This window comes from Pinus tabuliformis, chromosome 5_2 (genome assembly GCF_031772625.1).
Source record: "Pinus tabuliformis cultivar Carrire ecotype Pingquan chromosome 5_2, CPIR1, whole genome shotgun sequence".
NCBI classification, from domain to species: Eukaryota; Viridiplantae; Streptophyta; class Pinopsida; order Pinales; family Pinaceae; genus Pinus; species Pinus tabuliformis.
This window is the reverse complement of record NC_142306.1, coordinates 739,235,383-739,307,471: the sequence shown is the minus strand read 5'-3', so window position 1 is coordinate 739,307,471 and position 72,089 is coordinate 739,235,383. Positions and strand designations below refer to the sequence as shown.

At 39.0% G+C, this 72,089-nt stretch overlaps 1 protein-coding gene and 1 non-coding gene across 2 annotated transcripts; both read right to left on the bottom strand.

Annotated features, from left to right (window-relative positions):
* Window positions 1-35,568: 35,568 nt before the first annotated feature.
* Window positions 35,569-38,426, bottom strand: LOC149161352 (uncharacterized). The gene is made up of 3 exons (XM_089434851.1): window positions 36,845-38,426; window positions 35,838-36,648; window positions 35,569-35,611 (listed from the first exon to the last, which is right to left on the bottom strand). The coding sequence occupies exons 1-3, from the start codon at window positions 38,424-38,426 to the stop codon at window positions 35,569-35,571; spliced, it is 2,436 nt and encodes an 811-aa protein (XP_089290977.1).
* A 4,961-nt stretch (window positions 38,427-43,387) lies between these two features.
* TRNAY-GUA (transfer RNA tyrosine (anticodon GUA)) lies at window positions 43,388-43,481 on the bottom strand. Its single transcript has 2 exons — window positions 43,445-43,481; window positions 43,388-43,423 (listed from the first exon to the last, which is right to left on the bottom strand). It is a non-coding gene; the product is annotated as a tRNA-Tyr (tRNA).
* Between the last annotated feature and the right edge of the window lie 28,608 nt (window positions 43,482-72,089).

Below are 72,089 nucleotides of genomic sequence, written 5' to 3'. Positions count from 1 at the left end.
TAGAAGCCATTTATCTCCTCCTTAATCTAAAAATGATATCCAATATTTCATGGGAAATATTAATTTTGTAAGGAGGTTTTTACCTAATTTCGCAAGGAGTGTCAAACCTATTCATCATATGATGAAAAATGATCAACTATTTTATTGGAATTCATCAGGTCATTTTTTTTTCAATAAATTAGGATTCCATTTCATGAGCCACTATTTTGGCCACCCCATACTTTACCAAAGACTTCATTAGTTACACCAATGCCATTGAAGAAGAAATCTCTGCTATTTTAATGCAAAAAAATCATGGAGGGCTTGAACAAATCGTAGCATTCATGAGTTAGGGTCTTTCTCACAAAATTATGAAGTATTCATTGATAGAAAAACATGCTTATTCTTTGCTATAATCTATAGAGAAATTCAGGAATTTAATTATTGGTAAACACACAGAAGTCAGAACTCCTTTACCAACTGTTAAATTTTTGTTACCTTAAAACCTCATGTTTCGAAAATTAGCACATTGGTTGAAAAAAAATAAAGAACATGGTTTAACAATATCTACTACACAATTAATCAAAGGACTAGATCTAGCTTTACATTTGGCACATAGTCTAGGAAATAATGAAGAGGTTGAGTTATTAAATGAATATTTTTCTGAATTATTCTATATTGACGACGAATAATCTGAGTTGCATCAACACCCTTTCTATCATGATATTATTTTTTATTTAATATATGAAAAACATCTTGAGAACTTAGACAAGATATAAAGGAGGATATTAAGATTAAATGTTTCAAAATATGTTTTTATAGGAAATATCTTGTTCATAAAATCTCTTGAAGTTATATTGTTGAGATATCTAGACGATAAATCTACAATTCAAATTTTGAAATCAATGCATGGTTCATCTCAACAATATGATCATGTAGGTGTTCATTTTTCTACGAAATCCACATCTTAAAAGATTTTAAGGACCAGATATTTATGGCCTCATATCTTTCACAATAGTTTTAAATTTGTGAAATCTTGTGATGAATGCCAACATGCAATAGGAAAATTAGAATATTTAGCTATTCCTTTAAAACCTATTATCTCTACTTGTCCTTTTGTTAAGTGGGGATTATATTTTATTAGACCTATAAAACCACCATCCTCAATCAGGCATATTTTCATCCTCACTACAACATATTACTTTACAAAGTGGTATGAAGAAGTTCCCCTTAAAAAGGTAATTGAGGATCAAGTTATTAAATTCTTTGAAAAAAGTCTGCTCCCTCAATTTGAAACACTAGTTCACATTGTCTCATATAATGAACTTGTGTTTATTTCCAATGAATTTTCTTTTTTTCTATAGCAAATTTGGTATTAAGCATTCCTTTTCCTCATCTTATTATCGTCGAGGGAATGGACTTGCAGAGTCCACAAATAAATATTTAATTAAAATCCTTAGGAAGATCATAAACAATAATATGAGACAATGGCATATTTTGCTTCCATATGCCATATGGGCAAATAGAACCACGACAAAATTCAATATTGGTGTTACCCCTTTTCAACTAGTATATGACCATGAAGTCATTATGCCGATTGAATTGAAGAATTTAAAAAATTTGATCTGATTAACATATATCATGCTTTACTGGCCCATCATGACAAACAAAGTACTTCAACTTTCAATTGAGAAGACAAAAGATATTGTCAAAATGTATTTTGACAAGAAAAATAAAGTTACTACTTTTGAAGTTGCCTAGAAAGTATTATTGTGTGATTTTGCACACACACATAAAGGGAATCAAACAAAGTTTTAGAAGCTATGGATTGGTCCTTATGAAATAACAACATAATGGGAAATAATTCATACTTACTAAAGTATGATGATGATAGGCTTCTATCATATCCTACAAATGGAGCTCATATCAACATTAATGATCCCGCTTTAGGATCAATTCAACCTTGATCATTCCTCTATTCTTGTTTCTTTGTTTTCTTTTAATTTTCTTTTTATTGTTGTTTGCTTTTATTTTCTTTACTTACCTTTTTTAAAAATGTTTTCATTGCATTTTATATGATTCTTTTGAGAGTTTTATTTGAAATGTCAGATATAGATCTTTTTAAGATATTTATTCAGAATAGAAATACAAATGGCTTGGTTATAATTCACACGAAAGATGAGGACACATTAGAGAAATTTTGAGCTAAAATGTGCCTGAAAACAAAAATATACAACCAAAATCAACTTTATAAGAACCAATAGGATTCAATATGATGATGTAAACTATGAGGGATGATTCACAATTTTTGGAGTAAAAAAGTAAAAAGATTAAAAAAATAAAAAATAAGAAAACTACTTTTCAACTCGTATTTTCACTTTATCTCCCTACGGTTTTACACAAATTTCGAGTGAGAGCACTCGTTGGATGCTAAATTTAATTCCTAATCCAAAGAGTTCTCATGTTTCATACATCTGATGGACCCTTCTAGACAAAAAACGATAAATACATGAAAAACATGATTGCAATCACATTTTTCATGTATTTCTCATTTTTCGTGTAGTAGAGTCCATCAAAAGTATGCAACATGGGTACTCCTTGGATGGGGAATTGAATTCCACATCCAACGAGTGTTGATCTCCCTCAAAACTTGAGTAAATTCGTAGGGAGATAAGTTGAAAATGTGAGTTGAAAAAATATTTTTTTCCTTTTTGCCTCTAAAATTTGATGATGTAATCTAATCTTATTGTATTATTTCCTCTATTGTTTTATAATATTTCTTAAGAGACCCATTTTAGACCTCAAAAATTCTCTAATAAATAATGTTATAGCTAATTATCCATTATCTTAACAACTTTTAGACATGATATTGACATATTTTATTCCAATAAGGTGTAAAACTGATGACTCCCATATTTCTTTTGGAAAAAGATGGCCCTAAATACTTTTGTTTTATGAAGATTTCAAATTAATATGTGAGTGAATATTTCTTCTCTCTGTGAGAGGGGTTTTCAGTTTGGTTCTATACATTCTATCTTCTATTATGTGAAACCAGAAATCCTAAGTTCAACATAGTCACCTATATTTCCCCGTGGAGTTGCTAATTATTGATACCCGTTTCATTAAAATGTAATTTTGTATTAAGACACACAATTACCCCTCCGTCATTGCTTTTTCATGTTTTAGATGACCCTAATTTTTTCTCTTTTGACTTATTCCATGACCAAAGGAGGGAGGACACCATATAAGAAAACTAGATATTTCATCAATGCATGTTATGTGAGATATGCCTTATGTCATAAATATTTGATGTGGATGTGAATGGTGGCTAATGATGACATGTTTATTATATTTTTCAACTTATATATATTGATACATTCAAGCCAAATGAATGAATACAAATGGCATAAAAATACATTTCTAAAAATAATTTGCAAAGGTTTAAAGGAAGAGAGGTGTGTTTTGCCATACACTTCAATTATAAAAGGTGATGGATATATGTTATTGCAATGATTCAGATTATATGGGGCCAAGTGTTTTATATTTTATAAATTATATGGTTTGCATCGTGCATATGGTATGATAGCTTGTTTAAATTCTTGGACAAGCTATGATCCTTCTCGGAGCTTGGAGTTTAGTATGTGTGTGTTATAATGTTGTTTCCTTTGTTGTTTGTCCATTCGGGTGTAATGTGTTACTGAAAGTGTATTATGAGAGTTTCAATGTAATTCATACCCTGCCCACATATTTGATCCATGTGGTGAATGCATGTATCATGAGTGTTTTGATGGTTGATGTGTTTTTTTTATGGAGGCCAAGGATGACTCAGATGTTGAGTCACTCCTGAGAAAGACATTTTGTCATTCTTTTATCATTCCAGTTGTGCCCAACCTACAAAATCTTTTCAATTATAAATAAAGTTTATTGGAAATCCTTGAAATCAATTACTGAGTTCTTAGTAGCTCAAATGCCCTATTTCAACGCGGGGTTTTATAATAAAAGATTATGGTTATGAGCATTATACAAGGTAATGTTATAAATATTTCCTCAAGTAAATAATGGCTCACTTCATCTTTGAATCCTCATCTAGACTATAAATATGTTTTTCATGTGATTCTCCCTTGTCTTCACAAATTGTTTTGGTCCATAACATTAAATCCTCATTTTTATATAAAAACCTTAACCCTAGAGATGCATGCATCATGCCATTTTCTATTGTTATAAATCGTTACAACTATGTTTTGGAAATTATGTTCAATTCCTATCAATTTTTTTGTATTCCATAGGATTCAATGAAAAGGTTGAAGCTATGATTAAAGAACAGATAAAAAAAATTAAATAAACCAAATGGCATGTGTATGAAATAAAAAGACACGCTCTTAGAAATTTACAAGGGTTTCTTTTCCCCTGCTTGATTCTCCATTACTTCATTATCCACGATACCACTTTCTTTATCTCCTTGCAAGCCCTCGTTATAGTAAATTTATAGGGAAACATGCTAGTGTTTTTTACCAACTTGCTTTTGTTATTTATTGCTATTGATGTTATGGTTCAATTATAAATATGAGTTCTCATTCATGTAGACCAGGCAGGATGGGCAGTGGCAAAGGAAATAGACCCCTTGGTATTTCGGATACTAACATAAATAAGAAAATATGTTTCTCTATTAACTTTAACATTGACTCATAATAATTTCACCAATTGGCCTCCAATAGGAACCTATTGTTTCACCTGTAAATCCCCAATATTCTAGCGAAGTTCCACTTACCCTTTAAGGCCTCATCCCAATATCCATGAAATTCTTGTTTAGGACCATGTTGACAATCCCTGAGACATTTCTCATAACGACGAATGGAATCCATCACCAAACCCTTCTCATGCAGAAGATAAAGGTTGGGGAAAAGTCCTCACCAGTCCTGCTTACCATATATCTATTCATTCTCATTCTTTATCCATTCATTCATAGTCTTCTCCATCTGAGGCATTCAACCCTAGTTTCAGAGCCCTTTTAATAGAAAGTCCTCACTTTGATTCCATGTTCTGTGAATGTGCTGAAAAATGAGGGAAACACAATTTGATTTCAAATATGTGATCTCGCCCATCAATGGATTAGAGACATAACCTATAAAAGAGATTTACCAGATATCTAGTCAATTACAAATTTTGAGTCTCCAATGACCTTTAGTGTTAGCCTCATACTCACATAAACAATCAATAAGTCTAAGTATTCAAAAAATAATGAAATTATGAAATTATTAATCATGAAAGTAGACTTACTCTAGATGTCTATTTATGACCAAAGATGAGGATAATAAGAGAATTTAGGGATGGAGATCACACAAAATTATGTAAGATATTTGTGGAGATATTCATAGAGATATTGTGGAGAAATTTATGGAGAAGGTTCAACCAATTAACCAAATTGGTAATTTGTTATGAGAACCTAAATTCTATAATACAATGCCTCATGTGTGAGAGGATAATGTATTATTATTATTTATTTGTGAATATACAATCATGCTTAAAGGCTTTCTCTGCTAAAGTTTGTTTCTTGTTTTTGATATTTTGTTTTCATTAATTAATAGAATTGGTATTAGAACAAAGAATCTGTGGTTCTTAGGACCTGATCTTTCGATGGTATTATTCCATGGAAAAGCATTGAATAATGTATGAAGCAATCAATTTCATGTAAAATTTGTATGCATCGAATATGCGGTTGTAAACTTGTGCATGAAGTAAGTCATTAGAGGAAAGAATGATTTTGATATAAGAATTTTGGAAATATATACTTGATGCCAGTAAAAGGCCACTGTCTGTGGAAGTAGCCAACGTTTAGGAGGAGAGAGTGCTAGAGAACTCGGTGTGCTTTGGAGAGGATATACAAATCAATATTTTTTTTTGGAGATTGGAGGTCATATTGGTCTTCACATGGTTTCCTCAACAATCAACACTTCTTCATCGACCTATTGTAGAGGAATGACCAAGGTTCGAATCACAACCACCAAGCACTAAAAGAAGGTATTTTTTGCAATCCCCACATGTTCATATTCTTCCCCACGTCGAATATTTTGATGCCCCAGTACTAGATCTCGAAGTAGTGGAATTCATATCAAATTTCATTCTAAAGTTGTTTGGAATTTCTCATAAACTATTGGTTTTTGAGCATGGATCCAATTTTGCAAGTCTGTTCACCCCATGTGATAGTTGAAGGGATAATTGTTTCAATTTCATCAATATTTGAGGTCATGGGCCGTGATACTCTGATATATAAACTTTGTTGAAGTAGTTAGATATCTCCCATTGAAGATCGATCCCACAGTTTGAGCCGAGGCACAATACGCTACTATCCTTGAATTGATGAGGTCAAGCATTGGAGCCAAACATAGTATTGATGATTAAAGGTCAAGAATTGGAGCCAAACATAGTATTGATGATTAAAGGCCAAGCATTGGAGCCAAACATAGTAGTGGAACCCGATAATGGAACCAACACCATGTTGACCATCTCATGGGAAGATCCGTTGATAGTCTGAAGAGCTGTTGGGGAAGCCTTTCATTGACAAAAATAAAGATTTTATTAAGAAGGTATGTCATAGGGATAAGAGTGGATACACGTGTATGGTTATTATTCAAAGTAATTGTTGGCACAAAAGGGGAATTAAGAAGCATGATATGTTGAAGAAGCATGGATCAACCAACGAGCTAAGACAACATAGTATAAGGAGCCATTCTTTGTGATGAGCAAAGTTTGATGTTGTTGCATGGACCTGTGTGAAAATATGCAAGTAAAATTGGCTTTTTCATTGTATGTGAAGTGGTGCGCTAAGTCAATTCACGAAGTGCATAAACCTATGGAGATTGCAGTGCAAGGAGATATGGTTTTATGCATGGGAGAGAGTGTATTTCCAAGACGTGAGTTTATAACCTCTTTTGTCATATTATTTGGCTGGTATTCTCGTAAACCTTATGCATATAAAGGAATGAGTGATGAAAAGGTTTATGTAAAAATAATTATTACAATAGTTCTTGTGAGGAGAGAGAGTGAGTGGAATATGAATGATTGGATATGTTTTATCGAAGAATTCAATCTCACATCAAGACAAATATTACAACCAACAATGAAAATAAGATGGTACTCTCATGCACATGAAAGGGGGAGTACAATAGTGAAATTATCCTACACCTTAAGGGGGGGGGAGTTCAAAACAAATGCAAATGGTTATGGTCTTTCCTTTCAGCTGACAAAGGGGGAATTTATGATTAAATTGAAACTGAATTGATGATGATGGTTATCAGACTAAAATTTTGGAGAGTAACACAATTTTCCAGTGGGAATCAAAATTTGTCAGTGGACAAGAGGTTGGGATGTTAATTGAGAGAAAATGTGGGTATTTTTGTTCACTTGGATGGTAATTTGACCTAGCAAAGGATATATGGATCCTTTTGAATTTTAGTTTGGCTTTAGATTGAGTTGTCAAGCATTTTTAGGGATATATCAGAGTTGTAGCTGATTCACTTCTCTTGGTTTGTGCTCTTCATATTGGGGTTTTTGACATCCAATTTTGGTAGTTTTTTAGGCAGTTCTTCATTGAGTCTCAATTCAGGAGTTTCAGCATGAAGACTTGGAGATGGTACTAGGCTCTTACTCTAGACTTACGATTGAGACGAGGAATGTTAGCCTCATACTCACTTAAAGAATGAAAAGTCCAAGTATTCAAAAAATAATGAAATTATGAAGTTATTAATCATGAAATTAGACTTACTCTAGAATGCCACATATGACCAAAGATGAGGATAGAGAGAAGTTAGGGATCGAGATCACACAAAATCAGCTAAGATATTTGTGGAGATAGTCATGGAGATATTGTGGAGAAATTTATGGAGAAGGTTCAACCAATTAGCCAAATTGGAAATTTGTTATGAGAACCTCAATTCTATAATATGAGGTCTCATGTGTGAGAGGATAATGTATTATCATTATTTATTTGTGAATATACAATCATGCTTAAGGCCTTTTTTTGCCAAAATTTTTGTCTCCTGTTTCTGATATTTTGTTTTCATTAATTAATACATTCAAGGAGGATAGATGGAGGTGGGAGGTGAAGAAGAGGATGGTCCAGGTAGCAGAAATTTCAACTTTGGTGTTTGTGCCAACCCCAAAATTGGCCCATAAATGGTATGATGAGGACCCAAAGATGTGGAGGAGAGTCCCAACTACACACCGAGAATTTTGGGCAGCCCCATCAAAGAACCCAAGGTGTGTATTTCAGGAGAGGGAAGGGAAAATGAAGGGTCTTATAGATTTAAGAGCAGGTGGATTCCATTAATCCATGAAAAAACCAGTGATCTGAGCCAGCATATAGAAGTAAGAGATGGGTCGGTTTTAAAAAATTAGTTTGTTCCCGACTTTCTATACACCCCAAGCCACAAACACAGGCATGGATTTGTAAGGGCCCATCATTTTATCCCACCAAAGTAGGCAAAATGACAAGGAGGAGAACTATGGAGACTCCAACAAGTGGAAGAAGGAGAACACTTGTATTTCATCCATCAACAAAGAGCACCTCTTGGCGTAATTAAATATATTTATAACCTTTTAAAAGAAAACATATAATCTTTAATCTTAAACCTAATTAAATTGCAAAATGTTTTTTTTTTTTTTTTGTAAACTTGATAGGTCCTTTCTATTTCATTTCAAAAATAAGAGAGCTATACATACACATCCAACAATTGTTAGATGGCCTCAACCCGCCCACTGGGAAACCAAATCTGTTGGCCATATAACTGCATGATAAGTCATCCAAAATTTAAATGTTTTCATATTTTATAACAATGCAACATAAGTCTGAATATCCTTAATATTCCTAATATCTAGATATTTAAGATATAAACTACACATCTGTAAAGGAATACAAAACATTACTCAAAACTTTCACAAAACTCTACCATGCTAGTCAGTTCGTTACTCATCCAAAGAATAAATATGCGTCAGATCTTTAGTGATAGAACCTGACATCTGAGTCTGTGGAAGATAAGGGATGTGCTTCTAAATTTGGCTAGACGATCATTTTGGAGTTGGATTTGATCCTGGATCAGTTGAAATTCCTTGTGAATTTCCTGAAGATCAAAATTTGGTTTAGATGGACCAACTGAACTAGACCCAATTACTTTTGCCACTATGTTCTTCATAAGACAATATAAGTAAACCGAATGCTGGGTGTATCTGCCATGAGAATGACCAGGTTCCTCCACTAAGGATTGCCACTCTTCCAAATCAAAATATTTGTTTTCATCTTTCTCCTTTAATTCTGTTTCTCAATGCGTTATCAACTAACATACAAGAGGAGGAGTGTTACAATGGTAAGTCTGAGCCGCTTCCCAAGTTTTTCCTACTATACCACGATGCCTTCTAGCTCTGGTTGGTGGAGATTGAGCCTTCCCTTCTCCACACCCTCGATCTCTTATTGGCTTGATGGGCCTTAACCCAGGTTCAGCGTTAAGCAGCCAAGCAAATCCCTACACTACTGGCCCTTTTGGCATCAATCCGCGTAGTGTGGACTGAAGTCTCACCCAAAGCAGTATGGGGGGATGCAGGAACCAAGTTTCTGCACCCTGAGATGGTTGTGATGTTGGTTATATGCCCTAATCCTTCCTTTGCGTAGACCGATAAGCCCTTTAGGGCTTATCAAAGTACTTCTCTTATTCGTCCTTAAAGCCTCCGCGAAAGTCTCCGATTGTCCTTCGCGGACCCTAAATAAATAGATCAGGAACTTACGTGCCTCTGTAATTACTCTTACTTCTATATTTACTCAGATTCTCTTAGTTTCGTATTGTCTTAATAGGTAATTATAATTATCGTGTGTAAATAGATATTCTTACTTGCGTTCATATAACAAAGAGAAACATATAGATTCGCGCATCAGAGTAGTATTAAAACATAAACCCAGTATTCAACATAACATAATCACATGCAATTAACAGAAGTAAAATACACAAGTAATTCCATAATACTTCTCTTTATTGATAATCCAGATTTCCAGTACAGACTTTGACTACCCTGTGCACATAGTTGCAGGGGTCCACACACTCAGCTGCGGACTTCTACCCTAGGCCTCTACACACTCAGCTATAGAGCCTCTTCCTACGCTAAGACTCTTCACTCTTAGCTTTCACATACCCATCAAATGACTTAGAACTCTACCAAAAACTTATGAACTGCCTTAGACTCTTCTAAGGCTCCCTTTTTATACAATCCCATGGCCTGCGGACCAAGGGCAGATATCATCAAGCCGACACAAACTATCTAAATTAAGGGTGGAAACACTTTTTGTCTATTTATGTATTCACTCTCCGTGACCACAAAATGCTGAGACTTTACATTCTTTACACAAAGCTTGGGCTTTTAGCCCCAAAACTTGGGCTTTTAACCCCAAAATTGACCTTAGGGGACCCGTTCTGAAAAGGCCCCCAACACAAATCTGGTGACTCGCCCCTGAGTCATACTGCTGGTGCGAAGATCTTGTCACAAAGGCCTCCTAGCTCCACCTATACCACTACAACTTCGGTGGTAAACTGTTTTTCCACCTACTTCACCTGCTCAACCTGCTGCTCTGTTGCTGGCTTTGCATTGTCTGTGTGTATTTTGTGTTGTGTCGCCTGCAGACTGGCTAATTTCCCTTCAATGGAGGCAGTGAGTACATAGGCCTCCTCTAGCCAAGGCCCCAATCTGGCCTTGAGTACTGTCTCCTTGTGCTAAGCTGCATCCACCTATTCTTTCAGCGCCTTTGCTTCCTGCAACTTCGCTAACCTTTGTGTAATGGCGATAGTGTGCGTTGTCGCTTTAACCTCATCATATCTCTGTTGCAGCTCCCTCACCTTTGTTTCCAACCTCTGCACAGTGGAATCCTCCTGTAGGTTGGTGAGCACTTCAAGCGATTGCTCGAAGAGCGCAATGCACTCCTTCACGGTGGCATCTATAATTGCTACTGCATCTTTAACAGAAGTTGCACATTGTTCTTTAACCTCTAGTGGAGTCGAAGACTGGGCCCTCAATTTGAGCTTTGTAGTTTTAAGGTTCAGTTTAAACTGAACCTTAGCCAGCTCTGTTCTCAATTCACGCACTTCGGCAGTGAGCTTTCGGATTCTCACATCCACTGGTGCATCTTCAGGAATATCCAGCTTTGGCACAGTCCTAAATGCCTCAGTAACCACCTTGGTCATGTTCTCATTCTTTTCTATGGTGGTCTTAATAAGATCATTGGCATAATTCTTCTATGCAGCCAACTGAGCATTGTTCACCTTCTTCTCACTGATAACGTTTAGGGTGTGTTGTTCTCGAGCCCGAAGTTCTACGATCACACCATCTTGTAAGGTGTGAAGGGCTTCACTTGGAAGCACAGCCAAATTTAGCCCAACCCTCTTGAGGGTGCTGATAGTGGTCCTTTTAGCTTCTACTTTTGCAGTCAGCACTCCATCCAGCAGCACTATGGCTCGAGGATCCAGCGTGTGTACCATTTCTGCTACCTCCAATGTTCCATATGCCAAACTAGTTGACACTGCACCGCTTCGCCCCACATTGGTGTGTACTTGTGATGCCTGGATCTAAAACTCATGCAGACCCATTTGAGTGGCACCCAAGGTCTATTTCTGCTGCAGCTCGAACTGTTGCAACAGTTCCACGATCGCATCCCTCACCGCATCACCAATGTCGTTCAAATCACCCTCTGTTAAGGTGATTGGGTTGAGGGACATTTTGTTGGCTTTGGACTTCTTCTGCAGCCCTACTTTCTCCTACTCCCTGTTTCGCTTAACCTAGAACGGAGTAGTCTCTGGGTCTACTCCTCCCTGGTCAGATCACTGCTCTTCCTCTTCTATCTCCGGGGAAGGATATTTCTGACTCCTGTCGAAGTCGCACTCCTCCTCTTCTTCCTACCCTTTTGTCTACTTTTTGGCAGCACACTCCACTTTGGCTTTGTCCTCAGCCTCTTTCTTCCTCTTCTTGGCCAACTGTTCCATGTTTAGCCTGGCCTCTTCCTTCTTACACTTCGCTGAAGACTTGCTAGACCCAATTGTCAAGTCAGAGGTCATGCGCCACTCTGCGTGCTAGCGGTCGAAGACCACCGTGATTGCGTCGTCTATGGTGAGGTATGGAAGGTCATACCACTTTTTCTCATGGTCCTTCCACGCTTGCATGGAGACACAATGGAAGTCTGCTTTGAACTCCACATACTCTGCCAACTGGTTGAAGACAGTCGGTGACAACCGTGGTTTGTGGTTGATGGCCATGTTGATACTTATCTCCATCAAGATCCAAAAGATTTTTCTATCCTTGACCCTTTGGGGGTCATTGGTGTCCCAGAGCGAAGCGAACTTCACTGCTCCTGGTAAATTCTGTGTGACCAGAGGAAACTCACTATCCTCTGGTAACTCCCATACGACTAATAATATGGATGGCAGCAACCATGCATAGTGAAAGGTTTTGCTATGGTCCTGCACCTCTTTGTAGTTCACGAGGAACTCACTGCAGAGGTAGCGTGCCCAGTTTAATTGTATGCTCTTTGTGCACTCGGCCACTAATGATACAACTGGTGCCAGCATTTCATCTGCGCAACACTTTCTCATAATTTTCCCTACCAAGATTTGGGTGGTTACCTTGACCACGGGGTCAGTTATACTAGAAATGGAGTAGCCACGCAGATTCTTGACAAGCTTAAATTTGTTTCATTTTCTCGGCGAGGTCGCGCTCACCTATCTTTACGCCAAATGCCATGGCCAAATTTAATCCTGAATGCGGTAGCCGAGTGATCCTATGGATCAACATGTTAGTGATTGGTATTGGTTCTTCCAACCACATGCACCCATCATGCACCAAGCACAACAACTATTTGATCACTATCATGGCTATGGGTGCGCAGTTGTAATGCGGCACCCATAGCATGTTTAGCAGTCCTGCATTGTCCACCCCTTTTATCCATTTCCTTGGCTCCAGCGTGGTGACATCAGTGTCCCTATAGAAGGCACGATGCATGAACTGATCAATCGCTAAGTGGGTAAAGTGCTCCGTATTAGCAAAATCCCAATCCTCCAGCTCTAAAAGGAGGACGTGCGCTAGGAGAGGTTCGTGTAATCCGATCTTGTTCGGCAGCAACGGTGTATGCAGTGTGACCTTTCTCTCATCAATGTCCTTGGGGACCTTTGCCTTGCCTTGGTGTGGAGGAATGTATTCAGGTAGTTTAGAGATAGGGTTAGACCCTTCAACGTCAACATCCTCAGCCCCCATGTCAATGTCGTCCCCACCCATATTGATTTCTTCATTGTCTTCTTTAGGTTCCAAGTCAACTACCTTGCCCTTCTCCTGTGCGATGGGATTTTCCTTCTACGGGTGTTTTCTGGGTGACGCTCGCATCGATGGTGTCACTTTCTACTTATCTTTCTTCGTTTTTGGACCCTCTTTGGTCGGCGTAGGATTCGGCCTGGGAGACCTCAACAATTTGGGTACCTCTGCAGGTACTTCAACACTTGTTATCTCCAGGGAAACTTCCTAAACTTCCATTACTTCTCCAGCACTCACGATTTGTGCGGGTGCCGACATGATACTAGAAAACAACTCCTGTGTTTCCTTTGGCAACTTCTCAAATGTTGAACTTTCTATCAAAGCTTCAAAGTACTCACGGTTCATACGCGCCTGAGAGATCAACACCTGAATTCTCAAAATTCCAAGTGTTTTTCGCTAGGAAGCCACCTGTAATTTATAGGCATTTTCGAATTCAAATTCAACTGTTCCCCCCATAGTTCATTCATAAATGCTGGATTGGCGACAGATTTTCAAAGATCTTTCCCTTAAATTCTGACTTAAATGCCACCCCCCACTCCATTTAGATGTTTTCCCACTGTCAATTCATGAACAATGACCATAACAGTCACTTTTTGGCTTCCCTGCACGGTCCCTTATTCAATAGCGCAGCTCCCCACGCATTTCTGCTGACATTGTGACATTCCTTCATTCCGCGCAGTTTCCCAATCGCGCAGCTCCACAACCCGGGCAGTGTAGTCTATAGTCCCGCACCTCCTTTCAGTTGCCTGGAGCACTAAGACTATGCTTCCATCATGTATTCATCTATCTGGATCACCGGTGTATGGCTTCAATTGGTTGTCATTCACTCTCCCTGGGAATGGCTCTCCATTCAACTTTACTAACTGAACTGCTCCACCATCGGTAATCTCCTTGATAACATAGGGCCCTAGCCAATGCATCCGAAATTTTTCTGGAAATTTATCAAACTTGATGTCATATAATAGAACTAAATCATTTACCTTGAAGGTGCGCAGTTTGATGTGCCAATCGTGCCATGCCTTTCCGAGCTCCTTTTGAACTTGTTGATGGAATCCAACTAGAAATATATCCTCTTCAAGCTCTGTTAGTTGTGTGACCCTCTCCTCCAAGGCTCTGCGATCTGCCATTCCTGTGAATGCTGCTATGCGTAGACTAGGTACAATGTATTCCATCGACATCACAGCTTCTACACCATTAACCAATCTGAATGACATTTGTCCAATCAACTTCTTGCAAGTTGTTCTATAAGCCCATAACACCACGGGCACGTGCACATCCCAGTCGTTTCTTTGAGCATTGAAAACCTTTGTTAGCGTGCTCTCCAATATTTTATTAAACGCTTCCACCATCCCATTAGCTTACGGATGATATGGTGTGCTCTTCTGATGGTAAACCTGAAATTCCTCTGTCATCGCGTTGATTGTCTCATTAAGAAAATGTGTACCACGATCGCTCATTAAAATTTTTGGACAGCCAAACCTTGTCAGCACGTACTCAAAGATGAATTTTGTTGTTGTCGTGCTTGTAGAGTCATTCACAGGTTGCGCCTCCACCCATCTTGTTAAGTACTTAGTCGCGGTGATGATGTACTGCGCACCCGTCTTCTTCCCTGGAGGCCAAATTGGTCCCACAAAAGTCAATTTCCCACTTCTAGAAGGGTTGTAATGATATTTGTGGATTCAATAGCAACTCATCCTTGTGCGAGGGTCTACCAGTCCTTTGGCATGTGTCGCATGCCCTACAATACGCTTTTGAATCCTTATGCAAGGTCGGCCACCACAACCGAGCGTGTAGAATCTTTTGCGTTGTTGCTTTTCCTACATAATGACCTCTCATGGCTTCACCATGAGCCTCAGTGAAGATGTTTTTTTCGTTCAAAATTTGGCACATATCGTTGCAATATTTCATCTGATCCCATTTTGTACAAGTGCCATGCAATGATAGAAAAGTCTATCGCGCGCACCACCAGTTCCTTCTTTTGTTGACTTGTATATCGTTCCAGGGTCGTTCTTGTCATCAGGAAGTGTATAATATCTTCAAAGTGGTTGTCCGTGACGCGCACTACAAAGAGATACACATTATCAATCCTTCCTCCAAATTAGTAGGCTCCTCTCCAGTTTGAATGCGTGACAGATGATTCGATCCTACATTCAATCATCCTGGTTTCAAAATGACTTCAAAGTCATATTCATGGAACAATAACGGACACTTTCATATATTCCCCCCAAACACAGGCTTGTTGACCAGGTATTTCAATGTAGAATGGTCTGTATACATCTTAAAATGTCCGCCCAATAGATAATGCCTAAAATTTTGGAGCGCGTACACCATATTTAATCCTTCGCGCTCTGTCGTGGAATAATTTTTCTCAGCTTTGGACAAATTCCTACTTGCGAACGCTATAGGGTGATCCAAGTCCCCTTCACTAGCTTGTGTCAGTATTGCTCCCAGCACAATACATGATGCATCCACATGCACATGAAATTCCTTCTTCCAATCCGGGAAGACTAGGATCGATGTGGTGACCATTTTCTCCTTTAGCACATCCAAGCTCTTCTAGCATTCTTCATTCCAACAAAACGTAACATCCTTCTTTAACAGTTTTTCCATCGGCGCAGTGATCTGGGCATAGCTCTTGATGAATTTCCTATAGTATCCTGTATGCCCCAACATTGCACACAGCTGTTTCACACTCCTTGGTGCTTCTAAATTGATTATGACCGCGATCTTCGTAGGGTCTACCATCAAGCCTTGTCTGCATACCACATGACACAGCAAGATCCCAAATGGGACACAAAACAAGCATTTCTTCAGATTGAGCACGATCTCATACCTCCGTCATGTATCTAGCACAATGTGCAGACTTCCCACATGGTGCTTTACCAATCCAAACATTGTCCAATCATCAAAGTATACCTCCAGAAATTTGTGAATGAAATCATTGAATGCCACGATGACTACGCTCGAAAAGATTGACGACGCATTCTTCAGCCAAAAGACATCATCGTATACTGGAAGCATCCCCATTCAGCTGCGAATGTCATCTTACTTATATCCTCCAGCATGATCTTGATTTGATGGTGCCCAGAGAATCCATCAGAGAATGAATATGATTCTTGGCCGCCAACATTATCCAAGACCTCATCGGTGAATGGAGTTGGGAAGGGATCATGCGCACAAGCATCATTCAACTTCCTGAGATCTACATATCCTTATTTCTTCCTTATGCTTCTTTTCCTGAACTACTATTGGACTCACCAAATCAGATTCTTCTACCAGTTCAATGATACCTGCCGTGAGCATCTTATCTAGCTCTAAGTGGACCCTTTCTTTATACTTCGGATTGAGGTGGTAAGGTTTTTGTTTCACAGGTTTCCCGTCCGATTTTAGGGTGATCATCATGACGCCCAGGTCTCCTATCATCCCTTTCAAATATGAAAACTTCGTGGGGAACAGATATAACCTTATCTATCGTCGCGTCAAACCAGAAGTCCCCAATTTTTGCAAAATTTGGCTCTGCCTCTATGCATATGTTCACCTGTCTAATTTTGAGCGACTCGGTTATGTCGAGGTTCTCGAGTTTCAATCCTTCAACTTTGCGGTGACCTTTAGTCTCTGGAATATTAATCTTCCTCGGGTCTTCGTCTTCTTCTTTCGCTATTACATTTTAGCACTCCAGCGCGTGACTCAGCTGGGTAGTCCAATCAGGTTGAATCAAATCTAGAGGATTCTATGGTATCCTGAAAATTTCTTCCTTAACCTCCTGCAACGCTTCATTAATACTTTCAAACCCATCCTCAAAGCTAAACGTCATAAAAAATCCTTGGTAAAAAAAATCCCATTCTTCAGTGCCATGGCGGAGTTCCTTCTCCAAGTACCAATTCATTGGTATAATACCCAAGGTATGACAAAACACATGTACCCACTCCAGTTGAGGCTTCACTCCATACGCTTTAGTCCATTTGGCCAAATGCTTGCATGGATAATTCTCCAATCATATTTTTATTTTGTTGTACTTGTGGGTGACCAAACTGCACTCTCATAATTTTTTTGTATACACGCCTATCATCAAAACTGTCCTTGTGAGTGCCCCACCATCTCAGAGGTGTAGCACATAGCGCCCAGTCCAGGGCTTGGAAGCGATGTTTCTCTGGTACTTCTCTCTCAAATGCATCCAAAAATTGATCAACATCAATTAAACCATCATAGTAAGGCAGATTTCTTACCTCTGATGATACACAACGCAATAACTTTGTCATCATATTACAATGCAGCGTAGATACTTCATGCAGTTGATTCTGCCTATGCTCCAATTCTTCATCTGAATATGATGTGCAGGAACTTTCGCGGTCCCATGCAATATGTCCATCTACTGTCGGATTCACTCAATCCCGATCTCGTGTCATTATCTTGTAAATCTGGCCCAAATCGTCATCACTTTCATAATCACAGACCGATTCAGTACAACGCGGTCCTTCTGCAGGGTCCAGTGGCACCACTACTTAAAGCAATTTATTCTCAAATATCATTATCCGCTTCTTCAGATTGATTATCCCATTCATGTTAGTGGCCCAATCGATCCCAAGGAGTGTGGGGTAGGGATTTTTGTCATCTACAATCTCTATCACTTCAAAATCAGCTAGTGCGCTTGCGCCTTCGATATCAATTGTTACCCCCTGCAACCTCCCCATTGGGATGATTGTTTACTGATTCGCCATCCTTAACTGACTCGGAGACCACTGTAGCGCAGGTCTCCCCATTCTCTCCCATTGATCCGGATTTAAACAGGAACGCAACAGATTACAGAGAGAACCATATACACAAAGATGCAGTGGAAATAATACTTCATTTCATTAATGGAAAATACTGAAATATGCTTACAACCAGAAATGGAAATAAACCAGCTAGGGCGATGGTAGCTTATCTCTGAGAAGAGATGTGGTGGCTACATGCCTCTGAACTGTGTTACAATGAGGCTCGAAGGCCTATTTATTGTTGAGAAACAATGGAAAACCCTTAACATTCCAAAACCTAACCCTAGAAGATGAAACGCCAAACTGTGGGCCTCGTTTGGGTAAATTGGTACACCAACTTCCCAGGGTCGTAACTTTGGCATACGATCTCCGTTTGACGCGTACAATAGCTCGTTAGAAATATCTATCCGAGCACTGCCACTTTGGGAGGCAACATCGGTCCATGGACCCATGTTGCCCCAGATTTCCCAAAAAACGTCGTTTAGGGCCTCAAAACGGCTCCGGAAGTTCAGGACCCGAAAAACTGCTAAAAATAGTAAGTTGTGCTACAATTAAGGAAACTGAAAATGCTGAGAGAAACAATGGTGGGGGTCCAGGTGGACTTGGCAGGTGGCCACCAATATCCACCTGGATCATTCCTCCCCCCTTAGGAAGCAATGGTCCCCATTGCGTTGAGTTCCTCCATGAGATGAGGAAACTTTTGCTGAACTTGTTCCCTGGTGAGCCACTTGCCCTGCTGAAGGAGTTGGCCTGCTTTGACAACTCGATACAGTTGGATATTCTGTTGGCGAGTGTTCTTGATCTGTGTGTCCATGATCCGATCAGTTGCAGCTTGTTCCATGCAATCTGGATTTAATTCTGTGGGTGTGAGCTGTTCTGCAATGTCGGATGTGTCTAGCAAAGGTGGAAAGTATGGCCGAAGGCGGTCCACATTGAACACTGGGTGCAGACCAAGGAATGGGGGAATGCTGAGCTCAAATGCATTGTCTCCCATAGCCTTAGTAATGGTGTAAGGACCATATCGGAGTGGTCTCAGTTTCCGATAGGCTCCAGTAAGGCGTTCCTTTTGCAAATGCAACCAGACTTTGTCGCCCACCTAAAAGTTGTGTGGCACCCGATGTTGATCATGTCGCTGCTTGTACTTGGCATTTGATTTCTCCAGAATGTCGTGGACCTGCTGGCGAATATGTTGGATGCGCTCAATGAAGTTGGTGGCCTTATCTGTTTCGGACTGGACATGAGCTGAATTTATGTGATTAGCTGCAAGTGGCATGGCCACATCAATGGGGCATAGTGGCTGGAATCCCAAACCCACCTGAAAAGGGCTATGGCCAGTGGAGCTGTGAAGAGCTTGGTTGTAGCTGTGCTGAACATAGGGGAGGCTCTCGTCCCATGTGCATGGATGCTTTGAGTTATACATGCGCAGAATGTGCACAATCATCCTATTGACAACCTCTGTCTGGCCATCAGTTTGAGGATGGAAGGCTGTGGACTTCGTGAGTTTGGTGTCCAGCATTGACCAGAGACTGGACCAAAATGTGCTGAGAAACCGACTGTCCCGATCTGAGATGATAGACTGTGGGATCCCAAAGTGCACCCACACTCGTTCAAAGAAGAGTTTAGCAGTGGCTTCTGCTATGATATTCTTCTTGCAGGCCGCTATAATGGCCATTTTTGAGAACCTGTCGACGACCACAAAAACACAGTCATTTCCATGCTTAGTGGAAGGAAGGCCTGACATGTAATCCATGGAGATGGATTCCCAAGGTCGACTAGGGGTAGGCAATGGGGTATAGAGGCTGTGCTTCTTGATGGTCGGTTTGGAAATGGCACAGGCAGTACATGATTTGATGTACTTCCCAACATCCTGTCGAAGATTCGGCCAATAGAAATAATTTTGCGGTACTGCCACTGTTTTCTCGACCCCGAAATGCCCAGCAACCCGACTGTAGTGTGCTTCCCAAATCATCTTGGCACGCTCGCTTGAAGGAACACAAAGGTGACCCAGGTGGCATAACAGGGTATCCTGGAGGTGAAAATCTGGAACATGCCGACCCTCCAAGAGTGTCTGGTATGTGTGGCCGAATTCTGGGTCGCTTTTGTAGAGAAGTGGCCAATCAGAAGTCTCGTGCCCACAAGAGTTGAGCGCGGTGGTTAACACCATGATCGGTGGTCGACTGAGGCAATCTGCAACATTATTGGTGCTTCCCTTCTTATACTTGATATTCAAGTGGAACTGTTGTAGGTATGTAGACCACTTCTGATGACGATCATTCTGCAATTTCCCTTGGGTCTGTATGAACTGCAGGGGTCGGTGGTCTGTGTGGATGATCGTTTCCTTCCCCAAAATGTAATGCTTCCATTGTCGGCAGGCCTGTACAATGGAATACATCTCTTTATCATAAGTGGGGTACTTCCGGACTGTGTCTGAAAGTGTTTCACTGTGATATGCCACTGGATGTCCATGTTGAGTAAGGACTGCCCCAATAGCATAGTTAGAGGCATCTGTCTCGACCTCAAATGGTTGTTGTAAATCTGGTAACACGAGCATTGGTGCCGTGCAGAGGCGATCCTTCAACTCCATGAATGCCTTCTGTTGAGATTCAGACCAAAAGAATTTTGCTTTCGCCCCTCCCTTGGTGACATGACTCAAGGGCCAATTAATATGAGAAAACCCCAACACGAACCTGCGGTAGAAGTTGGCAAGACCCAGAAAGCTGCGGAGCTCTGTTAGAGTGGTTGGAGATGGCCAATCCCGAATGACTTGGATCTTGGCTAGATCGACATGCACCCCCTGTTCATCAATGATGTATCCCAGATACTGAACCTGGGTCATGCCAAAAGTGCATTTCTCCAAATTGGCACATAGCTTGTGTTGCCGCAGTGTTTGGAGAACCTATCGGATGTGGTGGAGGTGCTCTTCCCAACTCTGGCTGAAGATCAGAATGTCATCCAAGTATACTACTACAAAGGAGTTGGTGAATGGCCTCAAGATGTCATCCATTAGCCTCATAAAGGTTGCAGGAGCATTCGTCAATCCGAAAGGCATAACCAACCATTCGAAAAGATCCTCCTTGGATTTGAAGGCAGCCTTCCACACATCAAAGGGTTCGATTAGTACCTGGTGATATCCTGACTTCAGATCGATCTTGCTGAAATATTTCGCCCCCTTTAGTTGGTCCAGGAGGTCATCAATCCGTGGGATCGGGTACCTATTACAGACAGTGATCTTGTTCAGCTCCCGATAGTCAATACAGAGTCTCCACGTCCCATCCTTCTTCTGTACCAACACGATCGGGCTCCCACAAGGCGATGAACTCGGACGGATGTGACCTTTTTGTAGGAGCTCCTGAATCTGCCTCTTGATTTCATTGTTCTCCAGAATGGAGCGCCGATAAATTGGTCCATTGGGTAGCGGCGCACCTGGGGTCAGATCAATGGAGTGCTTGACCTGACAGTGCAGAGGAACCCCTGCAGGGGAGGTGAAGATGTCCTCGTACTCCTCCACAACCTTGTCCATCTGTAGTTTTCGTGCAGAGGGACCCCGTCTGGAGGCCGCGGCCACCGTCTTCTTCTTTCCTTGAGGGCGTATTATCAGGAAAACAAATTTCCTGGTTTTGGAAATGATCTTACTGCATTGCTTTGTAGTAATCAAAGAGATGGCGGTAGGTGGTGCTACCTCTGGTATCCTGTACAACTTATTTCCCAATGTAATAATAACAGCACGGGGCCTTGATTCATACACAGCATGTCGCTTCCACAAGTATGGCTGTCCTAATAATACATCACAAACTTCAAGGGGAGCAATGTTACACAATACCTCATCCGTGAAGGGCTTGATGTTGTATGGCAGGTGACACTGCTGGCTCACGCGAAGATCTCGTCCTTGGTGAAGCCACCCAATGGTGTATGGTTGTGGATGTGTCGTGGTTGGTAAGCCCAACAGCTTCACGACCTCTGCCAAAATGAGGTTCTTTTGACTCCCGCTATCAACAATGAACTGTATCGGGGAGCCCTTTACCCACATCTAGGAGTGGAAGAGACGCTCCTCCTCCTCTGGATCTTCGGGTTCATTTTTCTGGATCTTGGCGGTAGCAACAGTGGCGTTGGGATCCACATCAATGATCTGCTTCCCTTTGTCATTCCCCTTATCGGGTTCTGACTCAGAGTCGGAACATGCATCTGATTCTTAAACCTTTAGCTCAGCCACCAGTGACTGCTTGGCCCGACACTCACTTGTGTTGTGGGTGGAGCTCTTATGGAACTCACACCATTTTCCTGTGTCCTTTTTCGGCTTCGCGGTGCTGTTCTTTGCTTGCAGCTTCGGCGGGTTGTCTTGGGCTATCCCGCCTTGGCTTTGTCCTTTGTTCTGTGGTTTAGGGGCACCTTTCCCCTGCTTTGGATTCGTAGATCCAAAGTCTCGCTTCTTTTGTTTAAACTTCTCCTCGACCTTGACGGCATATCGGTATGCTGCGCCGAGCGAGGAGATGTTCGGGAATTGTATTTCTTCCTGGATGTACTTGTGCAGGCAGCCACGATATTTGAGTATCAAATGTTGCTCCGAATCCTTGATACCCAACTTTGTGCGAAGGGTATGGAAAAGATTGGTGAACTCTGACACGTCTTGGTCCCTTCCCTGCCGCAGCGTGGTCCACTTTATGGATTCATCCTCATAGCTTCCGACAGGGTAGTACTATTCCTTGATGGCATCCCAGAATGAATTCCAGGTGGGTGTGGCTGAAAATAGTGAGCCAGTACTTTCATCCTTCTGCTCGCAGTAGGTTTCCCACCAGTCCTTGACGTGGGGGGCTGCTTTGAGAAGAGCGAAAACAATCTTTTCCCGACTCGAAAATTCATGAACAGAAAAATAACCCTCTAGCAAATTTAACCATTTATCTACGGCATCTGCGTCTATCTGACCCTCAAATATGGGGATTTCAAAATTAACTTGTACCTTAAAGGGCGTGGCGTTTCCAGAGTAGCTGCTGGAAGACGATGCGTCGCTTCTGGGTAGCCGTTGAAGGATCTGGGCAAAGCTGTCCATCATCGCGTTCCATTGTCGCTCGAGTGCTTCTTTGAGCAAGATTTTGATGGGATCTCCTGCCCCCTCGTCTTTCTTCTCGTCCGCCATGGGAGGCCGTCGGGATTTCCGAGGCTGGTCTTGCAAAGGTTCGACCAGTTCAAGCCCTAACTCCTTATATCCCGACCTTGTTGGGGACATGCAAAGAAAAACAGAGAAAAAAGCAGACCGCTCTGATACCACTGATCCGGATTTAAAAAGGAACGCAACAGATTACAGAGAGAACCATATACACAGAGATGCAGCGGAAATAATACTTCATTTCATTAATGGAAAATACTGAAATATGCTTACAACCAGAAATGGAAATAAACCAGCTAGGGTGATGGTAGCTTATCTCTGAGAAGAGATGTGGTGGCTACATGCCTCTGAACTGTGTTACAATGAGGCTCGAAAGCCTATTTATTGTTGAGAAACAATGGAAAACCCTTAACATTCCAAAACCTAACCCTAGAAGATGAAACGCCAAACTGTGGGCCCCGTTTGGGTAAATTGGTACACCAACTTCCCAGGGTCGTAACTTTGGCATACGATCTCCGTTTGACGCATATAATAGCTCGTTAGAAAGATCTATCCGAGCACTGCCACTTTGGGAGGCAACATCAGTCCATGGACCCATGTTGCCCCAGATTTCCCAAAAAACGTCGTTTAGGGCCTCAAAACGGCTCCGGAAGTTCAGGACCCGAAAAACTACTAAAAATAGTAAGTTGTGCTACAATTAAGGAAACTGAAAATGCTGAGAGAAACAATGGTGGGGGTCCAGGTGGACTTGGCAGGTGGCCACCAATATCCACCTGGATCACCCATGTTTGTTTCAGAAAAACGTTCAAGTCTGACCCCAAATCTAAAATAACCCAATCCATCTCATATTTTCCTATATGCACGGTGAGTCTCATCTCACGTCCAGTTCTTGCCTTATGCTTACCAAGCTATCTAACTAAGTGCAATCCATCAGTAGCGGTTTCCTTGCCAGCGCATCTATTGATTATCTCCTACAGTCCCTTCATAGCCTTACTATCACGTAGCAGTTTCATGCAAGTCTCCAAGAACGTGGTAATCATGGACGAGTCCATTTCTTCAGCCGACTTCTCTTGACTCATTGAGGTAGAGGCCTCAGCAAAACTTTTCTTCGCTTCCACAAATGTTTCTTTTGCGTGTTTTAGATCAAACCTGGTCTCCCTTTCTAGCACTTTGCGGACCCACTCACCTTCTTCAGGCTACTTCCCCTTATCCTCACCAGTCTCCGCTCCACTCTGCAGCACAATATTTACCTTAGGATCTTCCTCACGAGGCTCAACCCTCATCATCTGTAGGTTTTGAGTCGGTTGTTGAGGCTGCTCTCCCTTCTCGCGTATCTTAGCTAACAATATATGACAATCCTCTGTTGCATGGTCAAACCGAGTACAATAGAGGCATGAAAACCGAGTCGGATTCGAGAAGTCTCGCACGTAATGTCTTGGTCCTCCACAATTGTAACAAATAATCTGCCCTCGACCTCTACTAGGTCCTCCTCCACCTCAGCCTCATTCGCGTCCTTGATACTCACCTCGCGCTCCTCCTTCAGAGGCAGCGTTTCTGCGTGCACCCTGTATGCAGGTGTCCTATCCATCATTAATTCGTAACTTCGACAATTGTGCTCATCATGACCCACAGATTGACAAAATTTGCAGAAGAGTTGTTGTGGTGTCTATACGAATTTCTGCAGCAAATGGCAATTGTCTGTCGCATGTTTCCCAGCTACTTGATAGATAGCACACCATAGTGTGGGCCCTGTACTTGGCCCTGCTGCAACTTCTAGCCTCAGAGGCATTGGTCCCCTTGCTACAACATAATTTGTGAAAACTGGACAGTGATCTTTCTCATGCCCCTGGCTTTTGCACTTTAGGCACCACACTTCTTCGTGCGCCTCTGGCCGAGTTGTTATGTCTTTTTTCAGACTTTGCATTTCGAGGCAAAGGTTCTACAATGACACATGAATCTGCTAAACTCCTAGATTATCATCCTGCATTGGTGTCTTCTGTAATCTCATTGCGATTTCCAGAGCTTCCGCCTGGGTCCCAATCTTCTGTTGTGATAGCGCAACCCTTAGATGAGGTAGGAGCGAGGCCACAAACCATTCGCGGTGTTGCCCATCAGTCAGATTCATGTTAGCCTCGTGGATCGTACACTTCAAATTCTAATCCAAATCCCAGGGTGTCTCACTAGGCTTCATCAAATGTCATTATTTATTTGGTTGATTTAGGGGTGATGGTTTTCTTAATTATTTTATAAATTATGTACATTTTAAGAGAAAAATATGAGTGTGTGGTTTATTGTAAATATTCTCTTATAATTGAGAATATGAGAGGAGTTGGGTTGTATAGATATGTTAGGGATTATGAGCTCCTTGAATAGAAATTAGTTGATTCAAAAGAGGGATAAGATATTTTAGGGATTTATTTGAGTGATCTATAGAGAAAATCATGGATGTAGAATAATCCATAACTATGTAATTAATTCTATAAATGTAAGCCTACGTATGAGGATAGATAGGATAGAGAGGATAGGGAGAAGTAGTGATAGAGGAAAAGACAGAGATGGGTGTGAGGAAATGTGTGAGGGCCATTTCAAATGTAGAAATCAGGCCAAGCATTTTATGTATATAGTTTGATTAATGAAAGAAAGTTTTCATTATGTTATTTCATCTTGGATGATTGTTGATTGATTGAATTCCCATTGAAGTCTTGGATAAGAGATTTACTCCTTTAATGTTCTGTGTTGAAGCAATTCTATCATTTTGAAAGACCATTATAATAAGTTGAATCTTTAGATCTGAAAATATGCATTGAAGAAGCCTGTGATGCTGAGCTGAAGTTATCAACGCAGAAGGTATTTGCAGAGGTCATGAAACTTGACCAGCTATTACGAGATCTCTTAGTGATTGGAGCAATGTAAAGTGTTTTAAGAATTTGGAGTGTGTATGTGTAATTTCTTTATAGCATTAAAGGAGGTATCTTGCCTGTCCACGAAGATCGAGTCACATCCATGAAGGAGAACTTTGTTTTATGCAGAGTAAGAAGGTGAAATCAAGTTAGGAGTTCGACAATCAAATAAAGTATCATATATGTATGACATGTCGATTCTATGATTGGGTAAGGTTGGTAGATGAATCTGTGTCTATGTGAAGTTTAGTGTGAATCATTAGTCGAGAGCTCCGTACAGGAATCTAGTGGAACGAGAGAGAGTGATCGTGATCATCATGATGATCTGATCGAAGTTAAAGTAGTTATGTGTATATTAAGTCATTGAATCCATTTGTTATAGTGATCTTTGGATCGGGAGGATCAAAGATTTGGATTCAGAGACAACTCAGTTGAATTACGAAGGAAGATCTGTGTTAACACCTGAATTCGACCATTCCAGGAATGAAATCAAGATGATAATTCTCTGTTCGACACCAAGAGGAAGTACATATACGAATTGATCAGAAGTATAATGACCAAACTGGATTACAGAATTGATCTGGTTTGGGCTGGTATATTCCCCACGTATAAAGGAGATGTGTATGCATAGTAACATTGGAGGCAATAATCCTGCGTAGCTCTGTGTTAGAGTAAAGATGAAGGGTATTCAGTTTCCGTGGAGAAGTTCGATTCCTACTTCCGTAGTGTAGTTTTGTTCCTAAACCAAGAGTTCAATTCCTGTTCCTGTTCTGACAAAAGGGGTTTAATAGATGAAACCTGAGGACGTACGAGAGCATAGACAGAGAGTGAGAATACAATGTAATCGATAGAGGAATTGTGACTAAGGCTGAAATAAGAATGGTGGAGGAATAGACCGCGGGGGATAGGAGTGTACAGGTGTCTTGATTGTGGTTGAAGGCCCGCACTCAATCCTAACCATCGATCACATTTTCAACCACTTACGTCATAGTTAATTGTGGGGGTTAAGTTGTTTGGTAATGCGTGTGTTAGGGGAAGACCCGTGGGCCGTAGATTTGATGACCTTGTAGATTTTATGACCTTTTATATCCAATAGATATCGAGTCATAAAGTGATCGATATTTAATCTCAAAGCGGACCCGAGTTGTTATGGACGTTGGTTTATTTTATTTGAGGTCCGATCTTGTGCATTCAAGTGGAACTAGCGCTTGTTGGCGGGTTCTGTGTTATTCCGCTTTTTGGTGATTGTTTGAGTTTTGGATAAAATCCACCAATGTAAACGGTTTCGATTTGTATAGGTGGGCCATAACCCACAGGTCCGGGGAATGGTGAGGAAAATGCAGTTTTGCTGCATCAAAGCGACTAGTAGAGAGATTGAGTTCGACTTCACATTTCATACTACCTGCTTCAAAAATGACCCAAAATTCCTTAGGACTTTCCAAACTCCTCAATTTAGAAACAACCATGATATTGGTCAATCAAAGACAAATAACCAGGCCTGAGAGGATGAGATTATGGTTAACAATAAAAGCATATCCGCACCAATCGCTTGCTTTGTGAAAGTCATGAATGTGAAGAAGTCTCCCATCCATTGTTGCTATTGAAACTAGGAGAGAGCACTTAACCCCAACCAATGAGAAAACAACTGTTCTGGAGCGAAAACATTAGAGAAAATCTTGATTGTCTATGCCCACATATCCCAAGATAGCTTACCAGGTTCAATGCCACCTTTCACATGCAGGAGGTTAAATGAAGGTCGTCATCCGACCATCTTTCCTTATGCTTCATATTTACCCTATGCTTGGCTCAGATCCCATCCAGACCATTACATCATCTCTCACCACGATCAGGGATCTCAGATTCAAATCTTGCATTTGAAGGTTGCTATCACATGCATCTTTTATCAAAATTTGTTTCATTTGATCCCACCCTTCGCTACGTTCTATTGTGTGCCATGTTTGGACCAACATCCTACCAACATTTTGGCAACCCCAATTTGCCAGGAAATCCGTTGCCCCAAAATGTATTTTTTTTTTAATTAAGAAATGTTTTTATATTAATTTGAAATGAAATATTCAAGTTAATATATATATATATATATATATATATATATATTCTTTAACATTAGATGTATATAAATTGAATATATATGAAATCTTTCTAAAGGTAACACTTATTATTATACCTGCCATGGGCAGTGTATAGCGCATTCAATTCTATCTTTGACTAACAATTAGTTTAATTTGACAATCGTTTTTATATTGTTGAGTTGAGGCTTCTGTGATCCATATCAAGATTGAGAAAAGTTTTTCGGCGTAAATCACATGATAGAATATTTGTCGACGCGTTTTGAACCAACGAGTGTGGTTCATCGTCAGGACAAGTTGAAGAACCAGATCATGGCTGCATATTAAATAGGGAGAGCAGATCATCCAATGGCTAGGTTTGACTCAAAAACGGCTATATTGAAAAAACAGCTATATTAGGTCAGACTTGATAAATGGCTAAGATTGACCAAGAACGGCTAGATTTGATTATTCAATAATATTATTATGCTAAAATATTATTTTAATATTTATCGTAAGTTATTTAAGTGAAAATATAATCATATTTGAGTTAATAATAATATTAGGCTAGAAATAATATCTCTAGGGACACTAATTGCTAGTAATCGGAAGGATTTAATAATAACTAATAATAAATATTATACTATTATTATAATAATGTCATAGTATTAAACTTATTATTAATGTCTAGTGTAATTAATTAATATAAATCTAATACTAAGGTTATTTAAAAGGAATAAGTAATAATAGATCTATGGATATTATTAAATGTAAGGATTTAACATAATCTTAGTTATCATTATACTAGATAATTCAGCTTAGTATTATTATCATTATTATTATTATATTATTATTATTGGTATTAAAAGTAATATTCGTTATGATACTGGTATTATTCTTACTATCAAAGGTTAGGGTATCAATTTATTAGTATTCTAATAGGAACCTATATTACAAGTTCTAGGGAAATTAGTAATAGTAAGGATTTATTGTATTGTTATTATTAATATAATAGTGTTATAATAATAGTATTTTATTAAGGGATGGGTAACTACTCAACATAGATTTATTAGAAAAGCCATCTACATAAATTTGCTATTTAAATATCTTATGCTATATAATTTAACCCTATAAGAAAGGAATGAAAAGGATTATAAGAAATCAAGGAAGATTTCCACAGAGGATCAAAGAACTATGGCTAAAGAAAGAAGGTTAAAGGATAACAAGGGGAAATCTCTGGAACAAGTTATTAAAAGAGGGAGGGGGAGGAAACGACTAGGAGGCGAGGGTCGGGATCCAGCAACTACTGATATTCCAACCGTCATCTCTATTGAGATTGCTTGGCCTCGTTTCAATCTCAATGGCTTCCCTAAATTTTTCAGTGATGGAACTGTGAAACTCTAGCAATAACATTGGCCTCCTCAATACAAACATGATGTTTGGTCTTCTCTGCATGCTCTGCTAGAGTGGAAGACTTAGTTCTCCTATGCTTAAGATCAGCTACGTGCTCACTAATTCTTTGATTAATGGAGCATCCAGTCTCACCAATATAGGGGGTCCCACAAGAACAAGGAATAATATAGACCCCCTTCATGTCCTTAGGGTCGATAGGATCCTTCACTGAACGGAGGGACTTACGAATGGTGTTAAGGGGTCTAAAGGTCGAGGGAACATTATGCCTCCTAAGAATCCTCACAATCTTATTAGTGGTCCCTTAAACAAAAGGTAGATGGACCCCTGGGATTCGTTCTTTAGGTTCTTTTTTACCTACCAAATTTTTGGAAGCTTTGAGGAAAGCCTTCTAACCAAGGTATCTGCTATAACCGTTCTCAACAAAGACATTAAGGAGATGGGATTTTTCTTTCTCGAAGCTCTTTTCATCAGAGATCCTTAGGGCACGAGTAGTGAGTGTGTTGAGAACGCCCAACTTTTGAGCCAGGAAATGATGGGAACTAGCATGGAGATATTGCTTCGTATGTGTTTTCTTCCGAAACACTTGGTGGGAGAGGGAACCATCAATATTCTTAGAAATAAGAATATCAAGGAAAGGGAGGCAACCATCAACTTCTTGTTCCATGGTGAACTTAATGGCGGCTGATTGACTGTTGAGATGATGGAAGAAGAGATCTAACTCCTCTTGGCCATATGACCAGATGACATTAGTGTCATCTACACAACTTTTCCAAAGCTCAGGTAGGAGGCGAGCCGAGGTCTCCCATCTCCTTAATGTCTTTGTTGAGAACGGTTATAGCAGATACCTTGGTCAGAAGGCTTTCCTCAAAGCTTCCAAAAATTCAGTAGTTAAAAAAGAACCTAAAGAACGAATCCCAGGGGTCCATCTACCTTTTGTTCAAGGGACCACTAATAAGATTGCAATGATTCTTAGGAGGCATAATGTTCCCTCGACCTTTAGACCCCTTAACATCATTCATAAGTCTCTCCGTTCAGTGAAGGATCCTATCAACCCTAAGGACATGAAGGGGGTCTATATTATTCCTTGTTCCTATGGGACCCCCTATATTGGTGAGGCTAGATGCTCCATTAATCAAAGAATTAGTGAGCATGTAGCTGATCTTAAGCATAGGAGAACTAAGTCTTCCACTCTAGCAGAGCATGCAGAGAAGACCAAACATCATGTTTGTATTGAGGAGGCCAATGTTATTGCTAGAGTTTCGCAGTTCCATCACCGAAAATTTAGGGAAGCCATTGAGATTGAAAGGAGGCCAAGCAATCTCAATAGAGATGACGGTTGGAAGATCAGTAGTTGCTGGGTCCCAACCCTCGCCTCCTAGTCATTTCCTCCCCCTCCTCCCCTCCCTCTTTTAATAACTTGTTCTAGATATTTCCCCTTGTTATCCTTTAACCTTCTTTCTTTAGCCATAGTTCTTTGATCCTCTGTGGAAATCTTCCTTGATTTCTTATAATCCTTTTCATTCCTTTCTTATAGGGTTAAATTATATAGCATAAGATATTTAAATAGAAATTTATGTAGACGACTTTTCTAATAAATCTATGTTGAGTAGTTACCCATCCCTTAATAAAATACTATTTTTTTTTTCTAAATAAAATTATTCTATTAACATTAAAGGGGTAAATTTACATCTAGACCGTAGTAAAAAACAACTGCCTTGTAGAAACGGCAGAGAGTATCAGAAACACTACCCATGGCAGTGAACTTAGCCGAGAGCTGGTATTCGAATCCCACGCAGGGGAGCAAGTATTGACTCTCTTACTGAGCTTACAAAAATTCAAAGAAGCATACTAATTGAACCATATCTTGCAGAAGTGAACAAAAATTTGCATCCTGAACCAAAAATTGCCCACTATTAAGGGCCACGTGACTAGTAACAGAGCATCAAAGAAAGAAACTACGCATCTGGAGGCTCCTCCACAATTCTGCACCAACTGAACTCAGTAAGGGCACTTTCACGAGAAGCATCAATATCATCCCTTGCATGAGCAGCATCAGGTTCAGAAGGACCAGGAGCCTCCATTTCCATCACCATGTCCAAGGCATTGTGAGTTGGGACCTCCGGAACCTGCATAGAGAAAGGAATCTGCGCAGAGATAGAGGCAGGGCCCTCCTGATGAGAGCTGGATTCTCCTACCTCCTGGCCTTCTTCATGAAAGAACACCGAGATGTGAGCAGTGATTCTTGGACGATTCAGGGAACAATTGAAGGTGAAAATCGTCGAGCCAAAAGAGGGAGACGACGAGGAATCAAGAGGGAAATGGCTGGGGAGATGGAGACGCCCTCTCCCACTGCGCGTGCGAGGGTAATGGCCGGTGGAGAGATCACTGGAGACAGAGGGAGAATTGGAGGACGGGCGGGAGGGCACACGCCTAGGAGTTCCCCTGCGGCTCCTCATTCTGTGGTGAAGACGGGGCATAACTAGCACCTTAGCAACACTATGTAAACAAGACCGCTCAACCACCTCCTCAGAGCTCGGCCTATTCAAATGGGCATCCAAACTCAGGCTGGAGGCCTCCAAACGAAGCCTGGGAGATGACGGAGGCAGCGTCGCAGAATTGGCCGAGCATAACAGAGCGACAGAGCATAACAAAGCAGCAGACCATAACATACCTTTACCAGACCAGCAAAGCACCAGAGGCTTCAAAACAATCCCAAAGCTGAGCCTGTATTTAACACTATCCGCCCTGCCTCGGATTGCACCCGCCATAACTCCAGCATTAAAGAGAGCCGAGGCCCAGCTCAGACCAGAGCATGCGGAAGCGATGGAGAAATCGGAGGACAGGCTGGGCGGAACAAAGCCACATGACGTGAATCCAAGTGAAACCAGATGCCCTTGTTTATGCTGCGTCGGGCGATAAACCAAGTGGTACAGGGCAGGCAGGTGTCGTCCTACCTCGCCGCACCCCTGTCCCATCACATTAACCAACTGTATATGCACCCGCATCCGGGGGAGCTGCATCCTTTTGGACCAGAATTTTGCATTCCTGTTCTTGTTCATGATTCTGAATTATGTCTAGAGCCCCAGTGAGAAGAGAATGCCCATTTTCCACTCCCAGGTTGGCCAATAGATCCGCGACCTTGTTGCCTTCCCGTTTAACATGGTTGAATATGATTGCTCTGTTGGTGTTGAGTGTTTTTTCTATAGCGTCCAGCCTGGCTTCAAGTCTCCAGCTGTTGGCGATTTTATTCGCATGAGCTCCATTGAGCAACTGGTTGGCCAAGTTGATGAGGATTAGGGAGTCTCCTTCAATCTCCAGAGGCTGGAAACCATGGTGCTGGGATAGGAGTAATCCTTGCCAGAGACCCTCCAGCTCAGCTGAGTTATTCGTGTCCCATCCAATGTTGCCGAGGTAGATCAGGAGAGGGGAGCCCTTATGATCTCTGAAAATGCCGCCAAATCCTGCTTTGCCAGGGTTACCCTTAGAAGCTCCATCAAAGTTGAGTTTGAATCTATGCCTTGGAGGGGGGGACCATGAGTGCTTACTGATATTCATGCTTTCTGAAGGTTTGCAAGCAGGAATTCCTTGAGGGAGTTGTATGTTCCAATTTTCCCATATGGCTATCTCATTTTCCTGCGTGGGAAAGTCATCCGGAAGCCAAGATTGAAGCACCAAAGTCTCTTTCAGATTGTGACAGAAGTTGCCCCAAATGATTTCTAAAGGAGTGCTTTGGTCTTTGAAAATACGCTTGTTCCTTTCTTTCCATATAGTCCATAGGAGGAGGCCAGGTATTATTCTCCATAGATGGTTGAGAAGTGCGCTTTTATAAGGGCTTTGGTGCCAAAGGCGAATGGAGTTGATAATGTCCTCGGACACTCGGCATTTTCTTTGGCAACGGAAACTGGCCTTCTCCCACAGTTGGTTGGCCAGAGAACAGGAGTCCAGGAGATGTTGAAGCGTTTCCTCTTGAGAATGACAGTTGGGACAAATGGAGGGCCCATGGATGTTTCTCTTCCTTAAATTGTCCCAAGTTAAGATCTTTCGGTGCCCAGTGAGCCAGAGAAATAAGGAAACTTTGGGCCAAATACCCGGAATCCAGATTCTTCCCCAAATAGGATCCGGAGGCGTGGAATCTTGGCATTTGATTTTGTAGGCCTCTTTGGTAGTGAAGGATCCTCTTGGGGTATATCCCCATCTCAAGATGTCTTTGCCTTCGGAGTATCTGATTCGACATTTTTGGAGCTCTCTTTCCAAGATTTCTTTTGTCTGGTTATCAACATTTCTGATAAGCCTGTCGGTTTGCTTCCATTGTCTATACCCTTGTTCTATCTCCAGAGTCCACTATTGCTTGACAGATTCCTTTTGTCGCTCCTCCCAATCTTGGCTGGGAGGTAGGTTGAGGATGCTGTCGAGCTTTGGAAGCTGATTCTAAGCATTCGTCCAGAATCGAGTTGTGCTGCCACTTCTAATTTCCCAAAAGCTGTGTTGTTGGATCAACAAGAAATGCTGACTAGCCGCATTCCAAATTAGCGAACCTTTTTCAGAAGGAGTGAATATTATAAGCTCCTCCGCTGGTCTGTGATTGGCGTATTTGGCTGTCTAGATGGCTGCCCAAGGCTTATTGGGCGCAGAAAGCCATTGCCACCAAATTTTTGCACCCATGATTTCGTTACAATGATTAGGGCCTCACAGACCTACGCCCCCTTTTTCCTTTGGCTTGCACGCTGTAGTCCATTTGACAAGGGCCCATTTGCGATTTGTTCCATGTGCCCCCCAAAGAAAATTGCGCTGAAGATCTATGATTTTTTTAAGAACCCATTTAGGCGCTGCCAGGATTGAGAAGAGATAGAGGGGCATTGCCTGAAGCACAACTTTGATAAGCACTAATCTACTGGCTATGTTCAGAGTTCTATGAGTCCACAAAGTGAGACGAGATTCAAGTTTCTCTAGGAGCCTACGCCAGGAGGCGTGCTTGATAGCAGAGTCTATAAGAGGGGCGCCCAGGTAATTGGAAGGCAGGGAAGCTATGGAAAAACCTAGAATGCGGGCAATAGCCTGTTGTGTGATAGGAGGGGTGTGAAAAAAGAAGATCTGTGATTTGGCTTTGTTTATGCTTGTGCCTGATGCGTCAGAGAAATCCTTCAGGAGGGATTTGAAGATGGAGGCTTCCTGAACAGATGGGTACCCGAAGAGCATGTTGTCATCAACGAATTGTTGATGAGTGGTAGCAGGAGAATTGTGAATGGAAATTCCTTTGAGATGCTGGGAGAGAAGGGCATGCTTGATATGTCGACCTAGCCCTTCAACCATTAGAACGAAAAGGAAAGGGGATAGGGGATCCCCTTGCTTGATGCTTCTGGAGGGGCTGAATGGTCGAGAGGAAATGCCATTTATGAGGATTGAAAAGAAGGTAAAGGAGATTAAAATTTGAATCCAGTGAACCCACATTGGTGAGAAACCAAAGGTGTGTAACATTTTTTGAATGTAAGTCCAACTTAATTTATCAAAAGCTTTGGAAAGGTCAATCTTGAGAATCATACCTGCCTGTTTGGAATTCTTGAGGGAATGTATGATTTCATGAGTGAGGATGATGCCGTCCAAAATTTGACGTCCTTCAACGTAACCAGATTGTTCAGGCGATATGAGCAGGGGCAGCAGCAGCTTCAACCTGTTGGCAATGACTTTGGATATAACCTTGTATATAACATTGCAAAGAGTGATTGGGCGAAATTTGTCCGGAGTGAGGGTACTTTCTTCTTTGGGAATGAGGGCGATAAAAGTTGAATTGAGCGATGGCAATAGCCAGTGTAGAGAGCGTGATTCCTCCACCACTTGCCACACTTCCTCTTTTATAAGCTCCCAGAAAGAGTGGAAGAAATTTGTGGTGAAGCCGTCCGATCCTGGTGCTTTGCCCTCCTTAAGCTGATTCATGGCAAAATCCACCTCCTGGGGTGCTACAGGTCGAAGAAGGAGTTGGTTGTGTTCTTCTGTGATAATTTTTGGCACATTTTGAGTGATCTTTTCTATAGCATGTCGTCTATCAATCTGGGGTTCTTGTAGGACCTCCTGGAAGTGATTGATGAATTCCTGTTCAATCTCTGCATGGTTTTCCACTCTTTCCCCTCCTTGCTTTTGTATAAAAGAGATAGTATTGTGCATTCTTCTTTGAATAGTAGTTCTGTGGAAGAATTTAGTGTTTCTTTCGCCTTCTTTCAGCCATCTAATCCTAGATTTCTGCTTCCAGAGAATTTCTTCCTGCTTTCTTCTCTCCTCCAATTGATTATGAATGTGCCTTTCCAGTTCCAGAGTCCCGTCCTTGTATCCCTCTGTGATTATCTGTTGCTGGAGATCTCTCATTTCTTTGTTGAGGTCTTGTTGGGCCTGAAAGATGTTGCCAAAAGTCTCTTTATTCCAGCATTTGATTTGGGCTTTTAGGAATTTGAGCTTTTGTTGAAACTGGAACATTTTTGATCCCTCTGGCGTAGAGAAGTTGTTCCAGGTGAATCTGATGAAGTCGTTGAAGGCGGGATGGGAAAGCCAAAATGCCTCAAATCTGAATGGACGTCTGGTTGAGTCGCCTGGCCGTTGCCATTGGAGAGAGATAGGCCAGTGGTTGGATCCGGAGTATGGAAGAATGGATGTTGAGAGGTCACCGCCGAGATGCACTGCATTATCCGAGATGAGGAATCTATCAAGTTTTGAAGCAATTTGATGCCGCCCAGCCCTGCGATTGCTCCAAGTGTGCATTCCATTGGAGGTTTGCATATCTATTAGCATATTGTTGTGGATAAAATCTTTGAAGTGGTCAGTTTCCTGTTCCAGCCTGGCTCGACCTCCCGTCTTTTCCTCTAACTTGGTGATCATATTGAATTCTCCTCCAATGATCCATAGAGGATGGTCTCTATTGGAGTTGAGTGCTTCTATGGTGTCTGGAAGAGCAATTTCGTTGGCTGCTTCCTGTGGAAAATAAACATTGGTGAGATGACCATGAATGTTGGTGCCAATAATATGAAACGTTGCCCGAATAATGTTATGAGAGGCATGGAAATTTGAAAGCGTTATTGCTTGCGTTTTCCAGGCAATTACCAATCCTCCAGAAGCACCTGACACATCCACAGCAACCGAGTGACAGCCTAGCCAAGCTTTGAAAGGATGTTTCCCAGATTGTTACTGTTGCATTTCGTTTCCTGCAGAAAGAATATCTGGGGCTGTTCTTGCTTTATCATATTTTTAATCATTCCGAGTTTCCCGGGGCTATTGAGCCCTCTTAGATTCCATGAAGTGAGCTTCATGATTCACTATTAGCAGTGGGCTTGTAGTACTTTGTCAATTTAGCATATTTGCCTGAGTCAACCAGGATTTTCCCTATGGCTATAGTTCGCTGGAGATCTGTCTTTCTTCCACATTTTTTGGAGTCTTTTGGAAGGAAGTAGCCGTCCCATTGACTTCCCGGTTGTATTCCCAATTGTTGTTGCTGATAGGCTCTGGATATGATAACTTCCAGAGTACTAAGCTGATGCGCTTGGATTTTATCATACTCCTTCTTTCTGCATACTTGTTCCAGCTCAAAAATGTCTAGACCGCCCAAATCTATGCTTTTTGGTTCTTCATCCATGTGTTGCGCTTGACTGCTTTCCTCTGAGATGAGAGCTAAGTGCATGGATTGGCTTTGGGGATCGTCAACATCCATTTCCTTGGATTTCCAATCAGGGTTTTTTGGGCCTACTTTGGGAGTCCCACTTAAGATTTTTGGAGGCAGGGGGTTGGGAGAGGAGGTTGAAGGAGGGATCAGGGGGGATGGGATGATCGACTGAGGGATTGGCACAGAGTTCTGGGTTGGGTCTTCCGAAGTTTTTGCTAGAACCTTGAAGCTGTTGCTCGTGGAGGGGATGGAAGCAACATCTTGATGGGGATTTTTCCCAGAGGAAGGTTTTTTGTGCAATCTCTTACGGCTTGCAACCTTGGTGAAACCCTCATGGTCCGCCTTGCTTGAGGGTTCAGAGGCTTGTGGATTAGCATTTAGAGGGCAGTCCCTGAACAGATGCCCAAGGGCATGGCACTTACGACAATGAAAGGGAACATGTTCAAAATCTAAGGGTTGAATCCATTCATAGTCATCATGGAAGAGACTTACTGATTCCGGAAGGGCTTTGTCCAAGCGCATGAAGACACAGATGCGGGCGTAGGAGGTATATCTACTCAGCTTCGTTTCTTCAACAATTTTGACAAACTCTCCCAGCCCCTTACCTATGTCTCTGAGTGATTCTTCATCCCAATATTCTGCAGGGAGCGAGTATAGCCTAATCCATACTGGCGCCCAGCTGAGATCCTCCTTGTCAGGGTTGAATCTCTCTCTCCAAGCTCTTAAATACAGACCAGCAGAGTTGAAGAAATAAGGACCTTCATCCATGACCCTATTTCGATCTTCGATGCAGAAGAAAATCACCGTGAAAAACCCTTTTGGTCCTAGCTGCAAGGTGACCTGTCCCTTGGGTTTCCATTTGGCTGAGATCCATCCTTGCAAAGCTTTTTCCGTCGGCCAGAATCCAATAAATTTTCCAATGAGCGCATGGTCCTTCATGTATTGGATTCGACCATTGATTTTGTGGCTGGGAAGTTCTATTTTGGGTCTTTCAGCAGCTACGGGTCTGCATGTCGATGAGGTACACTTTGGCGTTTCCTGTTGCTTGGACTTTCCTTCTTGTTCTTCATTATTTCTGTCAGGCTGCACAATGAAGTCTTTTGTCGTTTCCTGCATCCGAGGGTCTCGTTTTTCTTTGTCATCCTGATCAGTCCCCAGAGGCTCGGTCGTATTCATCACTTGAGGAACACTTTCAGAAGTGGGGGAAGGCATTGAAACCCCCCCCTGGGGGAATGCCATTGTGGCGCAGAGTATAATAGCAGGCTGCTGTCACGGTATGGAGTGCAAACGAAGAGAGGAGTCAGAAAAAAAGAGTAGGTTGCGCCATTGCAGAGGCTCTTCAGAACCCTAGGTTGCAGAGCTCCTAAGACCGACCCATTTAACCTCTATGTTCTCATCCCTTAATAAAATACTATTATTATAACACTATTATATTAATAATAACAATACAATAAATCCTTACTATTACTAATTTCCCTAGAACTTGTAATACAGGTTCCTATTAGAATACTAATAAATTGATACCCTAACCATTGGTAGTAAGAATAATACCAGTATCATAACGAATATTACTTTTAATACCAATAATAATAATATAATAATAATAATGATAATAATACTACGCTGAATGATCTAGTATATTTAATATAACGATAACTAAGATTATGTTAAATCCTTACATTTAATAATATCCATAGATCTATTATTACTTATTCCTTTTAAATAACCTTACTATTAGATTTATATTAATTAATTACACTAGACATTAATAATAAGTTTAATACTCTGACATTATTATAATAATAGTATAATATTTATTATTAGTTATTATTAAATGCTTCCGATTATTAGCAATTAGTGTCCCCAGAGATATTATTTCTAGCCTAATATTATTATTAACTCAAATATGATTATCTTTTCACTTAAATAACTTATGATAAATGTTAAAATAATATTTTAGCATAATAATATTATTGAATAATCAAATCTAGCCGTTCTTGGTCATTCTTAGTCATTTATCAAGCCTGACCTAATATAGTCGTTTTTTCAATATAGCCGTTTTTGAGTCAAACCTAGCCATTGGATGATCTGCTCTCCCTATTTAATATGCAACCATGATCTGGTTCTTCAACTTGTCCTGACGATAAACCACACTCGTTGGTTCGAAACGCATCGACAAATATTCTATCATGTGATTTACGCCGAAAACTTTTCTTAATCCTTTTTATAGTTTTCTCTATAATTTAACATTACCAAATAAAATTTGTTATTTTTTAATAATGTGTTAATTTTTTTTGATTTGGTCACATCTTATTTTTCCATCATTACATTTGTACAATAAAAATGATAGATCATAAACGTCTCACACCCAACATATTGGGTTCGGATCATAAAATCTCAGTGTCCATGTGCTCAAAGCCACATGGCAACCCCATACAAATTTCAGTGTATGCAAGTGTGTTAGTGTTTGGCATCAGCTCCTTGTACCATTCGTTGTGATTCACACACTTTAACTCCCACTTGTGTTACTCATAATTAATTGGTACGCAGGGAATACATTTATTATGAGTTGACAATTGTTTAAGAAATTCTTTGGTCACAATTTCATATAGTTTTTACATAGATTGCCATGATTATTTGGCCAATCCCTCAACATCATTTCATTCAAATTAAATTTAAATTTCCCATGTGTACCAAAATGATGAATATAATTTAAATTTTATTAATGGAAAACCGTGTTTAGAAAGTAGATATGTGTTTCAAGAATCTACCCAGATTTTATTTTAAAGGATTTAAATAAAATTAAAATTTTATATTAAAACAAAAATGGGTTCAATTCAAGTTAACTAGAAATTAAAAAGGAAGCAATATTTTTCCTCTTGGATATGGTGTATATGTGCAACCACACCACTTGTTTAAAAATCATATAATTAAAAACAAAATTTAATTATAAAATTAAAAATTAAAATTTTAATATAATGTTTAATGATAAATTTATAATTCATTTATCTAAATCTTTTTAAAAACATTATTATCAAAATTTTAATATAATGTTTAATGATAAATTTATAATTCATTTATCTAAGTCAAACACGTTGGAAAAATGGGAAGAGAGCTTATATTTATAATAAAATAAATTGTTAATTAAACAATATTATTACCACTCCACTCGTTAATTTTAAATATTTATGAGAAGGTTGTAGAATATATCACCTTTCTTATACACCAATATTTTCATTCTTATTATGGATAACTGCAAACTCAATAAAATTAATAACTTAAAATTAAATATAGACTCCAATAACCATATATACTTAATAATCAAGGAAGAGTCAGTATGCTCAAGATAGATAGTACAAAGGTGGCTCCTACTGGAAAAAACTTGAAGCTAGGTAGTGACATTATCATAAAACCCTCCTAGCCACCTCAGATACACTCAATTGACAATGACAAAACTCACCTATTAGTAATTTTGTTGCACTTTCTAAGTAAATAAATAGTTTTGTTACACTTTTTGAGTGAGTATATAAATTTAGTTTGACAAATTAGTTTAATACTTGAATTTATATTTTATACAAGGAGTTTGATAAATTAATTTAACGGTTGTTTAATCAATTTAATGATCAGTTTTAAATTTCATATAAAAAAATTGAGATATTTATAAATTAATTTTCACTCATTTTGAGAATTATTACAATTATATAAATTTTGACCTAGAAAAAATTAACAAGTTATGTTACACATATATGTGTTAAAATGTATATATCTTAACATAAACAACATTAATTAATCATATTCCTAAATTTTGTTGTGACATTCAACAATGTAATACTTTAATAATTTTCTTATTTTTGTGATGAAATCTTTATGCCTTTATTGTTTTTTACTTTAATTTAGCTATATTTAAACTAAGCAGCATGTACTACCTACTATGTAGCACTTGTTCAATATTAAACTTAGCTAAATTCAACATTTAACCTAACTAAATTGTAGAATGTTTTTTTTTTTATAAATTAATATTTTTTATATTAATTTTTAAATAAAATTACATTAATATACATCAAAAATAATTATATTATTCGATGATAATGATGATGATCCACTAAGACCAATATGCTCTATCAAGCCTTAAGAAAGTACGCAATTAAATAATACTTTTTAATGTTATATTTCTATGATCAAAACGAAGGGAGAGAAGCCTTCCAAGATCACTATAATTTTGTTGACTTAACAAGTTCAGAAGGTTGGTATTGTGGCAAAGGTTTTGGAAATGAGAATGGATGTGAGTTAGAGCCGGACGATCCAAGAGAAAGTGTTTTTCATCTTCAACCCTCTTAGTATCAAAAATGTGACAAACTCTTTCGTCCCAAGGTGTTTTCAGAATTAACCAACACCCAATTTCACTTCAAAGCTCATGAGAATTAGTTCTTATCATTGTAATATTCATTTTCTTCTTAGCACTGGTCAAGACAAAAAGATAATTCTGATTAGCAAGATTGAGGTTGATCACCCCCTTATAATACCTTAGCTTCCTTTTTCCCTCTAACTCCTTATCATCCCAAAACTTATCCTTAAATTTGGAAGTAATAATATTTTTAATATTATCCTTATTCTCCAAGATGATCTCCTCCTTTACCCTCCAATGGTCAAGCCAAGACTGGGCATCCTTATGTTGCCTCGCTTGAGTTGGAGCTGGGGGTTTTGGCTAGAGTTGGAAGCAATTTTGAGGAACCTATTGGCTTCCATGTTGTAAAACTTCTTCTTATACATTAGATACCTAAACATAGCCATACTTTCAATGGGGGGAGACTAGCTTCAATCAAGAGGATAGGGTAGCGAGTATTTCCTTTAATCTTGAGGTTGTAGGTTATAAATTGCTTTTGGATCAATTCAATATTCCTCCATGATTCTCTAGATATACTGTAACCCCAAACCTCACATCCATATAAAATAACATGGGTGATGAGAGTCTCAAAGAGGAACTTTTTTTAACTCCATACCCAAAGAACGATTGACTTACAATTGTTTTCAAGCTCATAATAAACTTTCTAGCCTCCTATTATCCTTTTCTCAATGCTATAATTCTAGTTGAGTTGATGATGAATGTCAATACCTAAATATTTGTATGAAGAAATCTTCTCCAAGTAATTGTTATCATAAATGAAATTATCATAGTTGATCTTTTTGGATTTAATTATCATGACTTTAATCTTGCTGGTATTAACAATCATACCCATTTTGGCGCAGTAATACTTTTCGAGATCATCATGACTTTTGGCTAGAAGAAAGATATTGTCATCATAAAGGAGAAGAGTAATGATCATACTAGCGAGCTTGGGGCCATCACATCTTGCAACTTCCAAACACTCTTCTAGCTTATCAATGTAAATGCCAAAAACTGTAGAGGATAGGGGACACCCTTGTTTAACTCTGATATTGTATTTAATTTCATAAGACCAATCCTCGATGGTCTTAAGCTTGGCAATAACATTCTCCTACAACCTAGTCACAACAATCCTCAACTTTAGAGGAACCATTATCTCTTCAAGTCTCTGCCATAGCTTATCTCGAAGAACTATGTCGAAAGTTTTCATAAAGTAAACAAAACAACATAAGAGATCGGTTTTATTATTGCGACATTCCTCGGTAATGATCCTAAGAGTAATAAGATGTCCAATAGTTGAGTGATGTCTCCTAAAACCAACTTCCCCTTTAGCTTTGGTACCATGTCTTTCAAACCAACTTACCTTTTAGCTCTGTTACAATGCCTTTCGAACCAAAAGCTAATTTTCTTTTCCAAAATGAGCTCTGTTACAATGCCTTTCGAACCAAAAGCTAATTTTCTTTTCCAAAATGAGCCTATATAATTTAACTAAATATAACTAATAAAATTGAACATTTAACCTCAATTGTAGAATATTTTTCTCCTAAACTACTAAATTTTTATATTAAAATTTAACCTAAATTTTTGTTTTTTTATAAACTAATAAATTTTTATATTAAAAATTAGAAAACGTATATTAATAAACCTACTAAATTGTAGAATGTGTTTTTCATAAATTAAGAAACATTTGCTAACACGAGTGCGAAACTGGGCTGAAACAAAAATCCGATCTGCCGGATTCGAACCAGCGATCTTTTTTCAATAAATTAAAATACACTTTCTAATACATGATTGTGAAACTTCGATGAAACAAAATTCCGACTTGCCGGATTCGAACCAGCGACCTAAGGATTCCAGTTAAGGTTTTATCCCACTACAGTCCTCCGCTCTACCAACTGAGCTAAAGTCGGAAGATGTCAATCATTCGTTCGAAAAGCTATAAGTATTAATTGGAGTAGTGTATTTCGCATAACAATTCGTGTCGAATATGACTTCGGGATATTTTTATATGACGTGACTTCTGCGTTGTATGATATACTTTTGTCATATAATATTTAAGAAAGAAGAAAATATTTCCCTCTCAACTTTATACGCTTTTGGAAAAACATGACATGCCTTGAGGAGAAAGATGTCATACTTGCAGAAAAAATATATAAATAAAGCATAAATCCAAGGGGTTTGTTTTACTAGAATATTAATGTCTTTGGGTATCTTGCTATTTTTCTGGTAAATGCTTGAGCTGAATGCTAGAAGTTAGGTAAATTGGTTTATGATGATGAGTTTATTGGGATGTTATTCATGGTAAGGATCTCTTGGATTTCTCTATGAAGTTTTTTATCAAAAAAGATTTTAAAAAAATATAAGAAATTAGTGTGAAATTAAATGAGAAGAGAAAGTATAAGTTGTTGAGGGACTTATTGTGGGGTTGCTAAAGGCTCAAGAGTAAGAACTTAAAAAGTTCACAAAAATAAAAGTTCAAAACTATGGAGGAACTTTTAAGGAAAAGGAATTGATAGATTAGATCCAATGAAATGAAAATATATCTTGAATTCAAGAAAAATGGAACCCCTATAAAATGAAATTTGTGATACAAAGTTGGAGGGACATGTTGCAATTTAATGGGATTTTGTGGGTTTTGAGCAACATGGATTCAAAGGTAAGGAGAAAATCAAAATTCAAAGCAAGATAATGTTGTGTTAAGAGATTTTTTTCCTAAATATTAAGAACAAACAATGTGTTAGGGTCCCACCTTAACCCCCCTAGTTAAGGGAGTAGGTTGTCACTTAATGTATATTGGACATCTTTATTAAATAAGATCCACTAGGTAGTCAGAGTGTGTAATCAATAATATATGGAGGCTTCATTAAATAAGGCCACTAAGGTAGTTGATGTAGCTTCATTATTAAGGCCCATTAGGTGGTTAGGGTTTTGGATATATATAAACAATTTATAGTGATAGAACTTATGTAATTAGATGATAAGTGATTAGTATTGCATTGGAGCTCTATTCAATCAAAGGTTCCCCCTTGAAGAGGCATGTGAACATTGCTTTCAATTTAGACTATCAATAAAGGTTTACCTATTGCTTCGATTTCAATACTTGGTTTTGTTTGATTTGTTTTTTGTAGTAACATTTATGGTAATATTATCTAAGTTTTTTGTTTCAACCATCAAGGTACATCACAAGTGGTATCAATATATTTTATTGTATCAACATGAGCTCAAGTTTTAGAGATTTTTTAAAGTTTAGAGACGTGTTCTAGTATCCTTAGACATAATGATCTATGAGTCAATGGGTAAAACTATTATTAGGAAGCATACATGCAAGTAATACAAGTGAGGCCACATGGTTGGATTTCCTTGTACTCCTTTATTGGTACCTAGCCCACATAACACCACATTAGACATAATCTATATACAAATTCAATCTTCTATGTACCCTTGAGCATATCAAAATCCCCCACTCTTGTGTACCAAGAAATTGAATAATATGGCTATGGGTACAATCTATCCTCCTATGTTAGCACCATGAAAGATTGAATGAGCACTATTGTTGGAAACCCATTGGCATATTAGGGAGATATAACACTTAACACTCCTTTTCTCTTAGGGCCCTATAAAACCCTAGCCTTTGTAGTGCTTGTAGTGAAATTCCTACATAACTTGGGATATTAGGAATTTGAGAATTATGTCAATAAAATAATACCTAAAAAAGTGTATTGGGATGGCACACCATTGTAAGAGATTGATGGGCCAAATAATCACAACAAGAATGTTGAATTTCTCACTTGAAATTTCAACCTAGGGTCGCAACTACCTTTCAAACATGAAGTATACTAATTCTAAGAATGTAAGAACTAACCAAGGAAATGAGCATAAATCAAATGCTAATTCTACTACAAAGAAATATGTAAATTGAAATAAAACTACTCTAATATCAACAAAGAAAAGCCGCAATAAAGTAAATGTGCATAAAGGAAATGAAAAAAAATAAAAGTTGAAGAAATTAAACTATTATAATAGCATGAAATTAGAAGCCATAAATCCAACTATTCTAGTGACAAACCATAAAGCAAAAAAAAAGAAGTACCTGAAAGTAAATGAATGTTGGAAATGAAAGTACAAAAATTGTAGAAATAAAATCACAACTCTTGGAAGAAAATAAATTAGCAACCATCCAATCCATTGGTAGAGGGGATTCAACCTCCATTGTAGCTCTAGAGTAGGTACAAACCCTAAAGCATGTAATGGGGTGAATCCCTTAAGATAAAACACTATTTTTAGTAAGAAAGTTGAACCAAAAGTATGCATTACTTCCAAATTCAAATTTACAAAAATGATGAGTGAGAATCATCTAGAGGACAATTCATCTTATACTTAAAAATAATCCTAACTATGTTTAATTAATCCCTTGATTGATGAAATTTGTCCCAAAATCTCCTAAACTCATGCATCCTATTTTGTGGGATTACTCTAGTCTTTTACAGAAGGTGGAGGGAGAAAATCCCTTAAAAATCTCAACAATGTTCAAGTTTGTCTAGAGTAATGAATCAAGGAGATCATTATTGTCTTCTCGATTGATTTCTTACACTTAACACTTAAATATCATATTAGCCTTCATATATATAATATATTCAATAATAATAAAATCCATATATCACTCTAAGATCAAGCATATGTCACATTTCAACTTAAATTAAGTTAATTATATATAATTAGAAAAACATAAGTCATATTGGTCATCAAAAGGATGAATTTTTCATGAAGGTTATGGCTTAAGGGAAATAATGCATAGAATGTTGTTGTAGAATGGGACATATAATGAAACAATTTTTAGGCCCATTAGAGACCTATCTCAAAAGATTCCTCTTGTGACATTGATCATATTAGTCTTGTTGGGTATGTGTTACATTTTTTGCAGAACTAATCCCATGCACTAGGTGTTGGTTTGGGGGGGGGGGGGGGTTTGGTGTCACAAAGGGGATTGTATGCCCTCCATACCAAGGGGTTTAAGGAAAGAGCCCTTGGAAAATTGGTTTGGTAGTTTTTTGTGTCTAGTTTTGGCAGTTTTTGACGCATGGTTTTTCAACCAATGGTTTTCTAATTCTAGTTAAGGAATTAATGTTGTAATCAAGTTTGTGTCAATGGAAATTTGATGATGATGAAGTTAGAGTTGTAGGTTTAAACACCTCACTATTTATCTTGGTTAAGGATTTCCAAGGTAAATCTCTAAATATTATGTGTGAATGCCAATGTTTGTTTTCATGTTTTATAAATAATTTGTTTGTGCATTGCTTACAATAATGGTTTACAACTTACATTTGGTATTAGAGTGGTTATTGGTTTCAGGGTGGATGCCTTCATTTCTAAGGGTTTGGTTATCTTAGGTTTGTGATGAACCTAGATGTTTAAGTGGGAGATTTATGGTGGTGATTCTTGTGCAAGGAGAGAATGGTGAGCAATTCAAAAATTGAGATTGTGAAATTTAATGGGAAAATATTTGAGCTATGGAAGCTCAATATGGAAGACTTCTTAGTAGACAAAGAACAATGAACATTAAGGATCCTAGTACCACACCTATATATATGTTGACAAAAGACTGGATAAAGTTAAATAGGAAGATAAATAACACAATCTAGTTGTGTCTTTTAGAGTTAGTGTTACTAAATTTTTTAGAGGAGCTATAGTGAAGGTGTTATGAGATAATTTAGGGGCATTGTATCAATGTAATTCCTTGGTAAACAAACTTTTCCTTTGGAAGAAGTTGTACCTCCAAAGGATGAACGATAGAGACTCAATGATAGAGCATCTAAATGCCTTCAATATTGTGGTATGTTAAATTATTGTCTATGGATATTAAAATTTTAGATGAAGACAAGTGCATCAGTCTATTGTTTTCATTTCTAGACTCATGGGATAGTATAGATGTAGCTTTTGTTAGCAATGTGACCACATTAAAGTTTTATGATGCGGTTTCATCCTTACTATCAGAAGAAATGAGGAGGAAAACCATGGATAATGAGAGCATGGATGCCTTATCTGTAAGAGGACATTCCCTAGATAGAAATAAAAATAATTCCTCAAAGGGGATATATGATTCTAGAGGTAGAACTCAATCTCCAGGAAAATCCTTAAGGAAATGATGGAAATGTGGGAAAGTTAGGTATTACAAAGATTAAAAAATGTTGATAAAGAGAAGGGGTCTTATGATGCTTCATCCATAGATGGGAACACCTTCTCAAAGGAGGGAGGGGATGCATACTTGGCTTTTTCATGCACATTGACAAATCATGCTGTATGGATGATAAACTTAAGTGTTTCTTTTTATATGACTTCCGAAAGGGAATGGTTTTGTGAATATGAAAGGTATTATGGAGGTGGTGTTTCCCTAAGGGAGGAATCAATAGCTAGAATTATACAAAGGGGATTTTCAAGTTGATACTTGAGGATTGAAGGATTAGAACAATCTACACATTACAATGTTGGCTAGAAACCCAAATATCTGTAAGCAAGATGAGTGATGCAGAAGTAAAAGTTGTGTTTGAAATGGAAACCTATAGGATGGTTTTAGGAGAAATGGTGTTGTTGAGGGGAGTTTTGAGTGGAACTCTATACAAGTTGTTGGGAAGAACCATAATTGATAAGTGTAATAGTTTTTTTTTTTTTTTTGATCCAAGATATTTTTCTTACAGATGTATTAAAGAATTACATGAACAAATTGCAGCTTAACCATAGAAACTTAATGTGCACATGAAATAAGAGAGGAAACACATAAAGGCATGAAAATAAGGCAAGAGACTTGATAACGAAGTTCATCCAATTTGGAATATGTCTCCGAACCCTGCTCGCTCAATGGGGATGCCTTCATTCATTAAGTGGCACAAAAGGGAAAGAAGTACAAGCAACAATTACATAAGGAGTCTTATACCTCCAATGTAGAAAATGGTCAAAAAATGGACAGCTCTATTGTAGAAACTGAAATCAGTGTTTGAGTTCCTGTCACTGAGAGGTGCAAAATCGGCATAAAACTTGCCTAATTCTGACATTAGACCAAAAATGACCCTCTGAAAAATGTGCTCAGGCAAGGTTTCGCCCCCTGCCACAGGCCGCTCAAGGTTCTTCCTTCCATAGTTCTCAGAATTCGTGTCCTCTCCCCCCGGTCGCACTGTTCAGAAATGTTTATATACCATTTGGTTGGCGGACCTCCCAATGGAGTCCATTGGCGCAATGGTAAAAATGGCATAGTGGTTGAGGAGGGTCGGGGGATCAAATCACGTCCCTCCCCGTTTTATCATAATGTAGTTGTATTTGATGTACCGGGTGGCGGGTCTGCTAGAGCGGTGGCCCATCTCCCCATTCTTCGCTGTTGTTTACATTGAATAAATGAAGTCGAGGGTCGACGGGGTCGATAGCCTGCCCCCCAACACTATATATAATATGGGTTCGTTGTGGCGGTTCCGGGGGTGGCGGGGTCATGGTCACCCACCCCTTTTTTTATATTCAAATAGTTGTGGGCTCCACCGGGGGCAGCGAGGGTCATGACCTGCTGCCATTTTTTTAACTTCATAACCCACCTTAGAAAATTTCTCGAACCTTAGGGGTCATTGGACAAATTAATCGTCCTACAAATTTTCCCAGAAAACTGGCTGGATTTCGGTGCCTAGTTTCTGCCGAATTGCACCCTCCTTAAGTCTGCCACATGGGCAAGTCAACCTTAAAATTTGACTACTTCTATCTTCCTCATACAAAATTGGATTGGAGTGTCGTTCGCACCATTATAATCAGGGTGACGAGCACTTCGATCTGGTGTCAAGTTCATCAAATTTATGCCACTTTGAATTTTGAGCCTTTTACCATGCCACTGGTATCTGGAGATCCACCTGGATCAATCCTCCCCACTGAGAGATTTTGGACCACCAAAAGAATTAACACCATTCAGCATACGACTTGTGTCCTTGCCAAACCACACTTTCAAACATTTGCACGCAAAACTAATACATCTTCTGCACTCAGATACAACCACTCATGACTCAACAATCCCTCACTTTCCAAGATTTTATAGCACACACTCTTTGGTCAAGGATTAAACAATAACAACCAATACTTCAACTACTCATAAGAAGGCCAAAAAACATCATCGTTTCATTTTGAAGTGATGGAAACACATCATCACTTTTACATTTACTTGCAATACATGATTTACAAACCAAGGCCATACAAACTACTATTAAAAAAATGTCCTTTCCTTAATAAAGCGGACCACCATGAATGTGTTTGAGCATTGTCACTGGCTAGATTCTCTATTGCTTCTTTCTGGTTGTGGAGCATTTGGCACGTGCTTTCCTGATGTCCCTCCTTGTTGCAACGACTACAACGATTTTTCTTTCTCCAAACCTTCCGGGTCTTCTTGAAGTGCTTCCCCTTGGTGTTCCTCTGATAAGGGTTCATGGAGCCCTTACTATCGCTGGAATAGGAGGAGGAAGTCTCGTCATCCATCATTGACTGGTCACTAGCTTCTTTGGAGCTTTCCCCAACATCCTTCCTGACATAACCGAGTCCTGCATGATGAGGAATTTCCTCTACTTTGATGGGGTTCATGATGCCCTGGCCATTAATGCCAAGGCCCTTCCCTTGATATCCCATCTTCTTCAATAACTTGGAAATGATACTTGTAGTATACTTTTCAAAAGAAACGAAATCATCATCAGGAAAAGTACACGGAATCAAAGAACTTTTTTTTTTACCTCAAGGTCGTTATGCTACAGCCTTCCCAAGGCCTCATTCTTAGCTTGCAACTGGCATAGAAACCTCTATTTCTCCTCCTCTACTTCCCGTAGGAGCCTCCTTAGCTTAGCATTTTCTGCTTGAAGGTTTTGTTTGGTCTCCTCAAGTTACTGGAGCCCTACCACATTGGGTGTCTTTGGTACAATATCTATTGAATTTTTTGCTTCATCATCTGAATCAAAACCCAGATCGATGGGTCCATATGCTACTATTCCAAGAACTATAATCCTCCTTTCGTCACTAGAATCTGATCCCAAGTTAATGGGTTTACCTCGTGAAAAACCCACAACTGTGATGTTCTTGTCTTCTTCTGACTCAAATGTTAGATCTTGTTGCATGGTGGCAGTTTTCTTCTGCTTCTCCTTTCTGTCATTTCTCTTAGGTCTCAACTCAAGGTGAAGTTTCCAACAATTCTCTTCACCGTGTCCCTCTTTCTCACAAAGTGTACAAGAGGGTATTTCCCCTCTTCTCTTGGTTGTTGTGGCTCTTTTTTGGTGGTCATTTTGCGCATGCATCCCACTTCTTTCAAGATGCATGACTTTCACACTGGCCTCATTGACAGTAGCAGGCTCAAACAATAATAATGAATTCCTTATGTAACTATGTAAAGAACCAATATACTTAGTTACAATCTCTGGTGAATCTAAAGAAATGCTCAAATTCAATGCTTCTCTTCTAAATTATTCAGCAAAGTTTTGCACATTTTGATCTTTGCTTTACCTTAGGTGTTTCCATTCCATTAATTCCTTTTTCCTATAGCCCAAGGGGTAGAATTGTTTTTTAAATGTAGACTCAAAATTTGACCATGAGGAGATAAGGTTACCCAGATTCTTATTGCCCTGCAATTTTCTCTCTCACCAAACGAGAGGGGTACCACTCAGTCAAAGGGATACCAATTAGATCTTTGGCTCGTCCTCTTCGATCTGTTGAATTCTGCAATACACTGCAATCTGCCTAATCCAATTGTTAATATTTTCTACATTACTTTCACTGTTATACATGGGAAGATCAAATTTGACATCTAATTTAAATAAAGGTTTCTTAGATGCATTTCTTGAATTCCTATGATGATGGTGAGAAGAAGAAGAGGAACTTTCACTCGTGGAAGGAGAAGGAGGGGGTTCCTCTCCACCATTTCCATGCGTCGAACCTTGTTCTTCTGGCCCATTCTCCTCTACTTTTACTGTCTTCTCAAGCCTTGAGAACAACTTTTTTACCCTTTCCACCATTGTATAGAAGGTTTTGCGGTAATTGTGCTTCTCCTCATAGCGAGCATTGTCATCGGAGATGTTCCTCCTTTGATGTGCATGCTCTGCTTCGGGATCAAAAGACTTTAGTTCCCCTTCGCCTCTTCGGAACCTATTTCTTGTTAGCATACAAACATGCAATTCACATCTACAAAGACTTGCTCTGATACCACTTGATCCGAGATCTTTTTCTTACATATGTATTAAAGAATGACATGAACAAATTGCAGCTTAACCATAGAAACTTAGTGTTTACATGAAAGAAGAGAGGAAACACATAAAGGCATCAAAAGAAGACAAGAGACTTGATAAAAGAGTTCGTCCAATTTGGACTATGTCTCCGGGCTCTGCTCGATCGATGGGGAAGCCTTCATTCATTAAGTGGCATAAAAGGGAAAGAAGTACAATCAACAATTACATAGGGAGTCTTATACCTCCAATCTAGAAAATGGCCAAAAATTGGAGAGCTCTGTGGCAGATAGTTACATCACCATTGGTTTCCTGTTGGAAAGAGGTGAAAAATCGACATAAAACTTGCCCAATTCTGACACTGGACCAAAAATGACCCTTTGAAAAATGTGCTCTGGCAAGGTTCCACCCCTGCCACAGGCCACTCAAGGTTCCACCTTCCTGTAATAAAATAATATATTTCTCGGAATTCATGCCCTCTCCCCCCTGGTCGCACTGTTCAAAAAGGTTTATATACCATTTGGTTGGCAGACCTCCCATCGGAGTCCGCTGGCACAATGGTAAAAATGACACAGTGGTTGAGGAGGGGTAGAGGGATCAAATCTTTCTCCTCCCCATTTTATCACAGTGTAGTTGTATGTGTTGTACCGGGCGATGCGTCTGCCAGAGTGGTGGCCCGTCTCTCCATTCTCTACCGCTGTTTACGTTGAATAAATGAAGTGGAGGGGCGGCAGGGTTGACAGGCCGCCCCCAACACTATATATAATATGGGTTCCTTGTGGCGGTTTCAAGGGCAGCAGGGTCATGGCTGCCTGCCCCTTTTTTTATATTCAAATAGTTGTGGGATCCACTAGGGGCGACAGGAGTCATGGCCTGCCGCCCTTTTTATAACTTCATAACCCACCTTAGAAAATTTCTCGAACCTTAGGGGTCATTGAACGAATTAATCATCCTACAAATTTGCCCGGAAAACTGACCAGATTTCGGTGCCAGGTTTCTGCCAAATTGCACCCTCCTTAAGCCTACCACATGGGCAAGTCAACCTTAAACTTTGACTGCTTCTATCTTCCTCATACGAACTTGGATTGGAGTGTCGTTCACACCGTTGGAATCAGGACGATGAACACTTCGATATGGTGTCAATTTCATGAGCACTTTGAATTTTGAGCCTTTTACCATGCCACTAGTATCTGGAGATCCACCTGGATCATTTGTGAGGGTCGAAATTGTAAGAAATGGGAGAGTAGACACTTATTTCTACACACATAAAGTCATGTTGAGCACTCTATATTAAACATTGTAATCATACACATATATATGCATTAAGCAATGCCTCAAAAAAGAAAAACTATATTCATTACACAATCTATCAATTGAGTGAATATCTCAACCTCACACAAAACTAAGAAGCAACTAGTTGAAGAGAATCTCTCAAATCCAACTATATCTAACAACTTCCTAAATACTAGGAACATACTTTTCTCATATAGATGAGCTCTACCTAATTATGACGAATAATCCAAGAAATCCACAAATATGATCACACATAAGATAAGTAGAAGTTATATTTTCTAACACTCCCCCTTAATGGGAACTTATCTTAATATTCATCAAGTCTTTTGCATCAAGTGCTCCACTATTAATTTAAGAATCTCCTAATCAACAAATTCTATATCTATTTCATCTTGTCATTTTCACATCAAAATTTGATCATGTAGACATCACCAAACTATCGATGTCTATATAAAGGAACAATCATCCACCATAATACATGGATAAATGGTTGTTGTGTCCATTGGTTCATTGAGATATCCTTCATGCACATGGTTCATTCAACTTCTTAGTGAAATTACCATAAATCTAAAAAATTACCTCCTAGCGTCTACAACAAATATGCTCCACCGCAAGTGTTCAAGAAATCTATTATAGAAGCTACTACTCTATACTAGACATGGTATCCAAGTCATCAAGGACACATGGAAAATGGGTATGCATGCCTATCCAAGTCTTACAATGATATTCCCTTTACACATTAAATAAACATAGGTACATAAATATACTAAGTACAAGATCAAACTTTTCAAGAACCAATACATGACACCATAGACTTGCTATAAATAAAAAGATGACTTACATTAAATTACCATATAGTAAAGTCTACTTTTATTCATACAACTCATAAAATGTAACTTATTTTTCCATCATTGTTTTAATCTTATTCTGATTCGACAATATTGTCACCTAATTCCCTTGGATTAAACTCAAAAAATAGATTTATGCTACATCTAGGACAACATCTTTGTCCTTTTCATTCCTACTATAATCGTAAACATTTTCACTCTCCCTACATGTGTAAACAATTTTTCCACTAACTTCTAATGTAATTTATGCACCCATTCTTTGTTAACACTTGTCTTTATCCTTCCTTGTTCAGTCTCACAACATCACCTGGAGTGCACATGAAACTTTGAGTGTTAATAACTCCATGTACGGTTGTACAACCTCCTCCATTATGGAATAGCCATACTCAAGTAGGATTAAATGGCTATTTCAAGATATACACCCAAGCACAAGGATGCAATTTCATAGTTAAGATTAATTTGTGTAATCTTCACAAAGACCAAATATACTAGCTTTAACCCACTATGACTTCAATCATCTATCTCTTATCTTGAACATGCCAAGAAATCCCTTGATGAGCATGAACATACCAAACATGGTACTCATATAATAACCAAAATAAGTGTCAATGCTTCTCCACTCACTTAAAGAATTGTTATCTTGAAAACATACTAATTGGAAACCAATAATACCATTTCTACTTCAATTTGAATAAGAACTTGTTTTAATCCAAGGCCTAACCCCAAGACGACCATAAATATTGAACAACTAGTCATCCTATGGACATTTTTCCATCTACCAAGCTACCTAGGTACCTAGCCATGGTGCTTTCTAGTTCTCTAGGAAAGTAGTCTGGGTACAAGATGTATCCATGCCAATATTACATTCTTATCACTTGCCAATGAGGACTTATAGCGAAACATTCATTAAACAGTCTTTCATTAAGGAATAACTAGAAGTAGCAAAACAAATAGCTATCTTTCCATATAGCTACATTACACTTTACCAAGCATACTTGGGAATGATTTTACATCACAACATATTGCTACACAGGACTACAAGTCATCAACAATAGAAAATGGCACATGTGACATAGATACCTTCTTCTTCCTCTAGGATCATGCACATGTTTACTGTATTCATCTATGTCTTTGATCTTTGCATATTTAACATATGTATTCATATTTTATCTCATATCTTTATGGTTCCTCTATTATTTCTTAGACTTGTGAATTCTAGCAAATAAAATTCTATAATATAGTAAGGTCGTGAAGCTCAATCTGGGTCCTCACTTTTAAGAATTATAAATTACAAAGACACAATATCCCCACAAATATTTCAGATAGATCCTTTTAAGAGTATCTTTGAAATCTTATTCCTTCTTGTAATTAAATGCACCAAGCTTTATTGTAATCACGTTTCAATGGACAATATCTTCCCATACAATATAAATGGTATACCTAAAAAATATTTATTTCCTTCATGGGCCCATTTAACACATTTACTAAAGACATTAAAATGGTTACCATTGAGAGAACTTGAAGGATAAAAAATACTCGTGATGACACTTGAAAAACACATCATCAAACCCATCACCAAGGCTAAGGCATTCACATGCCATGAAAAGACATTAAGACATATACATTCATTAATAACTTATGCCTTTACTATCCTCCATACATATTTCCTTTGAATAGTCTTTTTTTGGCCATGCTAAAGATGGTGACAATGAAGGGGATTTCTTAGAGCTATATAGGACAACATCCCACCTAACTCATCCTCGTTTTGGACATAATGAAGATGGTGATAACATAAGGGAATACCATGATGATGATGATGCTGATGATTATTTTAACTACAAGGCCACAATATCATTGATGCATGCTTTTAATGGGTTTTCAAACTTATCCCCCAGGGAGCAACTCAATTAGCAATGACCGTGAAAATGAAGTGTTATGTGTAAGGATGTTTGAGGTTCAAATCCACCTTCTTCACCTATGCATGTGAAAGGGGAATATGTAGGAACCTATATGTTATAATGGGAATGATTGGAATCGATTCCATGTCATGCGAGTACAAGACAAACCTAGTTGTCAATTCCTCTAGATATGAAAAAATGGGGTTTCAACCTATTTGCAGTTGCTTATGAGATAATAAAAAACTTCACAAAATGGAAATATGTTTTCATAAATCCATAAAATTTGAATAATGCATTCGCTAAGCCCTTAATAGGGTCTACTCCCATGGTGACCACAATTGTCTCATCAACAAAGAACACTTGGGAAATAGGGTTGTCCAGGTGGCATTTGTTTGGCCCTTTGAATGTTACTATTTTTGTTTCACTACACACAACCAAATTTTGAGATCCTCCTTTGTTCTCCACAAGATTCTTAGCTACTCTGAACACCATATCACCTATAAAGTAGCCCCACTAATATATAATCAATTGCTTTATGGTATACCAAAGACATAATAGCTTTATCAAGGTACATGCCTTATCATTTCAACCCAATTGGCTATGCATAATAGGTGATGGGTGATCTTGGACTTGGGTGATTCCCATTCTTTTATAGCCTTTCTAGTTGTTTCTTTGCCTAGATTAGGGGATCAATCACCATCATGTCCAAGAATAGTTGACCTTTGAACCATACCTAACAATTTTCAATTACAAGCAACCAAAGGTAACATAGCCCCTTGACCTCCAAATCACCACAAATTCCAACAACTGCACATTCTTCTCTCATCCCATTGTCATCCTCTTCCTCTATTAAGTGCTTCCTCTCAATATGGATCCCATAAAATTATTAAGCCCTATATAAGCCTCATATTAACCATAAAATTCCTTATTAATCCCTATAGATTGATCTATTTCATTTCTATTGCTATATTGTTATGTCGCTTGGAACCTTTTGTTGTACCATTTCATTATAATTGTACACTTTATCCCCTATATCTATACTAACGATAACAAGTCTTAGGATCATAAAATCCTATATTTTACACTATCTTATTGTAAGAGCAGGTTTACCCATTCAAATGGACTATAATTATTGGCTTCTTATCATTTTTAAGGCATAATGTTCTTACCATTTGATATTTGAGCTATGATGCTAGGGTTTTGTTGCTTCAAATAAGTCATCTAAATTTTTTTGATATAAATTATATTTGGGGATGTTTCAAACCATGATTTTTTGAGAAAATAGAGGACATCTCAAGGAATGTTTGGTAAAAAAATTATAGTTTTATTTTCTATACTTTCAGAGATATACCCTATGGAAATTAAGGTTTGTGAATGGTCCTAAAATCATATTCAAATGAGTGATATTGGAATTTTTTATATAATTATTTTTTTGGGAAGATTTAGACCACAAAATTTTGTTATATCGATAAAACATCTCAAGATATGTTTGGTAAAAAAAATTGTATTTTGGTTCATTATAATGGTGGATCTATACTCTATTGAAGTTACGGTTTGTGAATGGTCCAAAAAAAATTTCAAATGAGTGATCATGGAATTTTTCTATTATTTTTTTCTATGGGGCACTTCATACTGTGAAATTTTCAAAGGTATTTGGAAAAGAAATTTATAATCATATTTTAAGAATTGGATATGTGGCATATTATACAAAATTTCTCTTGGGAAGAGGCCAAAAATCAACAATTTTGGGAAATTTCCCAAAACTTTCACTTGGAACATCAAATTTTGGTCAAATCTGTGGAATTATAGAGAAGACATATAAAATTACTGCAAGCCAAAACTTCATATTCAAAAGAGATCAAAATTTAGAGATATATTAGGAAAAAGGTCAACCATCCAGATAGTCTAGAAAATGGGGTTTTGAAATGTATGTAACTTACACTTGGAATAATTTTTTCTTAGAAGATCAATTTTTAGTGATTCAAAATATATGATAATGAGGAAAAGTATGAGAATTATTATTTACTCACATGGCTCATATGTGTGCTACAAAATTCACTACACCACTTAAGCCTCTAGAAATATCATCCATGACCCATGAAGAAATAGAAGATGTCCAATACTAGGTATCCAAGTTGGAAAATTAGTTGTCACATATGGAACAAAAGTTGAAGGGAAAGAAAGAAGAAATGAAAAATGTCAAGGAAGAAATACTAAAGTCCATGATTGAAAATAAGGGAGAAATATAAAAATCCATGAATTCCATGGAAAAACTTCTCTTGGAGAGGCTTCCTAAATGGGATATCGAGATCCAAGGAAATCATGAAAATAAGGAGAATAACTGTGTTGGAAATTAATGACATATTAGGAGTATTTATTACAATTGGACAACAATTGGTGAATCAAAGAACCATGATCATGATTTTTCACTTAAAGATTCACATCAACAATGATTCAAGTTAGCACCAAGGATCTACTACATTTCAAAGATCGATATGAGGAAGTTCGATGACAAAAATCCTATAACATGGATATTCCAAATGGAGTGATAATTTTATCTATGCTAAGTGACAACCTTTCAGAAGGTAAATATGATATCCTGTATTTAGAACAAGATCAATTTGTATGGTAGCTTTGTGAAAAGAAAAAGGATTCTATCATAGCTTGGTAAATTTTTATGGAGGAATTGATTACACATTAAGGGGATATTAAGAGAAATGCATTCTTTTGCCAATTGGTAAATCTTCAACAAAAAGGTCCAAATATAGAACACATGCAATAATACCAAAAGTTGAGTATCAGGGAAGAGAACATTTCAGAGGATAATTTGTTATACCTCTTTATGGAAACTTTAAAGAAAATCATATAATATGAGGTGCATATTTTTGAGCCTAAAAACCTAGAACATGATTTCAATCTAGCAAGAACAATTGAAAGTAAAAATATGACAACTAGAAAAATTGGTCATTAATAACTATAGAGAACAACATGTACCCTCTCATGAACTAACAAGGCCTCAACAAATGGATGAAATAAGAGAAAAGGAACTACACTTCAATTGTAATAGAAAGTATAATAGGGATCATAAATGTAATAAGAAGAAAATATTCTACGTAGGTTGTGAAGATGAAGAATATTGAGAATTGAAATTATCATAATATCTAGAGTTAGAACAAAATATTCCAACAATGTCTTGTCATGCATTGGTTGGAATCAAGACTCCACAAACCATCATGAAAAAAGGATTTATCAAAAATAAAAATCTAACAATGTTGATTGATTCAGGTAGTACCCATAACTTCATCAATTACAAATTCGAATTTTTTCTTAACTATTTTGTATATCCAACACCAACATTTCAAGTAATGATTACAAATGGAGGTGTTATCACCCCAAGAAACTCACCTAGGTTGTAAATCAGTGATGCTCAGGAACATTAAAAATACAACGGTTTTGCTGGATAAAATGATGGATAAATGGAAGATGTGCAGCACCTTTAAGCCGAATAACCACTCCTACTATGATTTACCCCAGGCATGGGTGAAGACCCCCAAACTACAAGGCTTTCAACCACCAACTACTCACGGTTTAAGGTAAAGGTGATGATGAAGAAAACTGATTGCACCAGCAGATGCACAGAGCTCTGTGATGGCCAGCTGCAATCAGTTGGAGGATCTGCACAACTATTATTCAATAGACAGTGAGGATGACAACTCTCTGCTATTCGAACAACAGCAACCTGCAAACAATTTCAACGAGCCACTAAATCATAATACAGAGGTGGGATGACAGCCCCTCTGATATCAAACATTCACAGCACATCAATAAATGCAAGCAGGCATAGCCCAGAACAAGAAGCAGAAGTGGAAAGTGAGCAGGTGACAGCAAAAGAAGCTTGTATTAGTGGAAATCAAGACCAGAACCTGCAGGTCTCATAGTATTAACAGTCTCCAGAAGTTAAAAGGCTACAGTAAGCTCTCATTCATCAAACACTCATCATCCCAATACATCCGTTTTTTCAGTATATATACTGTTACAATACAAAATATCTCTGCTGAACCATACGTGGAGGAGCCCATTAATGGCCACCAACCATATTTACATTTTAAGAATGGGTCTTCTGTACAAATCTAGCCGTGCTTTGAATAAATTTATCCCTTTCTGGTGCTCTGCGGTCCTTCTTGGGCAGATGGGACGAAATATAGGTGAAGCCCATATCCATTGAATGCTTTGACTGGATCGGTGGCGTCCTATCTTCTCCTTGGCCATACTGCTGATTAAATGCTGCTGCTGAATCCTCGAATGACTATAATATAACTGCTTGGCTTTGAAATAGTGAAAAGCTACTACATTGTTCATTCCCGCCCATAATACTTCACCTGGACTTTAAATGTTCAACCACCGCTCAATCATGACTGATAAATATTGATCTGTCTGAGGCACGTCTTGCTTCCTGTTAGGCCATATTGTCAATTGAAGGCAGCTGCCTACTGCGCTGTACTGCTGCATGCTTGCATTAATGATTTCCACGCCAGTGCAAAACTGCTGCAAAACATGAAAAATTGGCTTTGGTGGACTAGAGACATATATTTGGCCTTTTAGAACCCTATCGGGCCCGAAAATCGTCAACGATCGGCACTTTCCATAAGCCTCTTTTCGTATTTTCTTTATATAAAGAAAACACACAAAAATATATGTAAAACATTATGGGCGCGGACCTTTCAGAATATAAAATGGAGTGCTGTGGTCATCGGGTCCGACCCGTCGGATCGGAACACAACCCATGTGAGAACCTTATCCATTTTGACAGTCCCGACAGCGAAATGCCGAAGCGATATGAGTGAAAGCTGCGGACCCGAAATATTATAGAACGCAACGCAGCATGGCCGTCGGTTCTGGCCGATCGCGGTCATTCATATTTGCAAAGGTCATGCTCCCATTGAACCGCCCGATAGTGACACGCCGAAGCGATATCGGCGATCGCTCATCGGCGATGCCACATTATTGTCCCTGCCGTTGCCACTGCCATTCTGCCGATGCGATCAGCTGACACGATATGAATCGCCGATCCGCCTCCTCCAAGTTCGACCCGCCGATGCGATCTGGATCGTTTATCGGCCGGATCGAACGACTATCGCTCATTTTAACTGCTAGGATTACAAATTTGAATTTTGCTTGTTTTGGAGCGTTTTAGGCCTCCCGATAGATCATTTCTGCCTTCCCTAGGGCCTTTCTTTGTGGTAGCTTTGATTGGTGGAGGGCCATTAACCAACTTTGAATATCTGAACAGCATGCATGGATCCTTTTGGGCCCAATCGAGCAAACCGAGCCTGCCTCCGACCATATGGAATCCTTGTCTTGTAGCAGAGCTAACACTGGCTCCTTCTGGGGATGAGATCCTCCCTGTGAGGTCTCAAGAACCTGCAGATCAATGCCTTTCTAGCAACGAACAAATTAGACAAAATTCCTAGTGTTCCATTGGGAATGGAGTCTACTATAGCTATACTAAAACTGATAAAAGCAAAATATTTACAGCTTTTAAGGCCAAAAGACCTTAAATCACATAATTTTTCAGAAACCGCCCATTAACTGGGCCATCAAAGACTGGTTCTTCCCCCATATCCTTCAATATGAAGGTATTGTTCCCTTGAATATGTGAAATGATGAAAGGGCCTGTCCAGAGAGCATCGAACTTCCCATGATTGCCTTTCTTTTCCTTAAAAGCATCCCATTTCATGACCAAATCCCCAACCTGAAAATTGTTTCTTTTTGTCTTCTTGTCAAAAGCTTCCTTGACCTTTTGTTGATGTGCTGTAGCCTTTTCAATCAGCTGCTCTCTGATCTGATATAATTCTGTTAAATCAGTGATTCTGTTGGCCATCTCATCTTCTTCATTTTGTGCTGTTTGGAGCAGCTTTGCCACAGGGAGGGTAAGTTGAATGGGAAAAACAGCCTCAGTACCATATACCAGCTTGAAGGGAGAGCAGCCTGTAGATCTTTTAATGGTCACTCTGTCCGCCCAAAGTGCATGCTTCAGCTTGGCATACCAATTCTTCTTATTATTCTCTAACAGCTTCTTAATAATCCTAATCAGACTTTTATTAGAGGATTCTGCTAGACCATTCCGTTGGGGGTAATAAGAGGTGGAATGAACAAGTTTAATGCCCATTGAATCACACATTTCCACCAACTCCTTTGCCTTGAAGGCTGCTGCATTATCTGTTATAAGCTTATGTGGGCAACCAAATCTGCTGAAAATGTTTTCTGATAAAAATTTCATTACCACATTATGATCAGCCTTCCTTGTGGGGATTGCTTCAATCCATTTTGTAAAATAATCAGTGGCGACTAATATCCATCTGTGTTGGCCACTGGAATGTGGGTTGATTTCACCAATGAAATCCAAGCCCCACTGCTGAAAAGGTCCTTTTGCAATGATTGGCTTTAGGGGCAGGGATTTCAACTGCTGCTTACCTTCAAATCTCTGGCACCTGTCACAAGATTTAACAAAAGCAAATACGTCAGAAAATAAAGAGGGCCAATAATACCCGGCTCTGAGAATCTTTTGGGCTGTAGTTCTCCAATAATGATGTCCTCCACACATGCTGTCATGGAACTGCTGCATAACTTCTATTGACTGCTGTTTATCCAGGCATCTTAAAAGCACTCCAGATGGATCCTTCCAATAAAGCAAGCTACCATTGATACAGTATTTGGTTGCTTTGAGCTTTAGCGTTCTTGCTTGACTTTGAGAAATTTCTGAAGGAACTTCCAGCTTAAGCAAGAAATTAATTATTGCAGCGTACCAGCTACACGAAGCTAGGTTTTCGGCCATTGACTGTCCACTCTGCGTTCCAGCTGTTTCATGTTCTTCCATTAGACCATCTTCTGCTACATTAAACAAGAAATCAATGTCCAAAGAGCTGCAATTTTCTTCAGCCAACAGTTTGGCCAGTCCCTGACCTCTTACCAGTTTGGTTGGCTTCAACTCTATGTTGAATTCTATTATTTTTGCAATCCACTTCGCTCTTTTTCCATCGGCATCAGGCTGCGTTAAAACATCCTTTATTGCAACAGAAGGGACATATGCAACTATTTTGGAATGCAAGATGTATACTCTGAAAGCCTTCAAAGATTTGATAAGAGCATAAGCCTGCTTTTCAATAATATCATACCTTAATTCAACATCCCTCAGATTCTTGCTGAAAAAGGCAACTGGATGCTCTTGGCCTGCCTCATCTTGCTGCAACAGGACAGCTGCAATGGTATCCTTAGAGGCAAATGAGAATAGATGAAACTCCTTGCTATAATCAGGGCTTATTAAAGTAGGAGCTTCTACAATAGCCATCTTAATGGACTCAAAATATTTTCTAGCCGCATCAATCCACTTCACTTCTGCATCCTTTTTCAGCATGGAGGTTATGTGCTTGACTAGCTCTGCAAAATTAGGAATGAACCTCCTTACAAAGTTGATTTTGCCTAGAAAAGACTGTATGTCCTTCTTTGATCTTGGAAGAGTCAAGGACTGAATTGCTTTGACTCTTTCTGGGTCAATTTGAACGCCTGCAGCAGACACTACATGCCCCAAAAGTTTCCCTTCTTCCAAAGCGAATTGGGATTTTTTGGGATTGAGTGAGATCCCAAACCTTCTGCACTTCAAAAACACCTTTCTCAAATGCTGTAAATGATCATGGTGGCTGCCAGAATAAACAGTTATATCATCAAGATATATCAGCACGAATTTATCCTTTTCACCCACAAAAGCAATATCCATAGCGCGCTGAAAGGTGGCTCCAGCATTCATTAGCCCAAATGGCATTTTTGCATACATGAACGTGCCCCAAGGAGTGGTAAATGCTGTCTTTTCTTGATCATCTGGATGAACAACGATTTGATTGAAGCCTGAAAACCCATCTATGAAAGACATCACTTTGGCGCCTAAGACTTGCTGCAACAAATGCTCCATTTTGGGCAAGGGATAATTATCCTTTTTGGAGCATTTATTTAGATTCCTGAAATCAATGCACAGCCTGATTTCTCCATTCTTCTTCCTCACAACAACTAGATTGGCCACCCATTTAGAATATCTGAGAGGCACTATAATCTTAGCAGCCAGCAACTTTTTAATTTCTTTCTCAACCAGAGGAAGGAGCATAGGATTTATTGGTCTCAACTTCTGTTTGAAAGGAATAGTGTCTTTCTCAAGCGGAATTTTATGCTGTATTATACTCCTGTCATATGTTTTCAGATCACTGTACTCCCAAGCGAACACATCAGCAAATTGTCTCATTAATTTGCAATATTCAGCACTTTGATCAGCAGATAGATTAGTGGCCAGATTTATGAATTTGGGCTGACCTGGACCTCCTACATCATGCTTGCAAACTTGAGACTGATCTTCTTTTTGGGCAGCTTTGTAAGGCACATCATTGTGGTCAAACAATCTCTCAAGAGGAATTAGACCCTTAGGAATATGGTTACTAGGAAGTTGGACTATGCTATTCTTGCCAATTTTATTTCTAAGTTGGGCCTTGGGATCCTCTAGCAAAGCGTCATTGTTCTGGTCAATTTGCATTTCAGAGAACTCATCAATGACTTGAAGGAATCTACTTAACTCATCATCATCATCAAAAACCTTCCAATGGTGGACATTATCAGGCACAGAGGGTCTATACTTCATTTGTACCTCATAAACAAGTTTGGGAGGCGATGGAGGGATGAACAAACTAGCAGATACAGCAAGTGAATCAACAAGCTGATTCTGGTCTCTAGGAATATATGAAATACAGAAAAAATCAAAGAACTCTTTGACTCTCCATACCTCATCTCTATAAGCTTTCAGCCTTGGATGCTTTGCTTGGAACATTATGTTTACTTGCTGAATTATCAGATCAGCATCTCCAAATACCTTCAAATTTTTTATGCCTCTATCTTTGGCTTCATGAAGGCCCAACAGCAGTGCTTCATATTCTGCTATGTTGTTTGTCACCTGAAAAACCAGCTTTAGGGATAACTGAACTGTTTCTTGTTGTGGAGACACTAGCACCACCCTTGCTCCTACAGTCTCCTTGGTACATGCTCCATCAAAAAACATTTCCCAAATCTGACCACCCGTATCATGTTCAGCCTGATCTGTTGGTTTCCGGATATGCAATGTAGCCTTCTGAGATTCTTCTAGTTGGAGGATGCAAGCTCCAAAATCAGTGTCCACTGCATATATGGGATGGTTTATAGGATTCTTCTCACCACTAATAACATATGCCAGTTGCGCTTCTCTATATAACCTCCTGCTTTCTCCTCCAAACACTGGAACAATTGCATAAGATAGATCATTCTGCAATGTCCCTCCTAGTCTCTTAATCCACCCTCTAGACAACAGTATACCAAACTTAGGAGGAACATCGGCCACCACTATATCCATCATCATACTTTTCATGGGCAACTGGGTTAGGGAAATGGCAAGATCCTTTATTAATCCAAGGCATTTCACCTTCCTTGAATCAAACGAGAACAAATCATGATAGGGTCTGGTGATATCAAGGCCTAGCTCTTCCATGACAGTTTTAGGCATTAAATTGTGACTGGCCCCTGTGTCTAGCAGGCAATTGTGGAGGATTTTATCGTGGATAGTTAATGAAACATAGAAAGATGGAGAAGTATCATCTGCAGGTTCAATCATGGGGTTAAGCACAATAGCAGGCTTGTCGTCTTGCAAATTGACAGAGTCAATGGAGGTTTGGTTAGGCTCTAGCTCAAGGGCTTCAAGGATGGGCTTTCTAAACAATTCGCTCTTGACCAACTCAGCCAGAGGGACAGCTATTTTCAGCTTCTGAACTTCTGCCTCAAAACTGAAAGACGAGAATGATTTATCAGTAGTTTTTACCTCTTGAGTAGGGGCCTTGAGGGTGACAAGATCAGCTGCTGGTTTTCTTTGCATGCTAGTCTGTGGCACTGCTTGAGCAGCTAGTTCTTGCGTAGTATTTTCCTTTACCTTCTTTGCATTGGATCTTAGATTATATCTTTGCTGCTGCTCACCGGATTGCAGAACGACACCACTGTCCCACCTTTGACTGTTTTGCTTTTGTAGCAATGATTCTTCATATTCAGCCAATGTTAAAAATGCAGCATTACCTTTATCCTCCAAGCAGTGAATTTCATCTTCATCTTCTTCATATTGTTCCCCCTCCATGACTGCATTATGAAAGGGAGCTTTTACTTTATGATCTTCTCTTGCTTCTTCACCCCTTTGCATAATCTGTAGCTGCTCATTTGCTTTTCTGAATATGTTTGGATTTCTTGGGACAAATGTGTTTTGCTGCCTTGCTTTGCCTGAAGTCTGATCAACTTTTAACTTAGAAATTTCAGCAGCCAATGACTCTATCATTTTGGTCATTTTGTCTAACTTAGGCCCGGAAGTCGATGCAGTGGAAGAAGAAGCCTCACCTCTCGGCCTTCTTTTGTCACCTTGACTCTTTAACTTCTCTGCTGCCATAATATTTGATTCCACCTCCAAGGCCGCCTCTTGCATATCACCCAGCGTAGAACATCATCTTTCTCTCAACAATAAGCAAAAGTCAGAATCAAAAGCATTGGCGTATGTGAGTTTGGAAGCAGTAGGGGTAGGCTTTACCTCAGCTGGTATTTTACTATACATTCTATTAAATCTTTTATTAAAGTCAGGCAAAGACTCACCCTTTTCTCTTTTCAAGTTTCCAAACTCTGTATGATAATACAGAAAGTCCTTCTTATCTCCCCATTGCTTCAAAAATGCCTCATCTAATGCTTCTATATCTGTTATAGATCTCTGGGGTAATTCTCTAAACCAATTCCTAGCCTCTCCATCAAGACTCTGAACAAAAACTCTCATCCATACATCATTCTCACTTATGTCTAGATTATCAGCACAACTGTAAAAAGCTTCAAGATGTTCTTCTGCTGTCACTCCCTCTATTCCAGTAAATTTGGGCATATATTTTTGATATTCTCCTGTAGGCATGGCATTTAAAGGTGTAGGCAATATCAAAGGTCCATATGTAGCAGCAACGATCCTTTCAATCCTAGTAGGTGCTTGCTGTCCTGCCATGCTTGGAATATGCGGAAGAATACTAACAGATGGAGCAGTAGGAGATAATGTAATGGATGGGAAGAACATTGGGATGTTTTGAACAGTATGGGAGACTTTCTTCGGACTCAGATTCAAAGGGGAACTAAATGGAGAAGGAGCTTTATGAATCTCTGCATGTATTTCTTCCTCAGCAATACTAGCCTCTAAATCATCAAACTGTGTATTCTCAACTAAAAACTCCTCATGCAGAGACAAATAAGATTTCTTGGGCTTACCTGATCCTGATGCTCCTTTACGTGATGTTTTCTTCGGTTTAACAATCCTTTCAGGGTCAGGCACTGGAACAACTTGAGACTTCTGAGGATTTCTTCTAGTATGCCTCACAAACTGCGCCAGAACTTCAATGTGGAGTCGCCAAAGGATGCTCTTCCACCAGTGGAGTCGCCAGACAGATGATTACAACCGAAATTTGTGTTCAAAACTTTGTCTGTCATCAAAGTTTGAAGCTGTGTCGTTCTCCCAGGGAAGCTGAGCTTCGATTCTCCCCTCCCCGGCAACGGCACCAATTAATGTTATCACCCCAAGAAACTCACCTAGGTTGTAAATCAGTGATGCTCAGGAACATTAAAAATACAACGGTTTTGCTGGATAAAATGATGGATAAATGGAAGATGTGCAACACCTTTAAGCCGAATAACCACTCCTACTATGATTTACCCCAGGCATGGGTGAAGACCCCCAAACTACAAGGCTTTCAACCACCAACTACTCATGGTTTAAGGTAAAGGTGATGATGAAGAAAGCTGATTGCACCAGCAGATGCACAGAGCTCTGTGATGGCCAGCTGTAATTAGTTGGAGGATCTGCACAACTATTATTCAATAGACAGTGAGGATGACAGCTCTCTGCTATTCGAACAACAACAACCTGCAAACAATTTCAACGAGCCACTAAATCATAATACAGAGGTGGGATGACAGCCCCTCTGATATCAAACATTCACAACACATCAATAAATGCAAGCAGGCACAGCCCAGAACAAGAAGAAGAAGTGGAAAGTGAGCAGGTGACAGCAAAAGAAGCTTGTATTAGTGGAAATCAAGACCAGAAGCTGTAGGTCTCATAGTATTAATAGTCTCCAGAAGTTAAAAGGCTACAGTAAGCTCTCATTCATCAAACACTCATCATCCCACTACATCCGTTTTTTCAGTATATATACTGTTACAATACAAAATATCTCTGCTGAACCATACGTGGAGGAGCCCATTAATGGCCACCAACCATATTTACATTTTAAGAATGGGTCTTCTGTACAAATCTAGCCGTGCTTTGAATAAATTTATCCCTTTCTAGTGCTCTGCGGTCCTTCTTGGGCAGATGGGACGAAATATAGGTGAAGCCCATATCCATTGAATGCTTTGACTGGATCGGTGGTGTCCTATCTTCTCCTTGGCCATACTGCTGCTGAATCCTCGAATGACTATAATATAACTGCTTGGCTTTGAAATAGTGAAAAGCTACTACACTGTTCATTCCCGCCCATAATACTTCACCTGGACTTTAAATGTTCAACCACCGCTCAATCATGACTGATAAATATTGATCTGTCTGAGGCACGTCTTGCTTCCTGTTAGGCCATATTGTCAATTGAAGGCAGCTGCCTACTGCGCTGTACTGCTGCATGCTTGCATTAATGATTTCCACGCCAGTGCAAAACTGCTGCAAAACATGAAAAATTGGCTTTGGTGGACTAGAGACATATATTTGGCCTTTTAGAACCCTATCGGGCCCGAAACGCGTCAACGATCGGCACTTGCCATAAGCCTCTTTTCGTATTTTCTTTATATAAAGAAAACACACAAAAATATATGTAAAACATTATGGGCGCGGACCTTTCAGAATATAAAATGGAGTGCTGTGGTCATCGGGTCCGACCCGTCGGATCGGAACACAACCCATGTGAGAACCTTATCCATTTTGACAGTCCCGACAGCGAAATGCCGAAGCGATATGAGTGAAAGCTGCGGACCCGAAATATTATAGAACGCAACGCAGCATGGCTGTCGGTTCCGGCCGATCGCGGTCATTCATATTTGCAAAGGTCATGCTCCCATTGAACCGCCCGATAGCGACACGCCGAAGTGATATCGGCGATCGTTCATCGGCGATGCCACATTATTGTCCCTGCCACTGCCACTGCCATTCTGCCGATGCGATCAGCCGACGCGATATGAATCGCCGATCCGCCTCCTCCAAGTTCGACCCGCCGATGCGATCTGGATCGTTTATCGGCTGGATCGAACGACTATCGCTCATTTTAACTGCTAGGATTACAAATTTGAATTTTGCTTGTTTTGGAGCGTTTTAGGCCTCCCGATAGATCATTTCCGCCTTCCCTAGGGCCTTTCTTTGCGGTAGCTTTGATTGGTGGAGGGCCATTAACCAACTTTGAAGATCTGAACAGCATGCATGGATCCTTTTGGGCCCAATCGAGCAAACCGAGCCTGTCTCCGACCATATGGAATCCTTGTCTTGTAGCAGAGCTAACAGGAGGTACCATAAATTGTTCAATGAAGTGACATAGCATTAATATTAATATAGGGGAATATTTATTAGATAGTTCCATGATTGAAATGAAAATGGGTGGCACTGATGTTGTATTAGGGGTCCAATCATTACAATCATTGAGAACAATGGCCCATAATTTTCAAGATCTTTTCATGATATTTTCCTCATAAGGAAAGGAACTTGATCTTAGAGGTCCCCAAGGAAATCTGTCTAAATAAATAAGCCCTAATATCCTAATTTTTTTTCTAAAAAAGGGACACCATCATGTAATTGCACAATTGTGTTCATTAGTTGTTCAAACATCTATATCATCTACTTCAATGGATCTCCAAAAAGTTATCAACAATCAAGGTATTTGGAGGGATGCCTAAGGTTATTCCACTTGCTAGATATCATGACCATGTCATTTACCTAACATTAGTTCTTAGAGGTTGACATCATTCAACCTAACTATAGTGATTTTTCTCCACTAGTCGTGATGATTATGAAAAATGATGGTTGATGGTGTATGTTTCCATATTATTTACCTAACATTAGTTCTTAGAGGTCGACATCATTCAACCTAACTATAGTGATTTTTCTCCACTAGTCGTGATGGTTATGAAAAATGATGGTTGATGGTGTATGTTTCCATATTATAGACAACAAAACAAAATGAAAATCAAAGATAAGTCTCCTATTCTTTTCATTGATGAATTATTATATGAATAACAAGTAATTTTCCTACTAAGTTGGATCCCCATTTTGGAAATCATCAAATCAAAACGAGGCAAGAAGAAATTCCCAAAAAAACCTTTAGAACACATGAATATCATTATTATATTTTGGTTATACCATTTGCACTTACTAATGCACCTTTGATATTTCAGAACTTCATTAATTCTATTTTAAAACCATTTCTTAGGAAATTTCTTAGTATTTTTTGATGACATGCTAATCCAAATAAATCTTGGGAAGAGCATGTACAACATGTTGACAGGATCTTAACACTATTGGAAGAGAAAAAACTATATGCAAATCCTTCCAAGTGTTCCTTTGGGGTTCAAGAAGTGGAATATTTTGGTTATATTGTATCATCATGAAGGTGTGAAAGTGGACCCTAACACAAACAATTTCATGAGGGAATGGACAATACCTAAGACCTTGAGGAAACTCAAAGTATTCCTAGGTTTGATAGGATATTATAACAAGTTTGTCAAGAATTATGGTCAATAGTAGTACCTTAATAAAATTATTAAATAAGGGATCATTTTCTAAGCAATAAAATCTTTTGAAAACCCTAAAGAGGTTGTGCGTAAAACTCCCATCCTAGCCACACTCGAATTCACAAAAACCTTCATTATGGAGTGTGATAACTCAATCCATTGAACTGGCATCATTTTGATGCAAGAAGGATTGCCCATTTCCCTTGAAAGTAGTGAACTTGAAGGAAGAAACTAATTCAGACCCTTATACGAAAAAGAAATGTTGACCATAATACATGCAGTTAAGAAATGAAATCCATAACTAATAGGAAGACACTTCAAACTTAGAGGTTGGCATCATTAAATGGTTGTGAGAATCAACATGAAGGTATCTCTTAATGTGTTTCATTTTTTATAAAATTGTTAGGCGAGGTTACTATCAAGTTGATAAGAGATGAGAACATCAATAAAAGGAAGAAAGTTTTACTTTTGGAATTCCATATTCCATTTGTAAATGCCTTATTCCCATAACTCTTAAACTTAAAATATACATGGGAAAACCTAAAATTCATGAAAATGACATCCCTCTTAGACCTATAGTAAGCATTATAAGAGCTCCCACTTATTCCCTTGTTGATTTTCTAGTTATAAAAACTAATTATTCATTGGTAAAACTCCCTCATTTATCAAAGACTCTTCTAAATTCATTCTTAAGATTCATAATCCTTACCTTGATGAATAAGACATCATGGCTACTTTCAATGTCATTTCCTTATTCCATAAAATACCTATGCCTTACTCCCACTTCCTTTACCTTTAAAGGAATATGATATGAAAAAATTGAAGGTACAACCATGTTATCCTCCTTATTCCCCATGGTCTCCAACATTTTTATGGAACACATTGAAGATTTATCCTAAATACATTCCATATTAATCGCCAGTATTGGTTTTGGTTTGCTGAAAATACCTTTGTTGTTTGTTGTCATGACCATAATTCTTTAATTTTTTTTTCCATCTTAATAATAATTCTCCCCACATTCAATTCATTATGGAATTCCAAAAGGAAAACTCTCTTACTTTCCTAGATTTTCTCATCTTTCGTTAACCTAATGGTACCATCACTCACCAAGTTTATAGAAAAAATATACACATCGACAAATAATTTTGTTAGGATATTCCGACACATAGGAAATAGTTAAGTTCAACTTGGTCTAGTATAGAGTTAGGTAAAGTGTGTTTCTTTACTGTTGTACATTTTGTAACTTATAATCCGACGGTCACGATATGTAGTGATCCAACGGTTCACTCTCTCCTCGGTATTACCGACACTTGATCCGTGGCTTGACACCCGATTGGTCCATGAGTTCTATTTAAAGCGCATGGAGGGTCATTGTTCGGGTAATCCATCTATGAGAGAAAGCTTATGTAAATTCCTACATG

Coding starts and splice junctions, on each gene's coding strand:
- LOC149161352 (XM_089434851.1), bottom strand. CDS start 38,426: ATGGCATTCCCCCAGGGGGGGGTTTCAATGCCTTCCCCCACTTCTGAA. Junction 36,649..36,844: donor CTACAAGCCCACTGCTAATA/GTGAATCATGAA, acceptor TGGATGTGTCAG/GTGCTTCTGGAGGATTGGTA. Junction 35,612..35,837: donor GGGACTCTGGAACTGGAAAG/GCACATTCATAA, acceptor AATCACTTCCAG/GAGGTCCTACAAGAACCCCA.